This window comes from Pyrus communis, chromosome 13 (assembly GCF_041283825.1).
Source record: "Pyrus communis isolate YQ-2024b chromosome 13, ASM4128382v1, whole genome shotgun sequence".
In the NCBI taxonomy this organism is placed as follows: domain Eukaryota; kingdom Viridiplantae; phylum Streptophyta; class Magnoliopsida; order Rosales; family Rosaceae; genus Pyrus; species Pyrus communis.
The window spans coordinates 26,921,083-26,980,239 of NC_142577.1; the positions used below are offsets into that span (position 1 = coordinate 26,921,083).

Below are 59,157 nucleotides of genomic sequence, written 5' to 3' on the forward strand. Positions count from 1 at the left end.
TATTTTAATTGATTTAATATGGTTACTTAAATTAAACTACCTCAATAGTTTTTCCAGATGGAATGTCAATAATTTTTCGAGTTGGAATCTCAATAATTTTACGTCTCAAATTTCGAGTGTCACGTGCCACGGAGGCGTTTAAGTTTTATGTTGTTAAATGTTTTTTTTTTAATGTTGTTTAAGTTTCATGTTGTTAAATGTTTTTTTTTCAATGTTGTTTAATATTGTTTAATGTTGTTTAAGTTTGATGTTATTTAATGATCTTCTATATTGTTTAATGGCTTAGGTAGTTATAGGAAAAAACTTAGAATTTTTTATTTTTTATTTTTTAAATTTTATCACAAAAAAAAAAAAAAATCAAATCCAACGGCTAACTGACGTCAGCTAGCCGTTGGATTCAAATTTTTGGGCCGGCCCGTGGCTGGCTGGCTCCTTTAGGCCAGCCGGTTAATCTGTTTTCCCTTTTTTGGCTCGGTGGGCCCCACGAATCCTTTGGCCTAGCCTTCGGTTGGAGATGGTTTTCGTGTCATTTCGAGCTATTTTCAACCCTCTAGCTGGATCGGTTGGAGATGACCTTAGTTGTGGGAGTAGAGTTGTTATGTCACTATGAATACGACTGGAAAAATTTGAGAGGCATTGACAAAAGGCATGCATATGTGTGTGTGTGTATATATATTACTTTTTTTTCTTGATATGCTTATGGTCAAAAGTTGATAATCAAGGCAATATGTCCATCTTTACAAATTCAAATTTCATCACTCTTAATAAACGAGAGTATTTTCAAATATTGCTTTGTCAAAAATAAAAAAGAAGAAAAGTGTCTTCAAGACTATTTTTATTGAAAATATGACTTTAGCCCTTGGAACTTAATTTTCTCTACATAAAATCCGACGTAAATTTTTTGCTAAAGAAAAACCCATTGATTAGACTCCATGTAAACAAATTCAATAATTATGTTTTACTTTACCCATTTAAAATTTTTTGGATGCCTAAAACACCCTTATTGAATGTTTAATGTACACAATTAATTCTATACAAATTGTAAGGGAGAATTAATGATTTTACAAAAATAATATTTTGCATATAAATGTAGGGATTTGTTGGTTAGTTTGGCTCTCGAATTCCAATTTACCATTACAACATGTCCATATTATATATAGGTAAATTATTGTACTTTAAAATATATAAAAAAAATTATTGTCAAAGTAAAAATATATAAATTAAAGGAGATAAAAACTTGCAGGTAAATTAATTTTAGGACAAAGAAAAAGAAAAGAACCAGCTATAGGTAAATTATTTACATATACAGTCAAGATATTTGATTCACATAAAAAACATAGGTAAATCACGTGTGCATAATTTACCTACTATTATTGAAATTTATCTACTATTATATTAATTTACCTACTTGCATAATTTAGGAAAAATGCCAACAAAACATGAGAATATTATTTGCATATATCATAGGTAAATTGCCAAAAGAAATATGACAATATTTTGTTTATATACTATATGCAGACTATAGTGCAATGTTATTTATATAGGTAAAGTAGGGACGTTTAACTATTATATATAAGAATAATAATTACATCGAATAATAATATAGTCATTATTTAAAGTAATGCACTAGATTGTTGTAGAGATAAAAAATAAATAAATAGAAAAAACGTCAGGATGATTAATTAGATTTTAAGGCCCTTGATTGAAGCTAATTTTCAAGTGTGGGTTGTGGCAAAAATTGTAAATAATTTGTATTAGTAGGTTACTTATATTCTTTTGTGGCAGTTTATTTGATTTTTGGGTTTTTGTTGGATGTTTAATTATATATGGGTTTATGTTTAAAAATCTTGATTTTTTAGGACCAATATCTAATGAACCCTTATTTTTACAAGGGGGAATGGAAACTTTTAAACTAGCTTTGATTCGATTGTGAATTAAAGGGAAAATTCAGGTGGTTCATGTCTATGCTGGACAATGTGAAGTGGGTGAATTTGGAGAGAAAAAGAAATGTCCCTCTTTTTGGACTCAAAGGAGATTGTTGGGGATGGATTGAACTTGGGCGTCCTAGAAAAAGTGAAAGCACTTTGGGTTTCATCAGAAAAAGAATAAAGCATATATATGATTGATGATTTCAGTTATGTAAAGGCAATGATCAAACCAATTACTTGAGGAAAAAAAATGGAAATGAGTTGGCGATCGAGAGCGAAAGAGAGAGAGAGGGAGGGGAGGCAGGAATGAAGGGGATGGGGTCCAAAGAGAAGGGGGCAGGGTTTGCTACCTAACCCACCAACAGGTATCGTGGGTTAGGACGAAGCTCTCTCGCTGCTAGCACTGCTCACTCCTCACCTCATCTCTCTCTCTCTTTCTCTCTCCTGCACGCCGCTGTGAATTCAAGTGAAGGGTTCAGTACGTACTGAAAGTGAAAACGAAAGGTTCTTGTCGTAAACCCTACTACTAGGGCTAAGAGCTGGTCAGTTTTGTCTTTGTGCACCCATCATAATCTTAGTATATACCCCCATATATATGCATATACTTACATATGTATATATACAGATCTATATATATCAACTCTCTCTATCTATATATATCTCACCACTGTTCATCTCTCTTGATTTGTTCAGCCACACCACCTCAATTTCCATATGGGATATGTCATCATCCCTCCACCGTCCACCCCTTCAATTGGAAACTTTCAACATCATCTTTATATATCTGTGCATATCATATAGTTAATAATTACGTATAGTAACAGTAGTATTTATACAACCACTAGTTCTTATAATTTATGGTAGGAAAACTTTACAAATTTTTACTCTTGATCATTTTTCACCCCTTTTTCACCTTGACACGTACAAGTCTACTCATACCGATCGAAAATTACCTAGTTGCTAAATAGTGTGTGGGACTCGGCGGCAGCAAGCACGCAGCTGCATGCATGAACATTTAAGGTGTGGGACTAGATTCTTTAAATAATTTTGTCAAACTCCAAGTGTACGTAAAGGGTTGAAAGGACTTGTACAAAGTTAATATTGGAAAATGGAGCTGCGTTGCTCTTTCTGTGCATTAAAAGGAATCGGCAACTAGCGTATCAGCTGGAAAGGATAACAAAGAGAGAGGGCAAGGAAAGCATAGCCCTTCACGAGAAGGATTTCATGGTATGAGACATCATAACGGCGGTGCAGTCAATATTTCAAAAAGAACTAGCGGTTCATTACTAATGGACTAATCGTCGTATTATTCTCAAGTTAGCCACATGATAGCCCAATAGATATGAGGCTTTCTCACAACAAGATCTTAAACTAATTTGAAACAAAATCACTTATTGTAATATATACTATATTACATTCTTCAACATACTTATGTCATGTAAATTACTTCGAATAAAAAGGGATATTATTACCTACTTCTATTCATCTTCTGTTCTTTTTCCCATTTTATCATAAATTCTATATGTTGGGAAGACCGCTTCCTTAACATAAAAATTCAAATTATTGACAACAACAGAAAGAAAAAAAGCACAGAAATGTAAGAAGGTGAAGCAAGAGGGACCCATGAAATAACTAAAGTATCTATCCATGCATAGTGATATACGATTTGAACCAATTGACATTTGTCTGATCGGACGTCATTCAATTTGATTAAGGTACCGCTTCTTAATTTCTTGTTAGCAACTTAGCATGCATGATATGATACACTGATAAAATCATATAACCCAGCTTTTCATTCATCGGTAAATTAAGGAAAATATGTACTTATCAAATCTTTAACTAATCTAGTAAATAATAAAACACTAGAGATTATTACATGCATGGAGATGGGGCTAGATTGTGACGGCCAAACATATTTATTCCAAGTGGATGGAACTTGTTTTTAGAAGTAAACCCAATAATTATGAGTCGTTGATGCATAGATGCTTAAATACAAAAGAATTGGCCGGAGCATCCACATGTCAGGCTACCTGATTGAAGATTTGAAAGAGCATATGTAGTGTAGAATAATAGTGATGATGGGAAATGAGGTGCCACTAGTAACATTAAATAACATAAACAGTTGGTTTAATATTTGGCAAAGACAAGAGAGTGTAGGCTGCTAAATCACATGCCTGGATTAGAATTGAGTTGTGAGTGGTTGCAGTGGGGGTGTGCTGTGCCTGTGTGCCCACAAATCCAATGGAATGGGGTGGATATCACATCCATGCATGTTCCCAAATTCCTTAATTTAGTACCCGAATAATATTACCTATATCTATCTGTTTTGTTTTTCTTTATTTTATTAAATCCATAGAAAATTAGAGAAATTAGAAGAAGAAAAAAAAAAAAAAAAAAAGAGAGAGAAAAGGAGATAACAACCGGGCGAGTGTTTTTGGAATAAAGAAGTTGCTGAATCTTCTCCTCTCCACATGCGCTCATAGGCTTCTGCTCTCTTCATGTGCCCTTCTCTTCCATTGCTTGACGTCACTCCTCTCTCTCTCTCTCTCTCTCTCTCTCTCTGCATGCATATGTATCCTTCTTTAGAAATTACAAGATTTTATCTTGGGAGCATTTTTACTTGCCACCATAATTATGGTATATACTCACCATATTTTTAATTATCCACACGTTTCTTTTCACTTAATTCTAATTCATTTTCACATTAAATGTTATTTTTTTAATTTAAAAAATAATAATCAAAATTAAGTGAAAAGACGTAAATAATTAAGTATATGATGAACGTACACCATAATTTATGGTGATGAGCAGAAATATTCCCTTTTATCCTTTTCTTTTATGTGTTGAATCTAATTGTTATATTTTTAGAAAAACTAATGAAAATAACTTGAAAATTTTGAGTTTTAAAAATAAAAACAAAATTAAGGGTAAAGTAAATAATACCATATTTAACTTTTTAGTGTAAAAATATAATTTTTCGATAAAATGAACAATATCAGAAGTTTTTAATTAAAGTTCTTTATATTTTTAGGATTTGCTTTTTGGGCAGAGGAGATACGCATAGTGATTCCTCAACCACTCATGCTTAGCTCAAAATTAAGTCTCGCACTTTGACACGTCAGCAATTTGATAAAATTACAAAGTTCACGGATCAAGTCATCCGAACTTTTCAAATTTAATTTATCGATCCTTGAAATCCGGAGCCCTAATAATTTTTTTTGAAGGAAGTGCAGGAGAGGATCTCTTTCCAATTACAAAAACTAGAATTACATCAAACGTGTTAGGTGGCTCCCAGTCTTTTCTGATCTAGGGATTGAGGTGGGGACAGTGATTCATCTGAGCCGTCCATTTCGCTGGTTGCCTGATGCTGAAGTGAGACGCTACTAGGCAGAGCATGGACGTGGCACACATCTTTATTTCGTATTTTTTAATCTTAGCAATTGCAAGCCCAGGCATGCGTTGCCCTAACAAACCAAACTAGGTGTACCTGCTAATTAATTATAATTAATACGACTAATACATTATTAATTAGGGGAAACATTTGGTGAATCGGTTTGAGATTGAGATGCCACACTAGCATTACAATCTAGTGATCTATACAGCATGAGACTGAAACCTGGTTTGGTACTGAGGTGATTCTGAAAAAAGCTGGTATCAAAAAAAGCTGAGAGCTATTTTTGTATTTGGTAAACATTCAGCTTCAGCTTTTTTTCACAGTTTTGGATGAAAAAAAGCCAAAAACAAGAAGCTACAAAACCCAGCTTTGAAAAATCGGTTTTTTTTTCACATCTGTTTTACATAAAAGTTTACCAAACACTATAATACTGTTTTTTTTTTTCAAAAGCACTTTTACAATAAAGTTTACCAAACACTCTGCTGCTTTATTTCACAGCCGCTTATTCTCACAGCACACCAGAATCAGCTTTTTTTCAAAGCACAGCAATACCAAACCAGCCCTGAGACGACCTTGAAAAGGAAATAAAGGATGATTAGACTAAAACAAACCCACCACTTAACCTCCATCAACATCATATGAACTCATTTACCCGTGTCTCTTGATTGTATATTATCATGAACTTTTAATCAAAACAACGTTTACTTCCATCAAATTCGGGTTACCGGGAATGGGAAAGTAGTGGTAGCCACCGGCCACTTTAGGTCAGGCTTGCCGGAACCCGGCCACAACATACTTGCTGCTTTATACAAGGCAAAAACCAAAGTCTTATGAAATATACACATATCCAATCGTAAAGTGTTAATCGGATGAGGAGGAAGTGAACAATTTTCCGAGCGCGGCATTGACATTATATGCATGTATGTAATATCCTTTTCAATGTAACTGACAATATACACTCTACATAAGAAGTGAGGCAAAAAAAATGAATGAATTTACGGAATGGGTAATTCGGTTGGTAAGTGTAATACGTACGCATAATTCCAGCGCCAGAGCCAGAGCAATCTCTTGGAGAGCAAATGCTCATGCATGGTTGAATCGTACACGGGGTGGTCATCATCTGATGAGCTGCTTCTGTCATTAGCCGATCAGGTGAACTACTTCTGTCATTACCCAAAATGAAAACCCGTTGAGTTGAAAGAACTCGATAGATTTGGTAGTCTGCGAGCTGCGATAATGCCACCAGCAAGGGCAGCGAAGGAGGCCAAAACAAAGGCAGGTATATTTCCTCCCCCAAATAAAGCATCCCATGGCCCCGCACCAAGAGACACAATCATCTACGCAATATCAACAAGGAACATGAAATCAGCACTACCAAACTGGAAGAAGAAAAAGTTCTAAACAAAAAAGCTATGAATTGTCTGTCCATGAAACGGGAGGGGCAGGAATAAGAAACAGGTTTATCCAAATGCAGATATCAGGACCCAGGTTACACCGCCACACTACCAGACCTGATCATAGGCTTGACCTTGCTCCAAACTTCTACGTCACTTTTGTCGGGTTCAGGCCGGGCCTATTTAGAATTTGGCACTCTCCAAGGCCAAACCTGGCCCATGATCAGGTCAAAATTTTGCATACGAAATAAGAAGCCTGGTTCTGAAATCTTACCATGAGAAAGTAAGTTAAAAGGGGGTCGGAGAGAAGGAAAACGTATATATGCATGTATACCAAGCACAGTGACGGTGAATTGTATCACATGAAACAAAAAAGATCCAACAGACAACAGCCTGCAGCATAACATAATTGAGCTAAACAAGTGATAGAACAGGAATAGTGCATGCTAAATACCTGTGGAACAACAATTGCAAGATTCAAAACTCCAATAGCCAATCCTGCACAAGAGTAAAAACATGTGAGAATTCAAATCACCAAGTTCAGTAAGAACAGAAATAAGTTGCTAGATTCAGAGAAAAAAACACACAAACCTTGGCCACCACCTGCGTCAGCAGTCAACTCTGCTGTAACGGAAAAGGGAACGCTGTAGGTAATCTGCAACACAGAACATACTCAGCGCTTTGCATACTTAGGGGTAGCTAGAAAATGGACATTTACTACAGGAACACTAATACTCACAGCAAGAGGGAAGCCAAGAAGAGCAAAAACAATCAGGGAAGCAATCCTGATACTTTGATTCCCCCCAATTACATGTTCAATCCCTTTAGAATACTCTCCAACAGATATCAAACTTATGATAGCGGTGCCTGCCATGCAGGCAAACACAATAAAATTACTCATTGCCCACACTAGTCTTGCACCCATCCGCTGGCACATTGGCTCAATTAGGAAAGAACTGATGCCAAGAACAACCTACGCCCCAGAAAAAGAGAAGCTTAAATTAAAGGTTGCTTGATAGTATTTGAATTACGTATGAGAAATAAATTTTGGAAATCAAGTTTTGGTTCTCAATTTTGAGTTCTTACTGAATTCAATAATAGACCGAATGCACCTTCTCTGACACCCTGATCATAAGCTTGTACTTTGGCTGAGTTCCCATTCGGATCCCCATGATATACTTCTCTACCCATCCAATCCGTATCAAAAAGAAAGAATGGAAACCAGGACAACTGCATGTAAGAATTTAAACGAATATAAGTTCAAAACAGAACTTCGTAATGGCAACAAACACTCAGAAATTCTAATGGTACCAAATATGAGAAAACAGAAATCAGCAAAAATGCTATTAAAAAGGGTGAGATGGAAAGGCTCATGCAAAATAACAGTGCCACATACCCATGTAAGAGCCATAACAATTAGCACTGAAATGGAAAAGCTTGTGCAAAATAACAGTGTCACATACCCATGTAAAAGCCATAACAATTAGCACTGAATGCATCGCTGGTGGTAAATGCCTTAAACTGGTCAATAGATTGACTAACACTGCTCCAGGTCCATCATTAAAATCACCATTCTTATCTTCCTCAACTTTTGAGATGGCCTCCTTTAGATTCATATTCCCTTCATAGTCAGTTCTGCTTCCATTTGCTTTATCGATAACTTGCTTATCATGCTTTAACTTCGAAAGCTCAAGACGACTTTGTTGGGGATTTAGTTGGGGATCCTCCAATAAAGGAGCAGAATCTGATAAAGGATTCTGCTGATACGTAGTGAGTGGAACCTCCTCAGCAAAAAATATGGTAACAAGCGTACACAAAGTGAGAAAGATCTGCATACATAACAAACTTATTATCTAGAGTTGTACAGAGTACAATACACCACATGCCTCAGCACCAAATTGCAACACTAGAAGTTCTCATTTGAAAGTGAAATGAACTCATGAACAACTCTATGCCTTAAATTCCCAAAAAAAAAAAAAGGAAAATTTCAGAAACTTAAATAAATAGATCGATATGATTTCTTTCACCAACCAACTATACACTTGATGTAAGCATATCATACCTACCTCAGTTAATAAACTCAATATACATCACATTGACAAGAGCAGCCAAAACTTATATTACTTGTCCCAGACATTGAAAAATATCATAATCTGGGGCCATCTTATAAGAAATACACCATCTAGTGAAACAATGATTAGTGGCTACGCAATTTAGCTCAGCATAACAAGCCAACTGCAAGTAGGCAGTAGTTAATTGGAATCTTCCATTCATGATTAAGCTAATAAAAATATATAGCAAATCAGGAAAGAAGTCATAGAAATAGATGGTACAATTCATGGATTTCAAGCTGCATTATTGAGATAGAAGCAGGATTGCTGACAGAATTGTCAATCATTAAGCACCCAAAAGAAATTAGTATAATTCAAACAGTAGAAGATGACTTCATAAATACATGCACTTCTGTGCATGCTGGTAACTCACCACTGCAATAAGAAATGCTGCTTTAAGATTTCCACAGGCTTCACAGCAAGCTCTACTCAACAAGAAAGGAAACCATCTGCCACGAAACAAAATTGTCAGACAAAGAAACCGCCCCTAGAATTTGAGATGCAAACTATAAGTCTATATTATGTGGTAAAAAAAGAGCAGAATTCAGTGATTGCAAACTAAGTTTGATTAGTTTCAGATGGCATAAAAAGGGTTTAGTATAAGGGTGATGAGAAGTATATACAAGGACTTTAAAGTCCTAAGCAAACACATGCCACTGCACAAAAATATCCCATAAAAAAAGCAAGAAAAACATATTTGAGGAGTTTCACCTGTGCCAATTTCCACTTGCACCAGCAGAAAATCCTAGGATGTTACCAAAGGCCATCCATGAGCAAAACACAGCATTTGCAGTATTGCGTTGCTCGGGGCCTAGAATATAGTTGTGACACAGCATATTATGTTTAGACAAAGTATTACATACTTTAAATTTTATGAATAAATAAAAATTAACATAAATGTAACTAGTTCTATGATAGCTTGGGGCGAAAGTCACCTGCTAGATCAGCCAGAAGAGCACGAGCTGGTCCCTACAAAAATTACAAGCTACACTTTATTCTGAGACATAAGTAGCATTATACTAAAAAGTTTGATTTTTTTTCATCAGGAAACTACAGTGTAATCTGTTTTACATTGTGATTGAATCAAACACACTGATAGCCTTAGAAGCATTACCTGCACTGTATTGTTGGCAAGATCCAGCAACCAAAATCCAATAATAAAGACAAAAGCTGCCCTTGTCCGGGTACCTTTGAATGTGCTGCATTGGCTCAAATGATTTAGCTAACAGTTAATGAGATTTTATAATATAAAACACAAAGAATCAACAGAAGGCAACAAAAACCTGCAATGCTCCTTTGTATCTCCTAATAAATATCCAACGTCTGCAGAAAACCCGATTAACACCACCTAAATTACAAGACTTAGTTTAGCAAAAAAAAGGTATGCACCAATTAATCTAAGATATAATGGTAAAGTACAAAAATAAAAACTCTCCGCACTTACGGAAACTGAAATCATGAGAGATCCCGCAAGAATGAAAGGGCGCCTTCTTCCCAATTTTAAACAGCATTTGTCACTCCAAATACCAACACAAGGTTGAACCTGAAGAAAATAAAAGTTGAGATAACTGAAGGAAAGAAAATGTTTAAAAAATATCCAGATAGCTTCAACCCTAACCCTCCCAGCATATCCCAGTAGCCAAAATAATCGTGATGGCGCATGCACCAACAGTAGGCTAGAATAAAATCGCCCCATTAGGAGATATGTTTGTGCCCCATCAAATAGACCAACACGATTATAAAGGTTACAACATATATGTTACAATCAAAATTGTTGAAAATTGTTGGAAACTAGCCGCCGTCGATTACCACAAGGCCTGTAATAGGGCCGCAAAGCCAAATAAATGAAGAAAATGCATGCCCTATTCCGAGTGTCTGCATAAAAATTCAAACAGTGGATATTAACCAAACAAGCTTTCAATAATCCAAAATTAGCACAGGGATTTGTAGTAGATCAAGAAACGATATGAATTGCGAAGATTAAAAAAGAAAACATGATAACTAACGCAGTTCGGGTTAATCAACAACGGATTTCCATATTAACAGTAAGATTGCATTCCATATTCGGAATACACTACATTATCATCTTCGTTTTCATTTTCCAGTGCAGAATGTACCAATCGAAGATTGCGAAAATATTTCATGTTCACGCATTACATTAACAGAAAAATAAATTAGTCTACAATCTTATGCAGTGTGACTCAAACTACAGAATTTGAAATTAAAACTATACAGTAATCTACTAAATGGTAGATATTATACAGTCAATTACACAACAATACATAAAAATTGATTCTTGACATGCAACAGATTCAAAACCTAACCTGTATATAGGGAGTTAAAAGCGAAAGCTGCAACGCCCAACCGAACTGTACGCCGGCGGCGACCGTGCAGCTCAGAATAAGCGTCAAAAGAGTATTGTGTTTGTGTCCGGGCTGACCCGACGGCGAGAGGCCGCCGCCGCCACCCCCATTTGGAACCCTAGGGGAGGAAGACGTAGACGAATTGAGGTCGATACGATGAAGAGGCTCGTCCGTCACCATCATTTCCACTTCCGCCTCCCTCCTCAGGTTCCTGTACGGCACCCGGATGGACTCCGAGTCCGTCCTCCCCGCCATCGCGACTCGGTTTCACTCACTGAGTAACGGCCGCGAGCAAGAAGCTCAATTTCCCGCGCATTAAACAGCAAAACGGTGCGGATCAAGGTTTTTGCATGTAGATCGGATTCCGGCGTCAGAACTGCGAAGGATCAGACACTTGCAGGTGTGTCAAATTTGGGCGGGTGTGCGAGCGAAGAGTCTGATCGCAATTCGGTGGCAGATTTAGCGTGCACCGCAGCACCATGAGGACTCCTACTTCGGCGCCTGCTTTCGGTTTATCAGCTTTATGGGCCCCCGCCAATTTTGAAAGGCCCAGTGAAGGATACGGCGTGGGCCTAACTCGCGTGATTCGGACTTAAACATAGGCCTGGCATTTTCAACCGGATCCGTTAAAATTAGTATTTGGAGAGGTGATAAACGGGTCGGATGGTTAACGGGCCAACCCGTTAAATAACGGGTCATTTTGGATGAACTGCAAAACCCGTAACCACCCGTTAACATCCGTTAAGACAATAGCCGGCAAGCAGAGTCAGGTTCCGTCGAGAGGTGGAGGAGCTCTATGGCTTGGGTCAGCGCAAGTTCTAGATGTTGGAAATCAAATCATAGAGAAATCCCCACGATTGTTGTAATCATCTTCTTCTACGGGTCAACACCTTATTAGCTCCTAAATTAGATTAGAAGAATTCTCTTTCCTAATTTGGCTAAATGTAATCAGTATATATTTGCATATCCTTGTACAATTATAATCAATCAAAGAAATTCAATCATTCCAAATCGTCATATTATAACTAAATTAAGACTAGAAGCGTGGTGAAGGAGCCGGCGTTCTCCGGCACTATCATGAGTCGATGGATTTCTTCTCGGAATTGGAGGGACTCGAGCTCGGGTCCTGATTAAGTGGATTCGGGTACGGTTGCTCCGGTTGGTTCCATTGAATTAGGCGGCAAATTGAACTGAAACAGAGCTCAATTCCGTGGCAAATTCCCAAAATTTTCAACTCAGACATTGTCGTCTCAAACTGTTCTTCCAGCTGCAGACTGCGAATGTGTAATCAAGTTGTCACACATTGTCATCTCAAACTCGATCTGCAGACTGCGAATTCATTCTACGGCGGCTTGAGTAATCTCTATTAGTCATGAGTCAATATTAGGAAAAAATGGAATGTAAATAGTAGGAGTACTTTATTAAGTAGGTTGTTTATAAGCTTTATTTAGTTTCCTAGTTGAACACTGATTGTATATATATATATATATATTTTTTTTTTTCTAAAGAAGCAATATAAAAAAAATTCCCGTAAAAGTTCTATTTGGTATCAAGAGCGCCGAAACCCTAGTTTTTCCGCTGTGCTTGGTTGACTGTTTTTCTGCAAATTTTCTGCAGAAAACAGTGGTACCGTGTGTGTGTGTAATCTTGCTGCGTGTGCAGCAGTGTGGGTGGTGCGTTTTTTCTGCAATTTTTCTGCAGCAAACAGTGTTGCTGTGTGTGTGTGGTATTGCTGCGTTTTCTGCAGTGTTTTCTGCAATTTTTCTGCAGCAAACAGTGTTGTTGTGTGTGTGGTATTGCTGCGATTTCTGCAGTGTGGTTTTCTGCAGTGTTTTTCTGGAGTGTTGCCGTGTATGTGTGGTAGTGATGCGTGGGTGTGCTGTGTTTTTATGGTAGTGTGGTGAATCTCAGTATCAGTCTTGCTTTTTTTTTTTTTTTTGTGAGTAAAGTCGAATGGCATCAGAAGGAGGCAGTGGCATGTTGAAGTTAGAGGGCAGTAACTCAACCAATAATCCAGTATTAAATCCGGTTGTTATTCAGAGTGATGCATCTGCTGTACCAAATACCGTGAAATTAAATGGATCAAATTATCCTCTTTGGTCCAAAGTTTTGGAGATGCACATTGCTGGACGCGGTAGGAAGGGCTTTGTGACTGGGAGCACCAAGGAACCTGCTGAGAATAGTGCTGAGTATGAGACGTGAGAGACAGGGAATGCAATAGTAAAAGGGTGGTTGATCAATTCCATGGAACCTGCTATCATGGGATTTTTTATTCACCTGTGTACCGCTAAAGAAATTTGGGAAGATGTGGCTCGGACTTATTATGATGGCTCAGATATTTCTCAGATTTATGAATTGAAGGTTAAATCGTTCAGACTTCGTCAAGAGGGCCGGCCAGTTGGCGTGTATTATGCTGATCTCAAGTTCGTTTGGCAGGAGTTAGATCAACGGAGACCAATCAAGATGGAATGTGTTGTGGATCTCAAGACACTTCGAGAAGAACATCAAATTGATCGTGTGTATGCTTTTTTGGCGGGTTTGGATGATGTGTTTGATAAAGTGCGTAGTGATATTTTACGTACTCAACCCCTACCATCTGTTGAGGAGGTGTTTTCTATTGTTCGGCGTGAAGCTCAACGACATGCTACTATGATGGGTGGAAATAATAATCACGGAGGGTTGCCGTCCATGGCCATGATCTCTCGCCCAGTTGGTGTTTCTCGTTCTAGTAATTCTTCTACTCGATCTTTCAATTCTCGTCCCTTCAACCGAGAAAATAAAGATGATTTGAAGTGTACTTTTTGTGGACAAACCCTTCATACCGAAGATACATACTTTACTAAGTATGGGGTGCCTGATTGGTTTCCAGAATTAAAGAAAAAATTGCGTGCCAAGGAGCGTTGAGCAGCCGGGTCCAGTGGAGGTCGTGCCTCCCTTGCTACGGCCACACCAACAGTCCAGGAAGCCGTGCCTAGCCCAAGTGACTCTAGTCACAATTTGTTGACTCGTACTCGAGGTGACTCGTCTTCAGACACAGGTACCGTGGGACGTGTTCTCTTAGCCTCCGAAATTCAGCACCATACATATTGGATTCTGGACTCTGGGGCAACTGATCATATGACATATGATAAAAATATGTTTCAATACATGACTACATCTCACAGAAAAAATATCTCAACTGCCAATGGTACTTTGGCACCCGTGTGTGGTGTCGGCACTGTGCATCTCACCCCGTCACTTCCCTTACATCATTGCTTGCTTGTTCCTTCTTTATCCCATCACTTGTTGTCCATACCACAGGTTATTGAACAATTGGATTTGTTGTTCTAATGTATCTGTCATTTTGTCTACTTCAGGATATTCAGACCAAAGAAATAATTGGGCGTGGCACTAAGAGAGAGGGGTTGTACTATGTGGACGACGTTGTTTCTGGCAGAGCTAATGCAGTTCGAGCGTCCCGGTCTAGTAATTTACAAGAAGTGTGGTTGTTGCATCGTCGGTTAGGGCATACATCTTTTTGGTATTTACGACATATGTTACCTAGTCTATTTAGTGGAATAAATGAATCAGACTTACATTGTGAAGTATGTATTCTTGCTAAAAGCCATCGTGCTTCGTTTCCTCCTAGTATGAATAAAAAAGCTTTACCATTTGCACTTGTGCACTCGGATGTTTGGGGACCCTCCCCTATTGTTACTTCTTCTGGGATTAAGTGGTTTGTTACGTTTGTGGATGACTGCACTCGTATGACGTGGCTGTATGTGTTAAAAAATAAAAGTGATGTTGGTATGGTATTTCGATTTTTTTTTCAGATGATTCGGACACAATACTTGTCTGTGATTAAAGTTCTCCGTTCTGATAGTGGGGGTGAGTATATTAATTGTGAGTTGTTAGAGTTTCTGTGTGATCAAGGCATTCTCCATGAAACAACCTGTCCTTATACTCCACAGCAAAATGGGGTGGTTGAACGGAAAAATCGCCATATCTTAGAAACGGCACGTGCTCTCTTTCTGGGCGCATCGGTTCCTAAGAGTTTTTGGCCTGAAGCAGTTACTTATGCCGTCTACGTGATTAATCGTATGCCCTCTCGGGTGGTTGATTTTCGCACTCCTCTTCAAGCCCTCACTCACCATGTTCCAGTGGTATCTACTCATACTCTCACCCCCTCCCCCCCCCCGGGGGGTATTTGGGTGTGTGGCTTATGTGCATATTCAGAAAATTCTTCGCACTAAGTTGGATCCATGTGCCCTCCAATGTGTGTTTGTTGGTTTGTCATCTCACCAAAAAGAATATAAATGTTATCACCCTGAGACGGCATATGTATGTTACCATGGATGTGACCTTTTCTGAATCGGAGTATTTTTATACTCCCGTATCTTCATTCTTCAGATCACCAGGGGGCGAGCTGTAGTGGTGATCTGGAATGGTTGGACTTGGGAGGGAACACTGTAGCTGATGCCGTGCATAATGAGGCAGTGATCATAGATGCCATGCGTGATAATGGGGCTAGAATGCCACGGCAAATTGTTGCCGAGAGCGGCATGCAGTCAGGAGTGATTGCAGCCGATAGTAATAGTGATCTGCAGTCAGGGTAGATTGTTGATAAGTCTGCGGACGTAACCCCCTCTCTCTCTAGCTCCACAGTGCTGCCCAATGAATCTTCTTTGGATATACCTGAGGTAAGTATTATGGATGATTATGTAACTAACGCGAGTAATGATGTAAATGCATATAAGCTGCCACCGAGACAAAATCGGGGTGTGCCACCTGACAGGTTTTCTCCGGAAGGCAAAGTGAAGTATCCAATAGTCAACTATGTCTCCTGCAATGGTCTTGCACCAGAACGCAAGACCTTGGTGGACAATATGGAGGCTATTCGAGTACCAACCCGTGTGGAGGAGGCTCTAAAGGATCCAAAGTGGGCAAAAGCAATGGATGAAGAAATGTTGGCATTACAGAAGAATAATACCTGGGAGGTGATGTCCTTACCAGAAGGAAAAAAAACAGTTGGATGTCGGTGGGTGTTTACTGTCAAATACAAAGCCGATAGATCATTAGACAGGTACAAAGCAAGGTTGGTAGCTAAGGGATACACCCAACCATATGGTGTAGATTATCAAGAAACGTTCTCTCCAGTTGCCAAGATGAATACGGTACGTGTTCTGATATCTTTAGCTGCTAATATGGACTGGCCATTAAAATAGTTTGATGTGAAAAATGCTTTCCTTCATGGGAACTTGGAGGAAGAAGTATATATGGATTTTCCTTCTGGATACAGTGCTGGCAGAAATACCGGAGTATGTCGGTTGCGTAAGTCTCTTTATGGGCTTAAGCAATCGCCTCGTGCATGGTTTGATAGGTTTACTCGAGTTATGAAAAAGTTTGGGTATTATCAGAGTCATTGTGATCATACATTGTTTGTTAAACAGAGGCATGAGAAGGTGACAGCTTTAATCATCTATGTAGATGACATGATTATTACTGGAGATGATTTTGATGAGATTTCAAGGTTGGAGAAAAATCTTGCAGCTGAGTTTGAAATGAAGAACCTAGGGGATTTGAAGTATTTTCTTGGAGTCGAAGTTGCTCGATCTTCGAAAGGTATTTTCTTGTCACAACGTAAGTATGTTTTGGATTTGTTAAAAGAAACTGGTATGCTGGGATGTAAGCCAGTAGATACTTCTATTGTTGAAAAACACCATCTATGTTTAGATCCGAATCAGAAATCTGTTGATAAGGGAAGATATCAGAGACTTGTAGAGAGACTAATTTATTTGGCTCATACACGTCCTGATATTGCTTATGCATTGAGTGTAGTAAGTCAATTTATGCATTCACCGAGTGTAGATCATATGGTTGCTGTTATACGCATCTTAGCATATTTGAAGTCTGCACCTGGGAAAGGAGTTTTATATCGGAAGCATGGACATTTGAGGGTTGAAGGGTTCACAAATGCTGATTGGGCAGGAAGTGTAGGTGACCGACGGTCTACTTCGGGATATTTTACTTTTGTAGGAGGAAATTTGGTTACATGGAGAAGTAAAAAACAGAAGGTAGTATCAAGATCCTCAGCTGAGGCTGAGTATCGAGGGATGGCTCACGGCATTTGTGAGATTCTCTGGCTTCGAAAACTCCTTGAGGGGCTTGGGTTCAAGCCAAAGGAGACCATGAAACTATACTGTGATAATAAGTCACTGAGAGATATAGCTGATAATCCGGTACAGCATGATAGGACAAAACATGTGGAAGTTGATCGACATTTTATTAAAGAGAAACTTGAAAGGAAGATTGTGTCAATACCTTTTGTGAATTCGGAGGAGCAACTTGCAGATGTTCTAACTCATGCAGTAGGTAGTCGAAAGTTTGATGACTCACTTGTCAAGTTGGGCATGTGTGATATCTATGCACCAACTTGAGGGTGAATGTTAGTCATGAGTCAATATTAGGAAAAAAGGGAATGTAAATAGTAGGAGTCCTTTATTAAATAGGTTGTTTATAAGCTTTATTTAGTTTCCTAGTTGAACACTGATTGTGTGTGTGTGTATATATATATATATATATACAATACAAAAAAAATTCCCGTAAAAGTTCTATTATCTCAACTATTCCTCCGCCGTGTTCCTCTCTACCTTCTTCTTTGAGGCTTCTTTGAATTGGTCTAAAATGTCCTCACAATCTTGCTTAGTCTAATAAGTTTTATAAACAGCAACTGACGCTTCTTCCATAATATATTAGAGTTAAATTAAGCAAAAACCCAGTAATTTGATTACAGTCTTTGGGAAGAACAGTGGACTTCGGAACTGAAATTGGGTAAGAGAGAGAAGCTGGGGAGGGAGAGAGAGAAACAAGTGTAGTTAGCAATTGTGGGCAAATTGGGCAAGTGGGTAGAGATATAATGAGAAACAGTGTTGGAGTTAAATTAAGCAAAAACCCAGTAATTTGATTCCCTTCCACTGTCTACTCAGATTGGATGAAATGCGGAAAAAAAAAAAAAAGAAAAAAAAAAGGGAAATAGGTAAAATAGGTGATCCGTTAGTTTAACGGGTTGGATTCGGATGATCCGTTAATTTAATGGGTCAAATTGAATCCGACCCAAACCCCATAAACCCGACCCGTTTATAGGTCTACTTAAACATGTGGGATTGTGTGTTTTTAATGTAAAGCCCATACGTAACATCAAGGGAAAGATGACTCTGAATCTAGATCATTGGATTCGCATTGATTGGAGATTGAGTTGAATTTACACGATAGTCCACACTTGTTTGTACTTATGAAATTCAAAGTGTGTGACCTGGAAATTCAATTTGATAAACAATGCTATAGCCTCATGCCTATGGTATGTTGCCAAATAAATGTTATTTACGTAACAACATATGTTTAGTCAAGTTAGAAATCAGTATTTTGATAATGTGTAGTCACGCTATATCAAGTCCAGTAGGTCGAGAATTTGTAATCCAAAACAAATGATGTGTGTTTTAGGCTATTTCCTTCACGAGAAAGGCTATTCCAGCCTTGATCTTGATGATGACGATCCACTTGTAATGCTCTTAGAATTGATAATCCAGCTTCTTTCAGATCACCTACCTCCTCTCTCTCCTCTCTTAACCCTAATGCTCCCTCTTCTGAAATTAATCCTAGGATTGCTCCTACTGATGATGCAACTAATCCTACAAATGCTCGTACTACTGCTGCTGCTACTTGTTCTGATTCTGTTAATCCTCGTAATCATGCTCCAACTTCTCGATCTGCTTCTTCTCCTTCTCGGCCTAATCGAACAATCTCCAGACCAAAGTTATTTTCTTCTCCTTCTGCTGATTCTCCTTCTCCTTATCGTCCACTTAATCGACCAATCTTCAAGCCAAAAGCCTTCCCTGCTACAACCAACCTCCACGGAAGACCGCAATGCAAGAAGAGTTCAATGCCTTGCAACAACCAGGCAGTTCGTATTAAAAGAAACCCTGATGGTTCTGTAGATAAACACAAGGCCAAAGGCCGTCGCAGGCAAGAGGGCTTGGATTCTACTCAATACTTTCAGTTCATTAGCAAAACATGCTACCGCCCAACCTAATTCTTCTCGCTTTAGATGCGATGTACAACTGGTTTGTAAACCCAAATGGATGTTAATAATGTTTTCCTTCATCGTTTGTAAATAATTATTCGTTTCATTTCTCCCTTTCGTAATGTTCTTCGGGGTTATCAATATGTACAGCATTATTTATACTAACACCAAGGTATCGAAAGTACGAAACGGCTACAGTATTCTTTTCTATATACAAACAAAACACGAGTATACGATTTTATCCAATACCTCACTGCCTAGCATTATGATTTCCCAAATCAGCAGCACCCTTGGCTGCTCGGTTTAGAGCATCCGACACCCAAAGAGCTCCGTTAGAAAAGTAGCTACTGTTCATTACTTTTCTTCCCGTCTCTGATATTGCTGATTTGGTGATCTCTGACACATGATACCTCTCATCCACAGACTTAACAGCTCCAACCCCTGCATGAATTTTATCGGTGACGCCAAATCTCTGGTTCAGTTCAGCCACCCTAGCTGCTGCACTTGCCGAGACTTGGTTAGACTCGTCCAATGATTTTGCCTTGGTTAATGCATCTTTTCCGAGCACAAAGCCCTTGGCCAACATGGTCAAGACTACTTCCGGAGCCCCACTCACCACTTCTCGGGCACTAGGAATGTTCCAGCTTCCCTGTGGAGGCTACCAAGGCATACTAATCGCTTACTCTTGCAAACCTTTTTCAGTACAACAGTTTTGTGCGTGTGCGAAAATGTACAAACGAGAAACCAAATATTTGAGCGATAGAAAGAAACAAAATATACATACAGTTGAATAAGTTTCATCTTCGTGCCGAGGCCTGTTCCAAAAGTCAAATTCATCTTGATAGTGCCCCCAACGCGTTATGCACACAGCTTGATCTATTATTGTAGCACCCTGAGACAATAAGATTTTAAGGGGAAAACATGAATTAACACTCACAAATCATCGGCGAGAAAGATCATAAGAAACCGCACAAGCGTTATCATCTAGGCATCAGTAAGAAATCACATGCGAGCACAGACAGGTTTAAGTTAATAAAGGACTAGTAAACCGGATAAACCATATAACCGAACCATAATGATAAATACAGCTTTAAGTAAATGTTTCAGGAGGTAGTCGGGATGTGATATAAACAAGCTCCGGCTAGAAGGATACTATGATAACTCGGAAGCCCTTTCATCCAAGCAACAACTTATTTAGTTAAGGTCACCAGTTGAGCCCTGTATCTCGAAAGCTTAGGCTACATTTGGATACCATGAAAGTTCCATCACTGAATTGTTTAGTATAATTACCATTCTTCTGTCAAAGTATCTTTCTCTTGCTATGTCTATAAGCAAAAATATATTGTCGAAAGCATTTGGCAAGTTTTACACAAATTTTAATGGTACAGCCGGCATAAATGAGCTATAAGCACTGCTGTATTCATCGCTCTAGACCAACACAGAATAACTAAGACTATGAGCTCGTTTGAATGTGCTTTTAAAATGACTGAAAGCACTTTTGGTGAAAATGCTTTTAGAACCAATCCTTCGTAAAAATGAAAGTAAATTCTAGAAAAGGTGCTTCTTGCAGAAAGCCCTTAAATGCTGTTAGAATCCAAAAACATTTTCTCTAAAAGCGTTTTCAATCATTTTAAAAGCAGATCCAAACGAGCCCTATATTTATATGCACAGTGCATTAATCAGAAGTTGATCACGAAATATAGGAAGCGAGCACATGAATGATCAGTTGCGACGAGTCGAAGAAATACTCACACTGAGCAAGCAAGCAGTCTCCTGAGAATAAGAATCTTTGAACGTCACATATGCAGTGCACCCACAATCACCCGATCTGAATTTCCCCAAAATAACAACAAATTAATATCCCAAAAAAAAATTAAGACAAAAAAAATATTAAAAATGCTGAAAACACCACGAAACCTGACGATTTCGACATGGTCGATGGAACCAGAGAAGGCGAAGAAGTCGTAGACGTCTTTCTCCGTTGCTTTTGGGGACAGACCCGTAACTTCGACGGCGTATCCACCAGAACTCATCTTCTCCGAAAATCTTACGAATTTCATGAAATTAAAGACTAATTAGTCCAATTAATCCAGATTCCAACCAGAATCTCACAATCTAATCTTCCGACTTTCCAATTCCCAATTCCATCACAGAAATTGATCAATTACATAATCTTCACACGGTTTAAACACTAATCGGAAAAATAATGAGAAACATAAAGCGTGATGAATTGATTAACGCACCTGAGCTCGGTAGGTGTTTCTGATCGATGTGTATCAGAAGAAGTGGAGGAGGAGGTAACCCCTTTTAATATCTAAACTTAGACATAGACAAAAAAAATTTGTTTTATAGCAGAGCGTCCGGTCACACCTGCTAATGGCAATTGGAGAGTTTTAATGAGACTACGGTGAATCATCTCATTAGAGATAAATCTAATCAAAATCCTTAGCATTTCACACTAAGCAAGTAAATTACTTTCATCCCATAACTAATAATGAAGAATGGTAATCCAACTTATTTACGATTATACCACAAATAATTGGAGGAAAGGCCCATGGCAAAGCCCAATACATAGTACATTTACAAGAATGAAGCCCAACCCAGCAAATTGGCAAGGCCCATGGCCTATGGATAGATTTGGACCGCAACGTATTTAGACTCGAGGCCCAATTTCCATCCGGCGTGACGAAATATTTGCACGCGGCCATACCTCTTGGGAGGGGTACGCTCTGGTTCTGTAGAAACTGTTTACTTGAGATTGTCGTTTGATCCTTAGATCTCAACACAAGGTTAAAGCTCTAACTATTAGCATAGGGGGTGTAAAAACTTAGCTACATGTAACTGTTAAGATTTTCTTACGCTAAATGATGAAAGCGTCTAGACGTCTCACATTACGTGTGAGCAATTGATTGTTAAAACGTACGTTAGTGAGTTCAAATTTGATGTGAGCTCATTAGTAGTCAGTTGAATGAACGAATTCAGCAATTCCTGATCGAGTATGGTATGTGAACCAATAGAATGACCAATTCTTATCATATTTCTGTTTTTGTCAAAATCTATACCAAGAGCAATTATCTTGCAAGAAATATGTTTGTCACGTTGAAAGACCATGTGATGTCTTATCCATGTTGTTTTCAATATCATGTTTGCGGGAGTAGCGCCCGGGGAGTATGCAAATTAAGTTCCACTCTTTCTTCTTCTAGAGTTTGAATTTTGGTAATTTAGAAACGATTAGACTTTGATTTCATTTAATATAAGCTATTTATCTTTTGAATTTTGATGTTTTTTTTTTCGAAGAAGCAACATATATGCATTTCTTACATGAAGTACTTAAAGTGTTTTTTGGGGATTCACATAAATTTCTACTAAGGATTGGTTTGAAAAATATTTTCACCAAAAACACTTTAAGTCATTTTAAAAGTACTTTCAAACGAGTTCAATCTAAACCAATCTCCTTTGTAATTCGCTATTTAATTAAGCTGTTCTTTCCATGTGATGCAAGGCAGTAGATTTTCGACTAATTCTGTGAGCTATATTCTTGTGTTCAAAGTTGAAACTACACAAGTAAATGGTAAGTTTTCGGTTCTCTGCATGAGCATCTAGCTATAGCTGTAGCTGGTATATTATCGATCTTACAGTAATATTTAGGTCCAGTTTACATGGTATAACGTGTAAGACAGCACCGATTACCAAATTAATTTGGTATGAAAGTCACATTCCCCAGTTGGCCTTGAATTTGACACCACTCTATAGTAATAGTTAGGTCACGTTTTCACATGGAAACATATTGAGTGTTACACCGATAAATGATGTTACTAATTCCCATATTATATTAAAAGTATATAACATGAGTGAAATAATAACGTCATACGGCAATGTGTGACAATCACATTGAACAATATCATACTTGTTTGTTTAATTAAACTCTTGTATTTTACTTATTTTATGTAATTAACCCTTCCACATTTGCATATTTTGGTTTAGCTAAATTGGTTAGAACAACGCTTTTCACTCTACACCATTATTTCGTTCTCTTTTCTCGTAGTTTAGATTAATTAGCGACTGTTACTTGTAAAACCATTCCACATTCCTTCATTTCCATCACCATTGGTGGAAGGGGAGTAATCACCTATAGAAGTAATGACTAGGTAACTCTTCCGTGCCTAGCTCTTCCAATTAACTTTATAATTAGGACGAGCATGAGAATTCTTTGAGATCGAGTTGTCGTATATTCAATGAGCTTCAGAGTTGATAATGTGAACACACCAGAGATTTTCTGCATGAAGTTTATTTGTCATGGCATAATCGTCCTACTGCTAATTAATTAGTACAACAAATTCACTGTAATTATTTTGTTACCAAAGTGGTAAGTAAATTTATATGTGGGGTAAAGTCACATGTTCGATCGACATTGTCAGCCTCAACGCTGCGTCTACAGTCCACATCTAACATTTTAATGTATAAAAAAAGTGATGAATAATATTTCAACAATTAACTAATCACATGTATTGTTGATGAATAATATTATCTAGACACACAAACTATCATATCATATTTGTTGATGTAAGAAAAATATTGTATTTGTTGACGTAGTCTCTTATACAAGTATGTTCTGCATAAAATAATATAGTTCATCCCTATTACGGAATTGTATCATCAGAACTGATAATTTTATATATACAAATAGTATTATCGGTTGTATATATATATATAGCTAAATATTCACTATAAGTGTCACAATCACATATAAGAAATAATATTAAGAAATTCAGTTTTCTCCGAATGGATATAGCTATTGCGATTTGAATTATATATATAATATATAGACACATACATACATACATACATATATATATATATATATATATATGATCCAACACAAATTAAAAGAAGTAGAAGTCTAAAAGTGCTTTTATTATTACCAAAGTTAAATACTTACTACAGGTCGTCCGAAGTAATAGCATAGACATGGACTGAAAAGAAAAAAAAATCCTTCTTCTGGCCTAATGAGCAAACCCTAGCTAGCTAACTAGCCAGAGTTATACATAAAAGGCTCACGACAAAAAGAGTTTAACAGTACAAGTACTTAACACTGATGATTAATTAGGAAGCTCCGTACATATATCATCACATAAGTAAACTCCTAATAATGGCTGCTTGGTCGTTATCGATGTCCGTCGTGGCCAAAAGCTCTGATAAGCGCTCACTTAGGTCATCCACCTCTCTGTGTAAGTTTCTAATATAATTGCAAGTATCTTGCAAAACCTTCGACGCCGACGCCTGCCAAAATATTAATCCGAACACATTAACTAACAAATTAATACATAATAACTAATCATCAGTTACACATATATAATTATCCATCTCAATTTAGATAAAAAACATATACAAATGAGAGGGTCTGGTGAGGATGGCATGGGGGAACAATTGGAGTCCCACACCGCAAGTTGTGGCTACAGAATAAATGAGACGAGTGTGACTTATCTACCTCTACATGTTATCTAACCAAACGGAGACCACATAAAAGAATAATTGCATTAATTTTTGCAACATTATAGTACAAACATGAAAGGCTAAAAGAGAGCCAGGAAGAATGAAATTTAATTTTAAAAAGACAAAAAATAATAAATGTATATATATATATGTATGTATGTATGTATAGATAGATATATACCTTGTCGGAACGCCTATTGCGAATCTCAGGAAGAAGCTGCTGTAACTTGGTTACGAGATCAGTGATCTGTTCATCACTGATACTGTTGTTGTTCCTGCTCGACGACTGCCTCGACCGCGAGGACCTTCTGCTCGACATTGTCAAATATTTGGTGAGTTTGAAGTTCTGACAAAAGACTCAAAGCTCAGAAGGAATAATAGTAATAGAGTTTGAAGTTCTTCTAGAATCAATTATATTAATAGAACGAGAAAAATGAGGAAAACCCTGAGAGACAAATGAGCGAGAAAGTATGAGCTGAGAGAGAATGAGATAACGAGGTGATACTTAAAAAGAATTCTAGAGAGAGAGAGAGAGAGAGAGAGAGAGCAGAGAAGAAATGCTTGAGTAGGGAGACAATTGCATGGGAAGAAGCAGTGGGCTAAAGGGTTGATATTAATAGGGGTTGAGGAATGAGAGCGATGGAAAGGGATAAATTTGAATTTAAAATAAAAATCTAGTGGGGATCACAACGGAGAGCAATTTTCTTGACATACTATTTTACGTTAATATATAACGTTATATGGAGAAAAATTTATGCACAATATTGTATAATTAACATAGTATAAATTACAATAATAATGTACTCGTATCATATAAGTTTGTTTTTTCTAAAATAGGGAAAGGGATGGAAAAATGGAGATACACCAGCCATACTGTCTTTTTATCAAGTGTCTGCAAAATTGGATTAGAGTTTAAGTGGATTAAGAGGAATGTGCTTGTTATCGCCCTACACGGGCCTCTCTGTGTCAGTCCCAGCACACAAGGCCATGTTATCTTATTACTTGTTTGTCATTTTAATTAATTATTTAATTAACATCTGTACCTTCTACAACATTATTTATTCAAGTATTTATTTATTAATTTGTTTACGACTTGAGAGTGGTGAGGGGGGCTCCTCTCCTCCATTTTTCCTTGTTTTGAAAGCTCCAAGGTGGGTACTGTGCAAGTGTGTGTTGTATGACATTGTTGAATGTTGACCCGGCTGATCTCCAATTAAGAACTTTGGGTTTAGAGCATGGCACGTGTGGGTCTCGTCTGTGTCAAAATCTGAACCGGATTCCCAGGCAAAAAATCTGTCTAATTTTACTTTACTACTCATTGTAATTCTTTCATTATATGAGTTAAGCATGCTTCTTGTCAATTTAAACCCTAACTAAAAAAGAACATAAAGTATAGATTAAGCATGTTTTTAGCAGTTTACCCTTCAAGTTCAAGCATAACTTTTTTGGGGCCATGGATAGATTCTTCACATCAAGATTAAAATTACAAATTATACCATATAGTTAATGGAGAAAAACTTCTACAAGACATTTTGGTCGGACACTGTTTTATAAGACCTCTCGCCTATAATTGTTCATGTTTTACTATCTAAATAATATAATCTTTTGTAGCATCAACATACTGTCATACATTTGAACATCCAACCTAATGTAATACAATTATTAATAGATGAATCTTACACATCGTGAGAGCAACCTTACTAGTTGGTTGGTCTGACTGGTCTACTGAACTAGTTTTCACCCGTTATAAGATAAAATAATCTGAAATACGAGTGTCATATCAACTTGTTGACCTAATATCTAATTCTAGTAATAGAACTACCCCGTCCATGGTTTGGTTGGAGGATAGTGAGACTAAAGAAGTGTTGGAGAACAATTCAAAAATAAATAAAAATAACAGAAATAAACAGAACTTGAAATTCTAATATTTTATTTACCAAAAATACTTACTGTGCATAATGAAATTACACAATAAATACAGAAATTAATATAAGAATATCAATGATACTAACTTGATTACATAAGGTAGAGACTAGTGTAAAAGCTATGTCATTCGAACTGTATTTCTGTCCCACTCTTGTACTTGTGGTTCTACGACGTCTGCTCGACCAGGATTCAACTGCCTAATTCTACAACCCGCATTGGATTCTAGAATTCTAGCGAATTTATTTGTGTGTTTACTCTCTTAAAAGTTTGTACGGAAGAGAAGGAAAGGAAAAAGATGATTTTCGATGGAACTGATGACTCCAATTATATAGGTTGTTTTATACCTCTTCAAATACCTGTTGGATGGGATGTGTGACATCCCACATCGCCCAGGGGTGTGATCCATATATATATATATATATTCTCATCCCTACCTAGCACGAGGCTTTTTGGGAGCTCACTGGCTTCGGGTTCCGTAAGAACTCCAAAGTTAAGCAAGAAGGGGGTTAGAGCAATCCCATGATGGGTGACCCACTGGGAAGTTGCTCGTGAGTTCCCAAAAAGAAAACCGTGAGGGAATGGTAAGCCCAAAGCGGACAATAACGTGCTACGGTGGTGGAGTCGAGCTCAGGAAGTGGTCCTGCCCGGGCCGGGATGTGACAATATGGTATCAGAGCCTAACCCTGGCCGCGTGTGTGCCGAAGAGGACGTCGGGCCCCTAAAGGGGGTGGATTGTGACATCCCACATCGCCTAGGGGTGTGATCCTTATATATATATATTCTCATCCCTACCTAGCACGAGGCTTTTTGGGAGCTCACTGGCTTCGGGTTCCATAGGAACTCCGAAATTAAGCGAGAAGGGAGTTAGAGCAATCCCATGATGGGTGACCTACTGGGAAGTTGCTCGTGAGTTCCCAAAAACAAAACCGTGAGGGAATGGTAAGCCCAAAACGGATAATATCGTGCTACGATGGTGGAGTCGGGCCCGAGAAGTGGTACTGCCCGGGCCAGGATGTGACAGGATGTATTTGAAGCTATACATTCATCAAAACGTTTTTAATTAATTTAATTAAAATTTTGATTTGAAATTAAAACTAATTGATCAAATTAATTTTAATTTCATGACCCCAAGGCCTCGTCTTGATTAATTAATACTAATTTATATTAATATTATGATCCAATCATTAAGCCTAATCCACACAATTAGTGGCCCAAACCTTAATATTCATTACAAATGGTATAACACCGAAGTACTAATACAAATGACTTGACCTATATAAAGGCCTTTGACAAATGGTTGTTTCCCGATATGGGACAATGGGAGCTCAAAACTCCATCAAGAAGCACAGCTTAATGATATTGCACTGCTATTTTACTTAAAGTATTTCTCCAATATATACTCTGAAGATCTTAATGCAAGTAATTAAGTGAAATATTCATGTCTAAATATGACCAACAATAATAAAACAAAACATTATCAAAATATTAGGGGTCACAAACTGCACTTAATCGGGATTTTTTCTACTTTTCCAAGACAAAAAAGTATTAAATCCCCGGATAATATGTAAACTTTTTTTCTGGCGTGCTTCCTGGTAATTAAGTTGGTCTGTGGACGTTAGTCGTTGGCTGCGGCTTGGGATCATCACTGTAAAATCCCGATTGCGGTTTTTACTGCACGTTGTAGTGGTTTTATTTTATTTTTTTAACTTTTAACTTGCACGAGAAGGGAAGATAACAATCAATCAAAGGATTACAACCAGAGGAAAAAACCAAGGCATGCGCGTGCATGTGAAGAAGTTGAGAGGAGCCAAATTTAACTGACCACATACGCCTCCGGTGGCTTCTACACCTTTCGAATTTCAAACAATTATTTTTATTTTTCGCATATGCATAATGCACTAATTAAATAGCCATAAAAGTAGAAGGCGGTTTAGTGCAATAGCAGGAAATAATAATATCTATGGTTTTGGTGCAAGTTGGATCTCCACCGATCTTCCTTACTCTTAAAATTTAACAATTCAACCTAATAACATTATCATTTGTCAAAAGATAAAAAATATTAAAGGATAAAATGAAAAATTGTTTGAAAACTTGTTATTATGAGAGAAAACACGTAGTACCCACATCCCGGACATGGGAAAAAACTTCAGTAGGATAGAAACACTCACAAATTCTCCTGTTTTTTCTGTTAATTTGATCCTACTTGTGATAACATAGCAACTTCTTCTTCCTCGGCCTTATAGACCTCAAGCAACATAGCAACATAGCAACTTATTTTTTATTATTTTTTTTTTTCTTTTTTTCAATTAGATGATGCCAAAACCTAGTCACATGACAATTATTTCAAATGCCGTGAATGAACTTGGCAAACCTAAACAGGAATGTGGCATTGCCAATATAACAGCCAACTAGTTCCTGGCCCAGTGGTTGGAATGAATTTCAGGTTCGTATTTCATACGATACGTCTTGGATTCGATTATTGACGCTAGTGAATCACACGATGATGACTATAGGAGATTGAAATGTCTCTATGAGTCTTTTGACCCCCAAAGAGTATACTACCGTGATAAAGCCATCAGTTGATCCTCTTTTTAGAGAAAAAAGAAAAGGAAAAAAACAAATCTCATCGGCCCACTTTGTCGACATTGATGGTAATCATTTTTCTCTCTTGCAGGCGGCACTACTCTGATACCAATTGATACGAGCTGGATGGTACTACAACTTACCTTACAAAACCAGCTCGTAAAGAAACTATCCCGACACAGGCTGTTGTTCCAACATGGGATTTTGGGTCCTAACTTTTTACGAGTTTAGTCGTTTTTCTGTTTTGTCTCCAATCAACTGGAGGTGGAGCTTGGGATGAAATTGGATTCACGTGGAACACCCCAAACAAATTCAAAAAAACGTTCGTTGTTCCATGTGATGGGTCGAGTGAATTACCAACCAAAAGATGCAATTAATTACATATGGGGTTAAAGAAGATTGAGGCCATAAATTAATTCACGTAGACGACTTTGCTGTGTGTTGGCGTTTTAAATCCATGTGGGTATGTTTGTCTTCCATCACTTGGGGACATTCAAGCTTCTGAAACATCGTAAGACTTCCATCTCCCCCCAAAAGTCAAGCCTGCTTGAGTCCATTGATTGGGACACAACTGTTGAGAGTGAGTCCCACACGAGGAGAAAAGAGACCTTCCGTGTGCTTCTAAAGAACTGGCCACTCCCCATATTACCAATTGAGTTTATGATGGAACCTTAACTTTCTTCATGGTATTATAGTAGGTTGTCCCATGTGTGAAGCGGAAGACCACACATGCTCCACGACTCCACTTCACTCGATTTGTGTTGTCCACGTGTACCCATTTCAAGTTTGCAACCCTAAATCGAAAAATGCTAGATGGATTGGAATGCAGCTCCTACCCAATTGGACATATCCTTGGTTTTTTTTAGGTAGGACGACATTCTAAACTAGTCTAATTAATGAAAACGGTTTGAACTTGGATGCAATGTCGGAGACATTACTATCGTAGCCAACTTGCCTAAATTAATCTAATGAACTCATATAATTTTCTACTTAGGTGCGCTCCTTTTAGTATGTTTACTTAACATAAATGAGAGAAAAAAAGAATTAGAGAACTTAAGAAGTGAAGCGATTCTCATACCCATATTCTAGTATACACAAGGAACCCAATAATCAAAATGATCCCAATCACTATTCCTTGTAAGTAAACATGCCCTTAAACTCTTATTGATTAGTCGGTGTTGAAATCCGATTTCGGCTTCATCAGTGGCAGGCAGCACGTTATGTTTCCATGGGTCTGAATATTTGGAACACATGGGGGAGGGGGAGGGGGAGAGATTTTGGTATATTGACCAAGACAAAGGGAGGGAGGGTGGGTTACCATCTTCCTCGTCACCAAACAGTTTGCCTACTCTTATCAGATTCAGACATGTGACTCTCCACTGACTGCGATTCCCATGTTGGTGTAGGCCATCTGCGGCCTTCCTGGTAGATTAGGTTGCTCGATAAATTTCACCATGCAACACACGACTCCTTGTCTGCAAGGCCAGCGACAGGTTTTGACCCAAATCGACAGTCAACTGAATCTAACTGTCTCGCTTTCGTCGTTACGGTGAAAGTTGTGGGCTCAATCTACCACCCTACATTTTACGGCCTCAAAGCACTAGGGTATTTCCGGTTTGTTAGGAATTTGACATGTTTCCGATTGTTACGCGAAGTTGCAAATTTCTAATCAATTCGGTGGTAAAAACCAGGCTAACAAGAGTTCAACTCTCACTGTCCTCTCGAGTAAAAATCCGACTTCCAAGGCGCCAAGGCGCCAAGCAACATTTCAATCTTATTTTATAAGTCTAGAGTTTTCTTGTCTAGGGTATGATACTTAGCAACATATGTCATTATAGGCGGTATCTCAAGATCAAGATTAACTTGGACTTGGGATACCGTCATAGTTACATTCTCGTTACACGGAAGTACTTTCCATACAAACAACAGTGAAGACTAATACTATCGACACTAAGACACTATAAATCCATTATTTGCTTCCACAGCTAACATTACGAATCAAGTGTGTGGTCTCAACGAACATGTCAGCCATTATCAACATCCAGTACAACATCAGGTTTCGACGTTCACTTACAGAGACAGCTTTAGTGTCAGGTATTCAGTGGCAGATACTCGATTGACACCACAAATATTGTCTCCCATCTGCTCGAATGGATCTTTGAACTTTCCTCACCCCTTGTACACTGCTCTCTGACAACATACAGCACCTCGATGATTGATAGCAACCACAGCATCTCTTCTTCCGATATTTGCTTGCTATGTCATGGGAAACATTTCATTCTCTACAAATATGACACGTGATAAGTCCATGTTTACATTTGGATGTTTGAAAGGATCGTGTTCGTTGTAAATCTTATTTACCTGTCTCTCGATTTCAACAGCAGATGCAGCAAGCCTCTGCTTCATAACAGACCTCTCATGTTCACAATGCTCCATCTCGGTGTCTAAAAGTAACACGATCAAGCGATAAACACAATGTAAACTCAACCGATTTAAGTGATTTAAATGTGATCATTAAAATCTCCAATGCAACAACACTGGACGCGTCATCACATGGCAGACATGTATCAACAAGGAAAAAAGTAACGAAACTGAGAACTTCAGAGATGTGCACGGTTGGGCCTTTGGCCTCAAACTTTTCAAAAAACCTACCGCTGCTCCTTTATCCAGTCGTTAAAGCTAGTGTCAATACATATGAAACTAGTACAAGCAATGAATAAATCAAAGGGTGCTTGATTCTCACCATAGTAGTATGTTGACAGAATTGTAATGCGCTCGGTGGGCTGGAGGGAAAAATAAGAAAATGAATTAAAGAGAATAATCATTTCCGAGCCAAGAATGCAGTGATTCTCCCACCAAATGGATATAAGAGTGGTGACCCAGAGCATATATGCCATAGTAAGAAGCACGGCTACTTTACCACATGCAACCAATGCAGACAATGTCCGGGGAAATACTAATGCCAGAGACACTGGTAGACAACACTACCTGTGGTGCATAGGGTAAAAGTACAATAGTCCAAGCATGATGACAAAACATTTATACCCCAGAGAGAGAACCATCTGACTCCACATAACAAGAATTTTAATTTAATTTAATTATACGAAACTCATCCAATTAGATGTCAAGCTCCCTAGCAAAGCGAAAATATTTAGTTTCGACTCCAATCCATTAATACATTTGCACATCAAATGTAATGGCAATATCTATAAAAATCTTAGAAGGGTGAAAATAACTAGCTATATTGTTCTATGATACCATCCTACATAACTAACACAGGAAAACTATGATTCTAACTTTACAGGATTGACGAATTGATCTTATCGAAATTGAAAATAAGCGAATAGCATAGGGATAAGCATACCATTACGAAAATCCCTTCCCGATGTGTAGGGAGTTCCTCAAGCGCTCTCAAGGTCTCATCACCTTTAGTAACTTTCCCAAATATTGCATACTGAAAAGGTTTTCTTATGTCAACACATTATCGATGATCATGCCCGATTCACCAATGTTATCAAAGTGTAGTCAGCTTACCTTCCCATCAAGATGAGGGGAATCTCCAAGCAGCATTGAGAAGGAGGATCCGGCGCTGTTCGGATCTTCATATCTACGCAAAAAAATTAGCAAAAATAACAATTACCCAGATAGTAATTCACAATTAAAGACACGAAATGCGAAAACTTCAAGCTTCTAATCAAGTAAATCAGAAAGATAGAAACTTCGCTGTACCTTCCCATGGAAAGAATGCCCCTGACATGCTTAACGTCACTGAACTCTCCGACCACCGTCTTCTCCGCCTCTCTCCGCTGCTCCTTGTTCATCGGAGCCGATCTTCCGCTGGCCACGTCGGCCACCTGGGCGACGAACCCTTTCTCAACCCTAAAGATGTGGTTGGTGTTGTAGCCGCCGAGACGGACCAGCTTGAAAATGTGCTCCACCGTCTTCGGCGCGACGGTCGGGTAGAACCCGAATTCGATGTCGCCATAGTTGGTCTGTAAAACCACACAAGATCAAAATCCAAATTCGTCCCCAAAAATTCACATTAATTTCTGCTACGTTTTCAAATTTAATTCTTTTACCTGAAAAACGACGCGGGCAGATCCGAGCAGCAGCTCCGGAGAAGAAGCGGCGACGAAACTAGTCAGAAATACGGAGTGAAAGTAAAAGCAACTGATCAATCCGATCAGCGCCGATTTGCGGTTCCACATTTTCCCACCAAATCTGCCGTCCAACAACGCATTTCGCGTCAACTACCAAAAACACGCTGCTCGGTTCAACATTATAGGGCTTTGACTATTTTATGAGGCCCACGTTTTGTATGCCCAACTATTGACCCAAAAATCGTACTAGAGGCCCAATAAATTTGTAAGCAGTGCAAAGTTATGGTTTTCGGATGTTTTATAACGGAACTGTCGTTAGTACTCCAAAAAATAATGACGCTGCAATCTTTTTTGTTTTTTAATTATGGAGGGGTACATGACGAGTTCTTTGCGGAGCTAGTTACACAAAAATTCAGTTTAATTTGATATCTGGGTCGACCTGAGACAATGTTGATTGTATGATATGTCCTCTTATTGAGCTAAAACAACATATTTTCGAGCTTTCATGGAGAGGGGCCTTGATAACACACCTTTTATGGAGGAAACTAAGATTGGGCCGCCTGACTACATGCCTAGTTAAACCATTCTCGCAAAAGTATGAAATTTTTATTTTGAGTTTCAACCGAGCTCATGTTAGTTTCACCCGATATGAGAGATGCCATGCAGATGTATAAGTTCCTTCTTTGGACCGACATGTTAAGTACTCAAGCCCAAGAGAAGAACCCAACCCAAAAGACTAGCTTGATAGGTGGGAGGACCCCAAGGACTTAAGTACCACTACACCATTTCTGGTGTAGCTGATGGTGGCGCACCCTTTGGTCGCCCGGTTAAGGTAGCCCTTTCCAGATCGTCCCCTCGGCAATGTCGGGAACTAAGCTCTGATACCAATGTTAGATACTCAAGCCCAAAGGAAGAGCCCAACCCAAAAGACTAGCTTGATAGGTGGGGGGCACCAAGAACTTAAGTACCACTACACCATTTCTGGTGTAGCCGATGTGGGATCATAACAAGGCACCATTCTTTTCTTTTTTCTTTTTTTCTTTTTTTTGTAGGCGAGAAATGGGCTCAAATAGGCCTATGACGTTGAAACGTCATCCAGTCCACATAGGCTACATTTACTATTGTGCCGCCATGACCAATGGGAACGGATTATTTGCTAATATGTGCTCTTTTTCACGAGTGGCTGTAATGACATTGAAACGTCGTCGTCCAATGCAGTCATGTTCACCAAACACCTAGTGGACAACCAAATACTTCTCCTTTTGACATTGGATTACGATAAGTAGCCATCTATGAACTTTACAACCTCAAAGGGATCGAGCAATGTCTTTGATTTGAAAAAGTCTTAAGTAAGACTGCGTCAACCAGCATTTTAGAGATAATGCGATCCCATCTTAAATGAGTGGGGTTGCAGTATGTGACAGTCTCGTCCAAGATTCTTTTATTCAATTCGTAGTATCCATCGGACTCAATGTGAGTTGTAATTGCACCCATTCTCTCAATGGCTCATATCAATTTGGTATTTGTTTCCTAAGCATATGTGCTAAATATTCCACCTACATTTCCCAAAAAGCAGTTTTTGGTCGTCAATGACATTGATAATTCGTTGATGCTTCTATCCAGCTAGTAGTAATCCGATTCCTATCTTCTAATCATATCAATGGGCTTTAATTGGGCCCCGACAAGTGTCCCTCTAGCACTCTAGCCCAGCCCATTTTATCTACAGTGTTTAATTTTATTAAATTGTAAAAGAAAATTACTGTTTATATGGTGTTGTTGTTTACACGCTGATCTCCCAAGTAAATTTTTTGGATGTGATATCCACACATCATTTTTTACTTCTAACACATCTTTTTAATTTTTGACCGTTAGATCGAATGAATTGAAGAAGATCAAAAGATATAAATTAACAAAGGGTGTGTGAAAAGTAAAAAGAGGTGTGTGAATAGCACACTCCAAATTTTTTTCTTGCATTTTTCTTGCTTTTATATGAATTTTATAGCATGCGTTGACGTATTCAGTAGATCGGATCATAATAGAATTCCGGTTTTTGTATACAATGAACAATCTTTTTCTTCTTCTTCGTAATCATAATTTCGTCTCCACGACACCGTGCTTACAGCCTGGTCTTCTGTTGAAAATTATCAAATCCCCAATCATCAGTTTCTCGTATCAATCTAATCAAGGTTTTCAGATTGCGCCAACCTTATGCATGTTCTAGATGTTGTAAACTTTGAAAAGCATTGGCAGGAAAAGAAAAGAAAACTCGAAAACAAAAGTATTCAACTCTCTCTCTGCGCAATGTCTGCATACACAGAATCAGCAGCAAAGAAGAGGTCGAAACAAAATCAGAATTGTCTGCTCAATTTTCTAATACTAGTTACACAACAAGCCCTTCAAAACCACAATGATGCGTGTATATTGAATGCATAGACTTGAAAATAGCTAACTAACAATCCATCATGAGTTGTACTAATTAATGTGCTTATGTGCTGTCCTTTTGGAAAACTCTAGCAGATGCCGGTTGTATGCAATGACTACGTCTATACCTCTTCTCGCGTGACGAGAAAAGTAATGCATGGACAATTGTTGCATGCAATATATCGAAACTATTGAGTTTTTCTCCTCATATATAATGTAAACGGTTACACTAATCAACGAAAATCAAACTAATATCATAAGTATTTACCAAGAAATTTAACCCTAGCTTTTAGGGAATCCAACAAACTCAAACCTCATCAAACTAAAACAATAACAAGTTGATGATCATCGGGACCATGTGATGAGAATAAACTGCTGAAGATGCCCCACTTCTGCACAATGAGGAAGACGCTGAGAATATGGATGCCATCTCATGTAAAAATTTGGCAACTTACAACACCATTTAATCGTCCTACAAAAGCAAGAAAGAAACAAAACCAACAAAATAATAACAAACCAACAAACAAAGACATGGTCTTGACAATGTAAAGTATTCCATAATTCATATAGCGTGCGTATAAAATAAATATATATCTTCTTTTTTAACTTTGGTTTTGAAAACATGAGATATTCATTACGATTAAAAAAATATGTACAATATGTGTTCAAGTGATCATGTTATAACATTGTTAGGACTTTCAACTTGATCAAAGAACAAAAAATTGTCATGCGCGCACCAACTCTTCAGCTTTAAACATGCATCAAGTTGAGATAAACCCTAGACTGTTTTATGTGATTAATTAAACTGGAAATCATCTTAATCATCAGCATAAAATTCTCCGACTAGCTTTCGTTGGCGTGGCATCATGTACGTGTAGTAAATTGCTAAAAGAAAAAAGTAATTGCAACATGGTTTGTCTCTCAACCCCACTTGATCATCTATCTTCTTTGATTAATTATTTGTTTTATGCAAAATATGATTCCGGGATATTACAAATAATTGTTATAAACTTAATTAGAAGACACGTATATACGATGATACCAACCAAATAATTCATCTCCACCACCTTATTAAATTTGTAGGTTTTCATTGACAATTGCTCTTAGGAACATGCATGCAATATTCGCAAACAATTTAGCCTATTAAATTATAAGCTATCAAGGAATAAAACATTTGCCAATGTCACAAATTTATTAACATGCATGATGATGAATGATGGTCCTCCATTTATTAGACGAGCAATCCAAGATTAAGTTGGTGATTTGAGAGGCTACTCAAGAATTAAATATTGGAATTAAAAAAAAAAATTGAAATCCCCCAACTTCTTCATAAAATAAAATGAGAAAATGATGTTTTGTTTAGATAGATACATACTAATTTGATAAGAAATGTTCGAGTCATACCATTTTTTGACAAGAAGCGATAGTGATTTCATTAACAAACATGAACAGATACAATGTTACCACGTGGACGCATTCTTCAGTTGCCAATTCAATAATATGGAAATAATTAGCACAAACAAGCATAAAGATAAACCTCTAGCTAATTGGCTACCACAAACACTATCGGTATTAGCACAAGTGTACAGGTTTAGATCCACCACAAATACAGCAGACGCAACAAACCTAAACTAGGCACAAGTAATGTCACCGCCAACAAGCGAGACCACATCAAATCATTGCTAACAAGCAAGGCCACTTTACTCACTAACAAGTGAGTCACATCATTAAAAATAATGGATCTAGGGTTGTTGCAGACAAGCGGAATAGGATAGAACACACCTAAGATTGAGTAATTTTATGTGTTCAGACGATAAGTGACGTGATCTGGTCGCTAACATTAAAGTTTTTTTTTTTTTCTCTCATTGGCGGAGAACACGCATCTAAATTCTTGGCTTTTGTTAAGAAGTAAAAGGCAAAAGGAAGAAGAGAAACTTCAAACTTGTGTTAAGATAAAGAACTCAAAGATTCTTAGTTTCTTTTTCATACATTACACAGCGTGTGATCTTTTCCCATAGCCTTAATGGACCAAAGTCGCTGTCACGAAGGCAGTCATCATTTTACATGCGTATTTAGGGTTTCAGAGTATTTGTTTTTCTAATCAAAGTCGGTTGCTTTGGTTTGGCGAAATTCACGGGTTTCTTGTTCCCCCCTTTTATTTTCTGTGAATACGACATAAAGCTAATCTCATACGCTGCATCTACAAGTGTCGTATTTATGCGTATATTTCCATTTCCATCAGAAAATAAAGAAATGAAAAAGATGGGTTTTGAAGATGACGTTTGCCTAACAAAAAATTATTTTCTCTGTTTTTTTTTCCAATATTTTTTGAAAAAGATTATTCGTTAATGCGGAAATGGGAGGGAGGGCACGAGGAATACGTCTCTTGTATTGACATTTTCCACTTGGCTTTTTACGCTTATTTGTTGCCTTATTAGGTCTTGTAGATCCCCATCAGACTTGTAAATCTGTCAATAATTTTAAAAGCATCTCCACTTTATATCCGCAACCTTTATACTATATATACATGGGTTTATGTGATGATTAAGTTTAGGTGGAGTTACATACGACTTTGTATGCATATATATATATATATATATATATATATATATATATATATAGACACACACATCGTTTTATCTGATGTATTGCGAGTATGTTTGTACGAAGCATGTCTATACGCAGCTAGATGCATGAATTTTTTTATTTTGTTGGAGGCATAATGTTTTAATGATACGAGATCGTTAAACACGACCCAATATGTTTTGGTATTGATAATTTGAAAAGACTGATCTCATGAATGGCAGAAAACAATTCAAATACACTTTAAAATGAAGAATTGTGTACTTTTGACAAATAGTAAGTTTTTTATTTTTTGAGTGCTCATTTTAGGAGTCTAGTAGCATATTATATGCTTTTATTTCCTTAAGCTCCGAAGTGTGTCAAATGCATGTTCGTTTGATCCCATAAATGCTTAAAACAGTTCAAATACAATCTTAATAAAATATAATACAAATAAATAAGATTGTCCATTACGTTTTCTTTCTATTTTCGTCGTGTTTAGAAATGGTTTTGTTCATAAACAATGAATGTCATGTCAAAATAAGATATTAAGTAGTTGATAAATTATGTATTGTTTGCGATTTAAAATTTGTACAAAATAGTAAAATATATATTTGAAATCATTTCTACTCCCAACAAGTCTATTTTCGTCGTGTTTAGAAATAATTTTACTCGTAAACAATGAATGTCGTGTCAAAATTGGATATTAAGTAGTTGATAATTTATGAATTATTTGCAATAAAATTTGTACAGAATAGTAAAATAAATACTTTAAATCATTACTACTCCCAACAAAAAAACATGAAACATTTCCCCAAAAGTGAAAGCAAAATTGAGAGGATTAATCATTTCTTAAATGAATTTGTTCCAATTGTGAGCGAAGATTAAACACAAAGTTTACCACTTTTATAGCCTTTATGTAAATTGATGTTGAAATGGGCCTTGACGCATAAAACCCAAACTAACATGCAATCAAAGCTATATTGTCTTGCAAACAACCATACATGTCACATGGGTTAGCCACCGCTCTCCACAATTTCACTTCTCTTTCACTCCAAAACATCACCACCAAAAATTTGTTTCACGCAAATGAGACATTCCCCACTATATCTGGTGATAAGGGCGAGGTTCAAACGAGGAAAGGTTTAAGGTGGATACCTAGGTATCCAGAGACGAGGAAGGGTGTAGTAAGTGACGAAATGCTTTAGCGAGTTGAAAATAAATGTAGATCTGAAGATTTCCGAATAGGTAACCTTTCAAACTGCTACTTAATCCATGGGCCAAAATTTTCTTTCGTTTCTGATATAGATAAGAATTATGTTGTCGATGAACTACAATATATCGTTTGCATTCGTGTATTCAAAGAGGGATACATACTGGGACTTAGATGGTCTCACGACCACCTGGCGTTCAGAAAGTATACATGTGAAGTTTTTTCGTAGACTCTCCGAATATTTTGTACTAGTCCCTTTGTACCTACTAAGTGTTTTTGTTAGCTATATCTCGATAAGTTGCATGGACTACACTTAACAAATTCTCTCGATATCACTAGTCAAGTGTTCGAAAAAAAAGCCTCAATGAATAAACTGTTATTATTTTTTTCGTACTTCGCACTTTGTTTTTATTTAAAAAGCATAGACCTTTAATATTAGAACCACTCAAATTTCAACTCCTAAATCCGTCATTACTTATTTTTGTATGATTTTACGGTCTCACCTAACTTAGTTGAACAGACATACATAATTACGAAGAAACACATGTACATTAAAATTAAAATAAAAGAAAAATCAAGTCAATGAGCTACACGAGACTTGATCACCATCATCGTCATCGTTAACCTTAATTATCTGGTAATTAAGTTAAGTTGGGTGCAGACCGTAGAGCACTTGGAAGTTTGAAATGTGTATATATGTGCGAGTTGCGATCAGTCGGTGAGTTTCATTAAACACCTTTCTCAGCATCCAATAATGCTCCACATGACCACACGTCTTTACACAAATGACCGACACGTGGTCGGGCCCCGTTGGAGTGCCTCGGTTCATGAAAGAGGATTATTACTGTTAATAATTATTTATTATAAAATTAGCGAGTGCACGCCAGAATCTTTTTTGTGGTTTGGAGGAGAGAGAGATAGTGGAGTTGCTTGGTTTTGAAGTTTGTTTCTTTACCCTATTGGATTAGTCGATTAGACTATAGACATGCAATATTTTAAAATAATTGTTTTCGTTAATTAAATTTCTTAAGATCCTTAAACATGATGTCTGCACGTGGTCGTGTTTACACCGCGTTTCCTTTGTTTATATTTAATCCTTATCGATCAATTTTAACAAGTTATTAATGTCTTTTTACGTATACAATAAACAATAGGATTGATATGTCTTATATTAATTATACGTTAATAAAATTGTATATACAACAACAATTAAGTTTTATTCCAATAAGTGGAGTCGGTTGTATGAATCTGAAAATGATGTAACGCTCGATTTTGCGTCAAGTTTTACGTTAACTCCAAGTATTCCATTTGTTCTTATAGTCTATTTCAAAGTCTTCCTAGGTCTTTTTCTACCCCTTTTGTCTTGAGCTTTCGTCTCATAATCACATCTTCTAATCGGAGCATATGTAGGTCTTCAGTTAAACTATAACATTGCCTAATATTGTTCCGGGTGCTGGTATCCACATACCATTTGTTACTTCTTACACATTTCTTTCAATTTTCAGCTGTTTGATAGAATAAATTAAAAAAGGTTGAATGACTTAAATTAATAAGGGTACGAGGATAACACGACCTTGTTGTTTCGAGTGTAGTGAAAAATTTATCATCTTAATTTTGGGATGGAGCAAAATATCCTCTAAACAAAGTCACAAAGACGTACTTACAACCATTATTCTAATTAATTAGGGTTTGCTTTCATTTATATATAAAAGAGTACGACCCTCCTATAGGGTATAGCTATGAGCAATCCCACTTTCAAGTCCTTTTGCGAGCTTTTGCCTTTATTTTGCAATTGAGTGATTCCATATGAACCTTATTCTACCTTTATATTCTTTTGCACTTCACATTTATCGTTTTGTATTCCTAATATTCACTCACATTACATTTGATCCAAGCAAAAGAAAATTCCCCCCCAACATGTAAGTGCAATTATTTTTAGGATCTTATGGTTTATATAAGTTGCATTTAGATGGAGGGAATGAAAGTGTACTCATTCGAGTTTTCTTCTTTGTTTTGTTCATTTCTATCATCATGCATTTTGTTATTGCCACATCGCTCAATCTTTGAGTAATTCTTAATCTTTATAAGTGAACGCTAATTTATAATATATCACTTAAAAGTTGTGCCAAAATTTTGACAAATGAATCTTGAGGGGAAAATCGTGTCACTTTCAAATATTGACAAGACAACACCTATAAAAGTAGCACATAATTATGTTACGACTTCAGTATTATATGAGATCACTGTTGTCATCTATATTCTTCGTCTTCCAAATATGGTAGTGAAACGAAATCACAACTAGAGAATATGATTTCCGTAAGGAAAAATAACTTGGAGATCTCATAACAAATAATTCAAAGATTAGGGATGTTTTTAATCTGAGCAAGCAATTGTGGTTTGCTACGCACCTATCAGACGTGGGTATGCTCTATTAATCTGAGGGCTTAGGCCATGCTTAATGTGAAAGGATTTTGAGTATTTTTTTTTCTCACCCCAACCTTAACCTTTTTTTTTTTTTTAAACAGATGGAGAATCACGATTATCCACCATTTTTGGGCCTAAAACAGACTAGTTGGGAATTGTAGCGTACCCGTAACCAGAATTAAGAAGATTCACAGCTTACAAAATATTAAATTCAAGACCTCATGCTTTTCCTTTTGGCCATAATCATGTCATGTCATGTAAAACAAATAATTAAATTAATTAAGAAAGGAAATTTACTATTAAATTAATTAAAGAACTGATTCACATAATTACACCAATCTGTAATTCTCTTCCGCTCTCTCGGCTACAGCACTCAGAAAAACTTAATTCCGGTGCATTGTACCATAGCATTCGACGTCATGTCATTTTACCAGTGGATGCTGCTGTCCGTTTTGCCTTTATGCCATTCGGTTCTTTTTTTCTTCCTCCGTTGTGTTCTTCCTTTCTATGGGCGTAGCAGGAGAGGCAAAAAATTTAATCAAGACTAGACTGTAAGCCGATAAGAGAGGAAGATAATATAATCAAGGTTTTTTAGTTAAAATGGTTTATGATATTTATTTAACTCTTCACTTTGATTCTTAATATTTGAAATCAATAGAAGTGGTCTCTGAAATTGTCTATCATTAATCATTTTAGTCCTTCGGTGAAAAATTATGTTAAATAAAAATTCAAATAACAAAATTACCTTCAATGTAATAATCAATAGACCAAAATAATTTGACAAAAAATTGAAGGTATTTTTATTATTTTATTGAGATTTTTCAAGAAATGACCAAAATAATTGATTGTGTACAAACTCATGGACCAATTCTAGATTTCAAATCTCAAGGACCAAAATGAGGAGTTATGCAAATCTCAAAAACCATTTTAGCTAAAAAGCCTATAATCAACTCTTTAATTGATGGGATATATATATATATATATGAAGGAAAAAGTGGTACGTTTAATTAAATGCATTGATAACCATGATTAGTGAAATAGGAAAAGAGATCCTCTTCGGATCCCTTCCATCAAATCAGGAGATCTAAGCCCTTGAAATTTGATTCAACGGCTAAAGTTATTATAACTTTTAAAATAGGTCCCTGTTTTTAGCTGTTGGATCAAATTTCAAGAGCTCAGATCCCTTGATTGGGTGGATTTTGTTGAAGGGATTCGGAAATGATCCCTTTCCTTGAAATAGACACTCACACCATTCCGAAAACCAGGGTTGATGGTCCGTATCGAAGAAATTTTAATAAATTTTTTAGATATTTTCATAAAAATATCAACCATATCGAATAAATTTTAAACACTGCTTAAACCTATAGCATTAGGACCCTATGATTCCAATTAGATCCGCCACTGTTGATAGTCATCTTCAATTAGGGGATGAGCAAAAACAGACTCAAAGATTTTAGGTGGTAACTACGCCTTAGTCATGGTTTCTTATGCATCAATAAATTCTTATTCAGATTTAAAATTTTCATAATTTCGTGGTTTAAAAAAGAGAACTTTAACGAAAAACTCACAGTATTGTTCACTTTAACGAAAAACCATATTTTTACACTAAGAAGTTAATTATGATACTATTCACTTTACCCTTTATTTTGTCTTTATCATTAACATTCAAAGTTTTCAAACCCTTTTAATTAGATTTCTTTTTAAAAAATCGTGTGAAAAGCAAAAGCCGGTACAAATTCTTATTCAGATTTAACAAATTTATAGTTTCGAGATTTAAAAAATAGTGTGAAAAGCAAAAGCCGATACAGACGGACATTCTTCCACGTGTTTAGCATGAGATATTTTGGATTGGCCGATATAATAGGGAAGCACAGTAGACGGTAGACCGCCGTATAAATAGAGAGTAATTTAATTGGCCAATTAACGTTAAAGTTAAACAAAATAAAAAAAGCCATTGCCTTTTGGACAATTTCTTACCGCCCACTAAGAGCCACCCACGTGCAGCGCCGACACGTGGCACATATTTCTAAATCAGTGTCTGCCCTCAATAGAAGCGCGCCAAATCTATGGAAATATTCTTTACTTTATTACGTACTGCAAGTGATTTACTAAAGTTAGTGAAAGTTAAAAATAAAATTGCATGTAGTTTAATATTCTAAAAGACAGTATGATGGGTTCTTATCTGTGCGTCTCGAGTTCGAATACACAAGCAAAGGTACTGTGCACGAGTGTGTGTTTCAGGAGTACTTGATAGAAAAATGTTTATTTATGACAAACAAAAATATATTCGTAAATATTTCGTAATATGCTTATAGTGCACAACCAAATTACATCGTTATTTATAAATGAAAGAAAATTACGTATTGAAGCTGCAAACCCCTTTAACTTGGTGGAGATAAAAATTATGGAGCAAAGCTTGTTTATGGATGGAAAAATGTTTTGCAGCTAAAGTTTTTTTCTCAACATTTTAATTTGCATTAAAGTTTTTACGTTGATTTTCCAAAAATAAATAATGATACAACATCTTTCTTTTGATGAACATGAAATTATATAGCATTTTAAACACTTTGTTATAACTAGCCAAAGGTAGAGCACAAAATTGGTGTCTACTTGTTTTTTGTTTGGTAGTTAATAGTATTTGTGTAGAAGTTATAATAAACATGCATAATATATCATACTCATATTCCTGTCAATTAAAACTTGAATTATCTTCTTCTTTTTTTTTCAAAAAATAGGACTAGCTTGTAGTTTTAATATGACATTTCACATTTAATTATTATTGTGTGAATCATTAACGACAGAAAATAAATTCATAACGTAACGTATGAAATACGATTTTGAAATTCATTCCCAAGACAATAACTGGATTTGATTGATGTGCTTTATCTGGTGAGGAATGGATTTCTACCTGTATTTTGTTGCGTAGCTTGTGTGTGTTTGTTAGTAATCAAATAATGACACGTCCAATCCATCTATTTTTATCAGCCTCGCAATATCAGAACAAGATAATCTAAATTAATTCAAACAAATTTTGGTTTTTATTAGACGGTCAAATGGGAAAAGCCGTCTACTTAAATTGACACTTCGGCCCCTGACCCCTCTCGCACCATTTTATTATATACTATTTATTTTATTTTGATTATGTTATTCCTATTACTTATGGACCTTATCATATCCAAGGGGCAAAGGGTTTTTTTTATGGAGGTTGAAATTGTATTTGATTTGACTGAAGCTTTTGCCTACATGGAATTTTCCACCAAAAGGTAGATTAGTTTTTGTTTTACTTTCTATTTTACGGAAAAAATGATATTATTTACAATAAGAGAATAAGAAAGCAGACTAAGTGTCATAATGAAATAACAATAATTTGGGTTAAATTCGTCTTTGGTGATAATCGAACCTAAGACCTCTTACTTACAATTGAAAACGAATACCAATAGACCATAGTACTAGGTGGTAGGAAAAAAAATAAGGAGTTAAAAGAGAATAATAAAATGAAAAAAAAATGGAAGGTACCAAGTTATGAGAAATGCTAAAGAGACTCTACATGGACTGATTATCTGTTATCTTATAGTTTAACGTTAATTCTCATGTCAACATTATAAAAGATTGTATAAAAACTATCCAGTGTTAGAAAATCCATGAAAAATCTCACTTTTAATAAAATCTTTTTAGCATTTCTCAGTTCATATTATTATGACTAGTTTCTTGGTTATAGCGTGCATGTGGGAAAGTGTGACACCTGTTGATCCTAAGTCCTAACCTAATTTATATAAATTGTAAGTTGATAATTACAAATTGGAAATGAGATCATTGAGAATGTAGGCATTAGCAAAAGTTGATGAAATGTAATTAATTTGACACGGCTCCCTTTCCCGCATGAAATGGACCTTTCTAATTCGAGCATGTCCACACGTAATTTTAAAGTGCTAATGTCCAAAGACAAACTTCAAAGTAAAAAGAAGAATAATTGATTGAAACATTTTGGAGTTGCGACACCTTTTCTTCATGTTAACAATTCGGTTGAACAAAAAGTAAGATGAAGTTTACCTATTTGTTTGGTTGGTGTCCAAGCCCAAAAAATTGAATCCTTAACCAATTTTCAACTTAGCTCCCATCTTTCATACTCTACGAATAATTAAAGATCTGGCATATAGATTGGCCAAGTTGGTTTTGATTTTGTATAATAAAAGAAATCGTTTCAACCTAAATACGTCACTATAAACGGGTGTGGCAAGTTTTTTAAGTGAATGTTTTAGATTTGTGTACTAATAAATGTTCATAAGTTTATGAAACATAACATTACTTAGTGGTAAACACATGTGTCTTATCAATCTACCTCATTTTATACGTTACATGGACGAGTAAATATAACATTTTATCCCTACATAGTGCAAACCGCTTATATCATATTTTATTGTACATTAATGTTAAAACGTTCATTCTTTTAGATAATCCAATCGAAATTTTAGTGAGCATGCCTAATTTATATATAACGCAAAAATTGACACGCACCCTATAAAACCCAATTTTCTTATTCAATAACAAATTGCATCAAATGAAATAAACAATTCACTTTTCACATCAATGGCTATTTCTAATCAATTTTTACCTGAGAAGAAAATACCAACTTAATTGAGATTTAATGGCAGAAAATTAGGATTTTATTTTTTAATAACATTGGGGTCAAATGTCCCATAACATTGATATATTATTTTTGGAACAAACAATATCGTTTACATTAAATCGGTGGGAGAGTGAGTTAAGCCTCATAATGGGCCAGCTAAATTCGACTGTTGTGATAATTAAACCTAATAACTCTCACTTACAAGTGAAAACCGTAATACTAAGTTGAGCATAAAAATTGATATTAAAGTTTCCAAGTAATAATGATATTAACAATATAATTAACGATGGATTTGACCAGTCAAATAGGGTAATTAACGAAGGTCCTTTTGTTAATAATTTCACCAGAAAGGAAAAAAAAAAAAAAAAAAAAAAACCGGAACCACCAAAAAAAGCAAAACGAGTGTAAGAAGTTCAATCGCAGAGTATCCCAACCTCCAATGGGAGAGCCCGAAACCATTCGGAAAGTTCCGATAAATTGACCAAAACGTCAGACGAGAAATCGGATCTTTCACGGGCAGCAAATGACGTAAGATTACGGAGTCGTGTCCAGCCGGCCCGTCGACGCCAGCGAGGGACAGTTAGCATTACCAATCTCCCCGGTCAACACGTATGGAGGCGCCAACCGGTTCCCGGTAATTATAACGGCAACTACGGCTAGAAACTCTGTCTGCCAGGCTTTTTGGGGGCCCCACCTCCACTCAACGAGAAATGTTAACACAAAAGCGATTTCCATAGTGCTTCCGACTTAAATAAAAACTTAATTAAATAATATTATTTTCTGATCTTAAAAAATAACGTCGAAATATTAAAAGCCAAAAAACCAAGAAATTAAAATTTATAAATTTAAATGGAATGGTTTAAGAGGGATGGGGGGGCTCACTGAAGATTTTTGCTCCAAAGCCGAAGAAGCTCAGAGCTTTCTCTGATTTGCAGAGAGAATCCAAAGGACGGACAATTGGGGAAGAGAGAGAGAGAGAGAGAGAGAGAGAGAGAGAGAACTGCGAAGAAAAGAAACTATGAGTTTGGAGTTACAGTTAGAGAGAGAAAGGCAGAGAGAGAGGGAGAAATTTTGAAAATTCCAACCAGGTCCTTTTTCTTCTTATCCAATCCGTAAGTCCCTTGCATTTCTTTAATCTCTCCTTTTTAATCAATTTAATTTGCTTTTTTATGTGGGGAAATTGCTGGATTAAAAAGGTTTATTTGTGAATAGCCAATTGTAAACAGATCTAATTTAACTTTGTGTTATTGTTTTGGGGGTTAATTAGAACTTATAAATTAAGCTCTGATTTCGATTTTTTTTTGCTCATTTGATTCGCTGGGTTTACAGATTTTAATGTTTTAACATCGACCCAATTTTCTTTTCTGACAAACAAGAATTTTCATTTTTTTGGGTATTAATTTCTGTGAAACTCTGGTTTTGATTTGACTTTCTCGCATATTGAAAGGAAAAAGGATAATTGAGAGATTGGTTTTTGGAGAAAACCCATCTGGGATCGTTGGATGATGGAGTTGGAAGGCTGAAAGTTTGACAGATAGTGCTGAAAAGGTTGGACTTTCTTCATCCGATTCATGCAAAGATTTGGTTTTTATACTATTTTTGACAAACAAACTGGACATTTTTTTTTCTAATTTTGATTGAATTCTGAATAGTTTGAATCTTGTATTTTGACTGAACTTTCTGAGGGACTTGGGGGATTGGATTTTTGGAAAATTTATCTGTGGAATTTGTCAATTTTTTTTACCCAGAGATAAGAGGCTTTTGGATAGGATTTGGGTCTGAATTTGGTGGCCTTCCATTGATTGTTTCCCGGAGAAATGTTGGAGGGTCGATCCTGCTTGCTTTCGAGGGTGTTTCCGAGCTCTTGCCAGCCAGAAAGCGAGTGGCCATACATGACTTACCGCCGGCTCGACGATATTTCCAACAGCAAGCGCCCATTGGGGTTTGATGGCGGTGATGACGACGAAGAGCATCGAGAGAGGAAGTTGTGTAAGCGATTGGATTGTTGTGACATGGTGGAGACGGAGGTGAATCAGTCATTGTGTGAGCAATCGGAGGATCAGCAGCATTCTCGGGCTTCGTCAGATTCGGATAAGCATATAAATAGGATTGGTAGGGACAACTTGATCAGCTGCCTAATTCGCTGCTCGAGATCTGATTATGGTTCCATTGCCTCTTTGAACCAGAGCTTCCGCTCCTTAGTTAGGAGCGGGGAGCTCTATAAACTGAGGAGGCAGAATGATGTCATTGAGCACTGGATTTATTTCTCTTGCCACCTACTTGAATGGGAGGCCTTTGATCCCAATCGTGGAAGGTGGATGCACTTGCCAAGGATGACTTCCAATGAATGTTTCATGTGTTCGGACAAGGAATCTTGCGCTGTGGGAACCGAGCTTCTTGTATTTGGTAAGGAGGTGACTTCCCATGTAATCTTTAGGTATAGTATTTTGACAAACTCGTGGTCTTCTGGAATGAGAATGAATGCCCCGAGATGCTTGTTTGGGTCTGCCAGCCTTAAAGAGATTGCAATTTTGGCGGGTGGTTGTGATTCACAGGGAAATATACTCAGCTCTGCGGAGCTATATAATTCTGAGACTCAGACTTGGGAGATGCTCCCGAGCATGAAGAAGCCCCGGAAGATGTGTTCCGGGGTTTTTATGGATGAAAAATTTTATGTTATTGGTGGCATTGGGGGAAGTGATTCGAAGGTTCTTACATGTGGCGAAGAATATGATTTAATGGCAAGAACATGGACAGAAATACCTAACATGTCTCCTGGACGGAGTGGTGCAGCCAGAGAGACTGATGTGCCTGCTGGTGAGGCACCACCTCTGGTTGCAGTGGTAAATAATGAATTGTATGCTGCTGACTATGCTGACATGGAGGTGAGGAAATATGATAAGGAGAGAAGAGTGTGGCTGACGGTGGGGAGATTGCCAGAGCGGGCAGCCTCAATGAATGGTTGGGGTCTTGCATTCAGGGCTTGTGGAGACCAGCTTATTGTTATTGGCGGGCCTAGGGCTCTGGGTGAAGGATTCATAGAGATCAATGCATGGGTTCCAGGTGAGGGTCCTCCACAATGGAACTTGCTTGCGAGGAAGCAATCGGGTAACTTTGTCTATAATTGTGCAGTGATGGGATGCTGAAGGTACAGATGTATAAGATTGGATTGTCCATCGACACACGAGTCTTGCTAATTGGTAACTCCCCCTTTTCTTTTTGATTGTTAAATCCCTTTCGGGTGGGGGAGAATGGGGAAGAATTTTTAATTTTACTCAAGATTCAATTGAATGTTTTCTGGGAATGAGTTCTTGAGTGAACTTTTTTCTTTTTTTAACTTTCCTTTTTTCAAGCTTATATTGATTTCCTCATATGGAATTTGTCTTGCCCCATTTTTAGCAACATGAGAAATTTTAAACGTTGGCATCGTGTAGGATATAGGAACAGGTTCAATAATTTGAAGTACCAACACATTGGTAGGTTGTCAGTAGTGCCTGCTGAAGCTTTTTGAAATACACACAACTAGTCTTACGGGTTTCGCCTTCTTAATTGTATTTGTGTTGTCTTCACAAGAGGAAATAAATTATGAAGGTTGTTATCTTTGATGCTGGCTTATGTGCTGATTGCATTACTTGATGAAATTGTGATGGGTTATATATGTAATAAATTTTTGAGTTTCCTCTGAATTCTTGGATTACCATCTAATCTTCATAAACGTTTATGGTACTAAATGTGCAAAACAGTCCGATGTTAAAAGACTCTAGTCATGTACGCAACATCTTCCCTCTTCTGGTACTGTTGCTTCCACATTTAGGTGTGTCTTTTGAAATTTACTGTTGTTCGGCAATGTTCTCTTCGTAGTTAGAATAATTTTAGCGGATTTGTGTTGCAGTAGATGTTGTTCATTCATGTGTTAATCTGTTGTTCTACCTATAATTGGCATGATTTTTACTTGCCCTCCATAAGTTTAGTCTATGAGGTGGTACTGACCAGCTCTCTTTTCTTCCATTAACGCCATTTGAGTGTGTAAAAGTAAAAAGTATAGTGATTTCCGTACTCCTGTCCTCTACTTCTGCACTCTTCCCTTTTTCTTTTGTCCCTTGATTCGTCTTTGGTTCGTCATCCCGAAGGCTAGAAAAAGAGGGAGGAGCGTGCCATTATTTCATTTACTTATGTCTTCCTCTAATTTTTGATGTTACGGGAGTTGTTATTAGCACCCTTTCGTCAACTTTTCTCCAATAAAAAAGAGCAAGAAAATGTGTGAAATATGACTATTTCGAGCGTCAATAACGATTACCTCCAATGGTGTCTCGGCATGATTTTCTGATTGGCATGTGGAGTAGAATAGCCGTGCGATATGATTGGTAGGTTTGAAACTTTTGCAAGCAGCGCGCATTGACTTTTTGCTTTTTCTTCTTTTTAAATCGGATAAGACAGATATCTTGTTGTTCATGCACGTCAATTTGCTCGACTTGATCGTTATCTGTTCCTGATGCGGCTGGTTTTGGGAAGTGATGGTTATTCTTTCAATCGAATTTTCTGTATGGGTTAAAGTTAAGGTGGTGATTAATTTGTCTACTTTTTGATTTGTTTGGATAACTATGCTTTCGGCTCAACTTGGCGTTTTATGGTTGAAAATTGAGAAACTTTTCGTGACGGATGTCGTTCTGTCGTCACATGATGTTATCAACTCCCTTATATGATAACGTATAAATTAATTTATTACTATATCATGTACAAGGTAAAACAACAATGTTGTCGATCGCCCCGCTCTTTCATGGGCGGGGGAAAGTAGTAACGTCACATTCGGCACACTTAAAAAACAATCCAATATTGGGCCTTAATGGGCTTTTGTAAAGGGTGCTCCGACTAATTAGCTCACCCAATGGGCTCGTCCCTTTCTCACCAAATCATAACCAGAAAGTAGGCCTCTACCTTTGTAGCCCACGAAGGCCCTTCTGATTTCTAATGCGTTCGGGGACTTGGGACACTTCAAAGTAGAAAGGTTTTCACCACGAAACTTAGAAGCTCGCTGAGGCCTTTTTTGCAGAAAGACATTGCTTGGCTCCTAACATTAAATATAGGGAAGTGCTATCCATGCACCTATTTTTACCTTTTACACACCATTCGCAGTTGGATTGAATGAATTGAAGAAGATTAATGGACAAAAATAACAAGGAGTGTGAATAACACTACTCTAAATGTAAAGTAAAAACAATCATTTCTTACCGAACTCCTAATCGCAAGCTAACATATACACTTAAGTTCGTGTAAGGAAAAATTCATTACTTTGTGTTAAAATATAACTTCTCTCATTCCAAATAAATAATTGCGCCATAAAACTCTTTAGGGTAAAGTACAAAACACTACCTCAACTATTGGTATCACGACACTTTCATACCTCATCTTTTAAAATTGACAATGTCATACCTCATCTTACGAATTTGTGCCAATGTTATACCTTCCATTAGTTTGGCATGAATTTCTCAGTTAAATGCTGACGTGGCTTGATTTGGAACCCATTTTCTATTAAAAATTTAATAAAATATTATTAAAAACTAAAAAAAAATCATTTAATATTAAAATATTAAAATAATAAAGAAAAGTAAAAATATATAAAATAAAAAAATAAAAAATAAAGCCTCACGTCCCCTTTCCCCACCCCCCTTCTCTCTCTTCTCCCCCATCTTCATCTTCTTTCCCCTTCTAGCGCCCTTCCTGCAACCCACAAAAAAGAAGAAGAAGATAAAAAAGAAACCAATTTATCTCCCCCCAACTCGCGATTTTCATCTTCATCTTCTTCCCCCTTCTAGCGCTCTTCCTGCAACCCACAAAAAAGAAGAAGAAGAAAAAAAAGCGATTTTCCCCTACCCCCTTCCTTTCTTCCCCCCTCCTGTCTTCCCTAAGCCCGCACCCACCCTCGCACCCACTACCTACAACCCAAAAAAAAAAAACCCCAAATCCCGTGGAGGTGGAATCAGGAAACCTTCATGATGGGGTGGGAGTAGTGGATATGGGGTTGGCAGGGGTTGGGTTTTGGGGGGGGAGGAACTGAGTTTGGTTTGGGTTTTTTTTTTCTTTTCTTCCTCCTCCTTCTTCTTGGGTTGCGGGGGGTTAGGTTTTTTTTTTTTTTTTTTGGGGGGATGGGGGGGGGGGAGACAAAAGGAAGGTTATACCTTCCATTAGCTTCATTTAACTGAGAAATTAAGCCACGTCAGCATTTAACTAAAAAATTAACGCCAAGCTAACAGAAGGTATAACATTGGCACAAATTCATAAGATGAGGTATGACATTGTCAATTTGAAAAGATAAGGTATGAAAGAGTCGTGACACCAATAGTTGAGGTAGGTTTTTGTATTTTACCCAACTCTTTAACTTCAAAAGGATTTTCATCTTCCCTTTTGGGAGGTGCTTGATTAAAGCAACTCACAGGATAAGAACTAAGAACCAAATCATAGCAAATCTGGAGAAAGTTGAGGTTTTATTATAAAATCAATTAGAAATATGAGGAGTAGTTCAATTACTTATAAATACAAGGTCTTTCATTTCCCCGATGTGTGATTTATACTCTCAACACGTCCACTCACACAGGACAAACATTCAAATCTAACACGTGGACAACACAAATCAAATGACGTAGAGTACATGTGGTTATTAAGCTTCACAACATGGTATATTCTGCTCAATAATATAATAAAGAAAATTGTGATTATACCATAAAACTAAGGGAGGGTTATATGAGAAAGCTCCCAATAACTTAATTACGTCTAAATACATGCAAAGTCCCTATTTTCTTCAACATGGAATCTATATACTCTCAACAAAATCAAACAAACAGGCACACGAAATAACATCACCAGTCAGGTTTTCGTCCTCCCTGTCGTTTTTGGTCTAAAAATCAAAACCAGGTGCCCAGGTGTCAAATGGAAGTCGAAGCACAATCCAAAAAAACCCCATATCTACCAAGAATCTCCAGCTGCCTCGGCTAATTGTTCCCAACAGGATTCTCTCCGGATTATTTTGGTGAGGATCCTAGAGATTCGTGAATCGTGTTCATTTATCGTATATTATATGGTCAATTTTTGTCAAGTATTGTTTATGTTTATTTTTAAATAAAAATATTTAAAATGATTGTTGATCGTACGATGTACAATGAACACACACGATTCACGGATTATTGAAATCCTCACAAAGAAGATCATGCAAGAAGCCGGATTCTTAATTGGTCCTTTCCTCTTAGATGTTTTAACTTTTATATTAACAAAATCAACACAAAAATTATGTCGAAATTGACCTAAGAAATTCCGCAGAACACAAATAAAATCCATGTTTAGTTAGTGGATTATTATGCACAGGACCTGGTGGCCCATAAAAGAAATGATGAACAAGATAAAGTTGCAAAAGGCAGCTAAGAATAGTTTAGTGGTGGATAACATCCATTGAAATTCCTTTTGATGCCACAAACAATGGCTTTTAATTATGTCAGCCACTACCACCAATTGATAACAACATGGGATAAAATCAATGGAAAAGATAAACTAAAGACCCATTTCCTCCATTAAGTAGCAATATCCCCAATCTTTTTATAGTCTTCAGGTGGTTAATCTTTGGAGAGCAATGGTTTGCTTTTTCACTTTAGAACCAAAACCCACGCATTAAACCCCACATAATGTGACTAATGTGTATAATATTAGGGCTAGGTAAGGCATCCACCCTAGATTTGGTCTCCAATTTTAGTATCGTAAAAGCGATAACTTTTTTAGTGTAATTGTCATATCGTAAAAGGGGTTTTGATCAATTCATTTGTGTGTATATCATATGTATTTATTAGTATTATGTTATAGGTACATGACGTATTAACAATATCCTCTTAAACCCTGAACTCCCTTGCGTTAATCTCACAAATTCACCATAGTTTCACATTACTCTTAGCATATGGGGTGCCAATGAATGCTTTTAATTTCGTTTTCATATCATGACACATACATTTGTAAAAGTGGCAGATTTAGGATTCGAACTAATCTTGAACCAGCTTATGCCCAATATACATCCGAACGTGATTAGTAACATTAGCTGATGTAGCTGTTAAATACAGAAGTTTGTCCATAAGAAAAGAACTTGTAATGGAAGAGCATAAATAGCACCTATGCTTAAGTGACACCTCAACTCTATGACGGGCCAAATAAAAGTGACACAATTCATGCTTTTTGTTGAGTTGGTTTTGGACTTTTTAAGATCTTCAAAGATATGATGAGTTAGTGCTTAATAATCTCTCAACGATATGATCCCCCAATATATGCATACGTTACATGTGCTAAAACTAGCTATAAGATTCCTTCTAGTGATTGGAGAACTAATGAAATGGACACCAACGGTGGAGAACCTTCAAACAAGGTAATAAAAGTATATAATGTTGATAAAATATAATAGTGGCATGACTAATGGTTTACACTATAACGAACTTGAATAGTGAAAACTTATTTGTAAAGTAAATGTAAAACTACATACGATAGACGTTATCTTTTGCAAGAAGCAACGCAAAAAAGATTTCCGATTTTGGTTACATATTCAGAATTAACCCTAATAAATCATGAAGCAGTCCAAAAACACGATTACATTTTGTTACAATTAAGCATATATTAATATTATAATACTTCATAATTGTTCTAATTAATTTTTGCTTCAGGAACCAAAATCGGAAGCAGTCCAAAAACACGATTACATTTTGTTACAAAGGATTTCACCACCGGTTGATGCTAAACTGTAAGTTTTGCTTCAGGAACTATTATTTTCTCTGAATATTTAGGTAAGAAATTGAATACCTCCATTTCTGTGGCTGGCAAACTTGTACCAGAAACCCAATTATTTTGTAGTTGATTTTCGGGTAGGATCGTAACATAATTGACATTTCCACATCTTTCTACATGCAAGAAACCCAATTATTTAATTTAGTGTGTCAATTTCCAAGTTTAAAAATAAAAATTTGAATCACCCGGAAAAATATGGGGACATCATGTGCATGATTGACACAGAAAATATAGTACTCTGTCTATGTACCAAAACTGAGGCATGCATCAAACCCCACAAAGAGTGATGACATAATTGAACCCTCGACCAGAAAGGTAGGGAAGCCCATGCAACCAAACAACATGATGACATAAACACTTAGAAAACCAAAGGAAAATATGGTCCATCTGCCAAGCGGTTGCGGCACACAAATTATGGAAACTTGCAACCAAATTTTCATGCACGACTTATGACTCATCACTACTACCCCAACTCAATCAAATTTTATTTTATTGCACATAATCAGCTTAGTCTAGTTGCACCCGATTGCCATTTAATTAACGAAAATCTTAAAAGTTGTATTTATAGTGAGCTTAATCTTGAGTAATAGATGATTAAGTATCGAATTTGTTCAAATCCGCCCTGTCAAAAGGACTTGATTTTTGCACCCTCCAATGAAGAGTAAGTGGATTAACAGTTGTCTTTCTTGCATACTTTTATGTAGATTAAATTTACAAACTAAATGGTATGTTATCAAAAAGAAATTAACACTTTAATCAACACTTAAGTAATAATTTAATTATCAACTTCCATGTTATTTAATTTATAAAATTTAATTTATAATGTAATCTCTCTAACATTACCTTTTATTTTTATTTATCTAAATATTAAACAATCAAAAGATAAATCAATAATAAGCATAAACAGAGACGTGCGATGATTATTATTATTTTATTTAATTACATGGTTTATGTGACATCCCACATCACCCAGGGAAGTGATCCTTATATGCATATTCTCATCCCTACTTAGCACGAGGCCTTTTGGGAGCTCACTGACTTCGGGTTCCGTTGGAACTCTGAAGTTAAGCGAAAAGGGGGCTAGAACAATCCCATGATGGGTGACCCACTGGGAAGTTGCTAGTGAGTTTCCAAAAACAAAACCGTGAGGGAATGGTAAGCCCAAAGCGGACAACATCGTGCTACAGTGGAGTTGGGCACGGAAAGTGGTCCCGCCCAGGGCGGGATGTGACAATTTGGTATCAGAGTCTAACCCTGGTTGCATGTGTGCCGACAAGGATGTCAGGCCCCTAAGGGGGGTGGATTGTGACATCTCACATCGCCCAGGGAAATGATCCTTATATCTATATTCTCATCCCTACCTAGCACGATGCCTTTTGGGAGTTCACTGGCTCTGAAGTTAAGCGAGAAGGGGGCTAGAGCAATGCCGACGAGGATGTCAGGCCCCTAAGGGGGGTGGATTGTGACATCCCACATCGCCCAGGGAAATGATCCTTATATCTATATTCTCATCCCTACCTAGCACGATGCCTTTTGGGAGCTCACTGGCTTCGGGTTCCATAGGAACTCTGAAATTAAGCGAGAATGGGGCTAGAGCAATCCCATGATGGGTGACCCACTGGGAAGTTGCTCGTGAGTTCCCAAAAACAAAACCGTGAGGGAATGGTAAGCCCAAAGCGGACAATATCGTACTACGGTGGAGTCGGGCCTGGAAAGTGGTCCCGCCCAGGTCGGGATGTGACAGTTTATATTATGGGAAATTTTATATAAACCCATTTAATCTCTTTTTACACTCAACTTAAATTTTAAATGTTAATTATCTATTTTACCCTATTGCATAGTTACTATTAAGTACAAAATGAAATTAATAATAATACTCAAATTTATCAATAAACCCAAACACTATAATAAAACCCTACGATCACTCTTTGTTTATTTTACGTTCATTCTAGCTAAAACCCTAATAGTTCTCATAGAGAAAAATAAGTTTTTTTTATTGATGGATGGTGCTTTTGAATTTTGAATTCTCCAACCAAGGTATGACTTAATTTATGAATTTTTGATTCGTTTGATTTCAATTTTTTAGAGTAGAAGTTACTTTACTATAATTTTTTTTTCAACAACGAAAGCATCCTACCTTCCGGCTAAAACAACAACGAAAGCATCCAACAATGAAAAATGTCCGGCGTGACTTAATCTCTACTTCCCAGTTTGTCGCCAAGCATCGAGCACATACCAACGACAACAACAAGAATGTCGTTATAGAAATAATTTAGTTGAAAACCAAATATTGAATTGAGTTTATGGAGGTATATTAGGTATTAAATTTGAGTTTAAAGAGATATTAATAATTTAATTAAAAACTAAATAGGTACAAAAAGTAAGTTAAATGTAAAAATATATTATATAGGTGTAAATAAAATTTCCCTCGTACTATTCATTTCGAGATATCATTAAGGGAACGGAAGGAAGGGAAGATCCATGTTCCGAGGATTGTGTCATCACTGTCATGGAGCAGCACTTCTTTTTGAGATTAGGTCTACTAACCACGTGCAGCGCACCGTCTGATGACTCAGATGACCTCCACAACGCACATGCACTTCCTACTTCTTGGTCAGATGTTGCACGTTCGTATGCTCGCCTTTCTGTCTTTGACAATTCTGGATGTCCTCGATCTATAGTAATGTCCGTATCCGTGCTTTCCGTCTGGTCAATGGCAAATTGGAAGGAGGAGAAAATCGCACAGGCATAAAAAATCAAGACTCTTAAAAACGCTAAAAGCATTAGTTGAGTGAGGGTTCGATCTAAGTGACACGAGACCTAAACGGAGACCTAAGCAGCGTTAGGAGAGGAATTCTAGAACAGTGCATAGAATACATGTTACAATTAAAGTAAGAAGTTGGAATCCCATACGTTTTGGTAACGAAAACCTTCCTGCATAACTACTCAATGGTAGAGCTTAACTTCTACGCTTCTGATTCTTCCCTTCAACCCATGAGATTTTGTTGAAACATTGAAACAATATAAAAAAATCGCATATCTAGAACTTTACGAAATAAACATAACTTATATCAAATGATTTTACTTTTAATTGTTTTCAGAACTATGTATTAGTACTTAATCAATCAACTTTATGTTTTCATTAACTTTGAGATAGCTGAGTCTCAAACTTAATTATCCTAATCCTAAATTATCACTCCATCCTACGTTGACACTTAAACTACGAGAGGAGGGTCGACTTCAAACAAAATAAGAGTATTTAATTACGAAATTTATCTTTTTAATTGGTGATAGGCTTGTAGGTTAAGTCATAATAACTCGTTTATCCACGTATGACAAGTTTAGATTCTAACGCATCTTTCATTTTCTTGATCAATTCATAAGATAAATAATGATTCACACATATCAAATTTATTTGGAATGATTAAACGATATTAGTTGAGGTTGTATAAGTTAGAAAATGAATAGAAAAATGAAGCGGGACGATCCAGCATGATCCAGACAAAGTGATTTAGGTGTGCCCCCATTTCTTAATCCTGATTGTTGCTTGGGTTGGGATGCCTTTTACAAAACCAAATTATTTCACTTCAATAATTAAGTTTAACACCAAAGATAACCCCTAATACTAATATAATAAATTAATATATATAATAGTGTCAGGAGTTTAATTATCGATCGACAAACTGGTCATGATGCACAAAACAAAATAAGATTATTTAGGGTTAGTCGTTTTAAGTGAGATTAATTTAAA

The 59,157-nt window shown here is 36.9% G+C and overlaps 6 protein-coding genes and 1 long non-coding RNA gene across 15 annotated transcripts; 2 read left to right on the forward strand and 5 right to left on the reverse strand.

The window, feature by feature from the left end:
* Positions 1–5,679: 5,679 nt before the first annotated feature.
* LOC148692026 (uncharacterized) lies at positions 5,680–6,179 on the reverse strand. 2 transcript variants are annotated; one of them, XR_015954773.1, is made up of 2 exons: positions 6,048–6,179; positions 5,680–5,894 (listed from the first exon to the last, which is right to left on the reverse strand). It is a non-coding gene; the product is annotated as an uncharacterized LOC148692026 (long non-coding RNA). The 2 variants fall into 2 exon arrangements; XR_015954774.1 differs by having other exon boundaries at positions 5,975–6,113.
* A 24-nt stretch (positions 6,180–6,203) lies between these two features.
* Positions 6,204–11,698, reverse strand: LOC137736848 (sucrose transport protein SUC3). 4 transcript variants are annotated; one of them, XR_015954772.1, is made up of 15 exons: positions 11,152–11,698; positions 10,637–10,702; positions 10,272–10,370; positions 10,111–10,175; positions 9,942–10,026; positions 9,763–9,796; positions 9,539–9,638; positions 9,201–9,276; positions 8,180–8,545; positions 7,803–7,946; positions 7,456–7,689; positions 7,308–7,371; positions 7,171–7,214; positions 6,834–6,985; positions 6,204–6,659 (listed from the first exon to the last, which is right to left on the reverse strand). XR_015954772.1 is itself a non-coding variant. In XM_068476141.2 (14 exons), exons 1-14 carry the CDS (start codon positions 11,443–11,445, stop codon positions 6,492–6,494), a joined length of 1,839 nt encoding a protein of 612 aa, XP_068332242.1. In that variant the 5' UTR covers positions 11,446–11,698; the 3' UTR covers positions 6,204–6,491. The 4 variants fall into 4 exon arrangements, 3 of the variants coding, with proteins under 3 accessions (XP_068332242.1, XP_088538647.1, XP_088538645.1); XM_068476141.2 differs by lacking the exon at positions 6,834–6,985; XM_088682521.1 differs by lacking the exon at positions 6,834–6,985 and having other exon boundaries at positions 8,180–8,473; positions 11,152–11,611.
* Positions 11,699–13,449: 1,751 nt separating this feature from the next.
* Positions 13,450–14,094, forward strand: LOC137736310 (uncharacterized). The gene has a single exon (XM_068475600.2). It carries the CDS (start codon positions 13,450–13,452, stop codon positions 14,092–14,094), a length of 645 nt encoding a protein of 214 aa, XP_068331701.2.
* A 5,238-nt stretch (positions 14,095–19,332) lies between these two features.
* LOC137736926 (binding partner of ACD11 1) lies at positions 19,333–21,706 on the reverse strand. Of its 2 annotated transcripts, none has more exons than XM_068476248.2 (5): positions 21,493–21,706; positions 21,167–21,295; positions 21,002–21,077; positions 20,034–20,141; positions 19,333–19,898 (listed from the first exon to the last, which is right to left on the reverse strand). In XM_068476248.2, exons 2-5 carry the CDS (start codon positions 21,280–21,282, stop codon positions 19,500–19,502), a joined length of 699 nt encoding a protein of 232 aa, XP_068332349.1. In that variant the 5' UTR covers positions 21,283–21,295; positions 21,493–21,706; the 3' UTR covers positions 19,333–19,499. The 2 variants fall into 2 exon arrangements, with proteins under 2 accessions (XP_068332349.1, XP_068332348.1); XM_068476247.2 differs by having other exon boundaries at positions 19,333–19,907; positions 21,493–21,634.
* A 2,442-nt stretch (positions 21,707–24,148) lies between these two features.
* Positions 24,149–25,335, reverse strand: LOC137738400 (transcription factor PRE6-like). Its single transcript, XM_068478034.2, has 2 exons — positions 24,924–25,335; positions 24,149–24,529 (listed from the first exon to the last, which is right to left on the reverse strand). Exons 1-2 carry the CDS (start codon positions 25,059–25,061, stop codon positions 24,377–24,379), a joined length of 291 nt encoding a protein of 96 aa, XP_068334135.1. The 5' UTR covers positions 25,062–25,335; the 3' UTR covers positions 24,149–24,376.
* Positions 25,336–30,989: 5,654 nt separating this feature from the next.
* On the reverse strand, positions 30,990–33,516 carry LOC137737522 (Cyclophilin-like peptidyl-prolyl cis-trans isomerase family protein). Its single transcript, XM_068477031.2, has 7 exons — positions 33,331–33,516; positions 32,981–33,243; positions 32,786–32,858; positions 32,616–32,705; positions 31,995–32,034; positions 31,613–31,695; positions 30,990–31,533 (listed from the first exon to the last, which is right to left on the reverse strand). The coding sequence occupies exons 1-7, from the start codon at positions 33,457–33,459 to the stop codon at positions 31,513–31,515; spliced, it is 699 nt and encodes a 232-aa protein (XP_068333132.1). The 5' UTR covers positions 33,460–33,516; the 3' UTR covers positions 30,990–31,512.
* A 13,825-nt stretch (positions 33,517–47,341) lies between these two features.
* On the forward strand, positions 47,342–50,201 carry LOC137736846 (F-box/kelch-repeat protein SKIP11). Of its 4 annotated transcripts, none has more exons than XM_068476138.2 (3): positions 47,342–47,710; positions 48,053–48,146; positions 48,347–50,201. In XM_068476138.2, exon 3 carries the CDS (start codon positions 48,416–48,418, stop codon positions 49,742–49,744), a length of 1,329 nt encoding a protein of 442 aa, XP_068332239.1. In that variant the 5' UTR covers positions 47,342–47,710; positions 48,053–48,146; positions 48,347–48,415; the 3' UTR covers positions 49,745–50,201. The 4 variants fall into 4 exon arrangements, with proteins under 4 accessions (XP_068332239.1, XP_068332236.1, XP_068332240.1 ...); XM_068476135.2 differs by having other exon boundaries at positions 47,343–47,710; positions 48,046–48,146; XM_068476139.2 differs by lacking the exon at positions 48,053–48,146 and having other exon boundaries at positions 47,343–47,710.
* The last annotated feature ends 8,956 nt before the right edge of the window (positions 50,202–59,157 follow it).

Bases quoted from the DNA above. Each gene is read 5' to 3' on its own strand.
- LOC137736848 (XM_068476141.2), bottom strand. From the start codon at position 11,445: ATGGCGGGGAGGACGGACTCGGAGTCCATCCGGGTGCCGTACAGGAAC. The intron at 8,546-9,200 runs GTGAGTTACCAG...TTATGTATGCAG, and splicing joins CAGCATTTCTTATTGCAGTG to ATCTTTCTCACTTTGTGTAC. The intron at 7,215-7,307 runs GTTTGTGTGTTT...ACTCTTGTGCAG, and splicing joins TGACGCAGGTGGTGGCCAAG to GATTGGCTATTGGAGTTTTG.
- LOC137736310 (XM_068475600.2), top strand. From the start codon at position 13,450: ATGGGATTTTTTATTCACCTGTGTACCGCTAAAGAAATTTGGGAAGAT.
- LOC137736926 (XM_068476247.2), bottom strand. From the start codon at position 21,282: ATGAGTTCTGGTGGATACGCCGTCGAAGTTACGGGTCTGTCCCCAAAA. The intron at 21,078-21,166 runs GTTTCGTGGTGT...GGGGAAATTCAG, and splicing joins GACCATGTCGAAATCGTCAG to ATCGGGTGATTGTGGGTGCA. The intron at 19,908-20,033 runs GTATGTATATTT...ATGCCTTGGTAG, and splicing joins AAGATGAAACTTATTCAACT to CCTCCACAGGGAAGCTGGAA.
- LOC137738400 (XM_068478034.2), bottom strand. From the start codon at position 25,061: ATGTCGAGCAGAAGGTCCTCGCGGTCGAGGCAGTCGTCGAGCAGGAAC. The intron at 24,530-24,923 runs GTATATATCTAT...ATATTTTGGCAG, and splicing joins GCAATAGGCGTTCCGACAAG to GCGTCGGCGTCGAAGGTTTT.
- LOC137737522 (XM_068477031.2), bottom strand. From the start codon at position 33,459: ATGTGGAACCGCAAATCGGCGCTGATCGGATTGATCAGTTGCTTTTAC. The intron at 32,706-32,785 runs GTAAGCTGACTA...AAACCTTTTCAG, and splicing joins CCCCTCATCTTGATGGGAAG to TATGCAATATTTGGGAAAGT. The intron at 31,534-31,612 runs GTAAATAAGATT...TCATATTTGTAG, and splicing joins CTGTTGAAATCGAGAGACAG to AGAATGAAATGTTTCCCATG.
- LOC137736846 (XM_068476138.2), top strand. From the start codon at position 48,416: ATGTTGGAGGGTCGATCCTGCTTGCTTTCGAGGGTGTTTCCGAGCTCT.